This window comes from Moschus berezovskii, chromosome 23 (assembly GCF_049115385.1).
Source record: "Moschus berezovskii isolate FMDL1 chromosome 23, NW_MosBer_1.0, whole genome shotgun sequence".
In the NCBI taxonomy this organism is placed as follows: domain Eukaryota; kingdom Metazoa; phylum Chordata; class Mammalia; order Artiodactyla; family Moschidae; genus Moschus; species Moschus berezovskii.
The window spans coordinates 6,851,116-6,922,878 of record NC_142482.1 but is presented as its reverse complement, the minus strand read 5'-3'; positions in this window follow the sequence as shown (position 1 = coordinate 6,922,878).

Here is a 71,763-nt window from a genome sequence, read left to right as displayed (position 1 = left end):
CTCGCAATGAGGGGATAATTTTGTGGTGTTACTTTAATTGCGGCAGGAATTTGGGTATACCTCTCGATTTGCGACTGGGACCTCAGGAACTCACTCGAGTTACTTCAGGGAGGTCAGGTCCACTTTTGTGGTGGAAGGGGAACTTTCGGATTACTCTCGAGCCCTTTAATGGGAATAGGGCCTCTTCTCGAGTTGAGTCCATGAAGTGTGTTCTCCTCTCCAATGAGGACGGATGTTAGGGAACTTTCTGAGTGGCATAAAGAGTGTCAAGTACCCTTTTTCATTTCAAGCGGGAATGTGAGATTTCTCTTGAGATTCTGCAGCGCAAAATTACCTCATCTCGCATTGAGGGGATAATTTGTGTTGTTTCTTGAGTGCGGTGGGAAGCCGGGGGTACTTCCCGAGTTGCGATGTGGCCCTCAGGAACTCCCTCGGGTTTCTTCAGGGAAGTCACGTCCCCTATTGTGTTGGAAGGGAAACTTCCGGATTAAACTCGAGCCGTTAAATGGGAAGATTGCCTCTTCTCAATTTGAGTTCATAAAATGTCTTCTCTTCTCCATTGAGGATCGACGTTGGGGAACATTCTGAGTCGCCTAAAAGGAGTCAAGTACCGTTTTGCCTTTCAAGCAGGAATGTGGGATTTCTCTTCAGATTCTGCAGCGCAGATTTTCCTCATCTTGCATTAAATGAATAAATTTGTGGTGTTTCTCGAATTGCAGCGGGAAACCGGGGGTACTTCTCGAATTGCGACGAGGACCTCAGGAAGTCACTCGAGTTACTGCGGGGAAGTCAGTTCCCCTTTTGTGCTGAAAGGAGAACTTTCAGATTACTCTCAAGCCCTCTAATGGGAATAGGGCCTCTTCTCGAGTTGAGTCCATAAAGTGCTTTCTCCTCTCCGATTGGGACGGATGTTAGGGAACATTCTGAGTGGCATAATCTTTCTCAAGTACCCTTTGCCTTTCAAGCTGGAATGTGGGATTTCCCTTGAGATTCTGCAGCGCAAAATTTCTTCCTCTCCAATTGAGGCGATAATTTAGTGGTGTTTCTCTAATTGCGGCGGGTAGCTGGGGTACTACTTGAGTTGTGACGGGGACCTCAGGAACTCGCTCGGGTTGCTTCAGGAAAGTAAAGTCCCCTTTTGTGGTCGAAGGGGACCTTCCGGATTACTCTCGAGCCATTAAATGGGAATATTGCCTCTTCTCGATTTGAGTCCATAAAGTGTGTTCTCCTCTCCACTGATGACAGACGTTACTGACCACTCAGAGTTGCCTCAAAAGAGTCAAGGACCCTTTTGCTTTTCAAGCGGGAATGTGGGATTTCTCTTGAAATTATACAGCGCAGTATTTCCTCATCTCGCATTGAGGGCATAATTTTGTGGTGTTTCTTGCGTTGCGACTGGGACCTCAGGGACTCAATCAAATTATTTCAGGGAAGTCAGTCCCGTTTTGTGCTGGAAGGGAAAATTCCAAATTACTCTCTAGCCTTTTAACGGGAATAGGGCCTCTTCTCGAGTTGAGTATATAAAATGTGTTCTCCTCTCCATTGAGGACGGATGTTAGGGAACATTCTGTGTCGCCTAAAGGGAGTCAAGTACCCTTTTCCCTTTCAAGCGGGAAGGTGGGATTTCTCTTGAGATTCTGCAGCGCAAAATTTCCTCATCTCGCATTGAGGGGATAATTTTGTGGTGTTTCTCCTGTTGAGGCGGGATGCTGGGAGTACCTCTCGAGTTGTGACGTGAACCTCAGGAACTCGCTCGTGTTGTTTCCGTGAAGTCAGGCCCCCTTTTGGGTTGGAAGGGGAAATTCAGGATTTCTCTGGAGCCATTAAATGGGAATAGGGCCTCTTCTTGAGTTGAGTCCATAAAGTGTGTTCTCCTCTGCAATGGGGTTCGGCCGTGTCAGGGAACTTTCTGTGTCACATAAAGGGTGTCAAGTACCCTTTTGCCTTTCAAGCAGGAAATGGCATTTCTCTTGAGATTCTTCAGGGCAAAATTTCCTCATCTCGTGTTGCAGGGATAATTTTTTCGTTTTTCTCGAGTTTCGGCGGAAAGCTGGGGAAACTTCTCCATTAGTTAAGAGGACGTCAGCAATTCACTCTGGTTGCTTCAGGGAAGTCAGGTCCCCTTTTGTGTTGGAAGAGGAATTTCGGGATTACTCTCAAGCCGTTAAATGGCAATAGGGCCTCTTCTCGAGTTAAGTCCATAAAGTGTGTTCTCCTCTCCAATGGGGACGACTGTGTGAGGGAATTTTCTGAGTCTCACCAGGCATTGCAGAGGCGAGAGATGCCGTCCTCTCCCTCACAGACGCGAGAGTCGCCGGCCCCACCCGAGCAGACCCGAGAGACACCGCTTCCACACGCGCAGACCCACGAGACCCCGGCCCCTTCTGCGTAGATGCCAGTGACACGGGCCCTGCCCATGCAGACGCGAGAGTCGCCGGCCCCACCTGCCCAGACCCTAGAGTCCCGGGCCCCTCCTCCGAAGACGCGAGAGAACCTGGCCCCACCCACACAGACCGGAGAGATGCCGTCCCCACACGTGCAGTTGCGAGAGACGCCGGCCCCGCTAGCACCAACAGGAGAGAGGCCGGCCATGGCGCAACCAACCATGCAAAGATGCCTGGCCATCAGGACTTACCCCACGCCTGAGGTCAGGGCAGGCGGCCAAGAGAAGGTACCCCACGTCCAGTAGGCGGTGGCTGTGTGGGGGAGGGCCGAGAGGAGCTACTCAAGTTCAAGGTCAGGAGGGGCAGCCTTGAGGACATACCCTCATCCAAGGTAAGATGCAGCAGCTGCGCTTTCTTGGAGCAGCTGTGAAGAGATATCCCACACCCAAGGTAAGAGAAACTCAAATAAGATGGTAGGTATTGCAAGGGGGTATCAGAGGGCAGACACACTGAAATCATAATCACAGGCATCTAGTCGATCTGATCACATGGACTATAGCCGAATGTGGTCCACTGGAGAAGGGAATGGCAAACCAGGTCAGTATACTTGCCTTGAGAACCCCATGAAGAGTATCAAAGGGCAAAATGACACGATACAGAATGAGTAACAGGAAAATTTGGACTTGGAGCATGGAATGATGCAGGGCCAAGGCTCATAGAGTTTTGTCAAGGGAACGCAATGGTCATAGCAAACACCCACTTCCAACAACAGAAGAGAAGACTCTACACTTGGACATCACCAGATGGTCAACACCGAAATCAGATTGATTATATTCTTTGCAGCCAAAGACGGAGAAGCTCTATACAGTTAGCAAAAACAAGACCAGGAGCTGACTGTGGCTCAGATCATGAACTCCTAATTGCCAAATTCAGACTTAAATTGAAGAAAGTAGGGAAAACCGCTAGACCATTCAGATATGACCTAAATCAAATCCCTTATGATTATACAGTGGAAGTGAGAAATAGATTTAAGGGACTAGATCTGATAGATAGAGTGCCTGATGAACTCTGGATGGAGGTTCGTGGCATTGTACAGCAGACAGGGACCAAGAGCATCCCCATGGAAAAGAAATGCAAAAAAAGCCAAATGGCTGTCTTAGGTGGCCTTACAAAAGCTGTAAAAGGAAGAGAAGCGAAAAGCAAAGGAGAAAGGGAAAGATATAAGCATTAGAATGCAGAGTTCCAAAGAATAGCAAGGAGAGATAAGAAAGCCTTCCTCAGTGATCTATGCAAAGAAATAGACGAAAACAACAGAATAGGAAAAACAAGAGATCTCTTCAAGAACATTAGAGATTCCAAGGGAATATTTCATGCAAAGATGGGCTCGATAAAGGACAGAAATGGTATGGACCTAACAGAAGCAGAAGATATTAAGAAGAGGTGGCAAGAATACACAGAAGAACTGTACAAAAAAGAACTTCACGAACAGGATAGTCACGAAAATGTGATCACTGACCTAGAGCCAGACATCTTAGAATGTGAAGTCAAGTGGGCCTTAGAAATCATCACTACGAACAAGCTATTGGAAGTGATGGAATTCCAGTTGAGCTCTTTCAAATCTTGAGAGATGATGCTGTGAAAGTGCTGCACTCAATATGCCAACAAATTTGGAAAACTCAGCAGTGGCCACAGTGCTGGAAAAGGTCAGTCTTCATTCCAATCCCAAAGAAAGGCATTGCCAAAGAATGCTCAAACTACCGCACAATTGCACTCATCTCACACACTAGTAAAGTCATGCTCAAAATTCTCCAAGCCAGGCTTTAGCAATATGTGATCCGTGAACTCCCAGATGTTCAAGCAGGTTTTAGAAAAGTCAGAGGCACCAGAGATCAAATTGCCAACATCCGCTGGATCATGGAGAAAGCAAGAGAGTTCCAGAAAACCATCTATTTCTGCTTCATTGACTATTCCAAAGCCTTTGACTGTGTGGATGACAATAAACTGTGGAAGATTCTGAAAGAGATGGGAATCCCAGACCACCTGACCTGCCTCTTGAGAAACCTGTATGCAGGTCAGGAAGCAACACTCAGAACTGTACATGGAACAACAGACTGGTTCCAAATATGAAATGGACTACGTCAAGGCTGTATATTGTCACCTTGCTTATTTAACTTATATGCAGAGTACATCATGAGAAATGCTGGGCTGGATGAAGCACAAGCTGGAATCAAGATTGCTGGGAGAAATATCAATAACCTCAGAAATGCAGATGACACCACCCTTAAGGCAGAAAGTGAAGAGGAACACAAAAGCCTCTTGATGAAAGTGAAAGAGGAGAGTGAAAAGGTTGGCTTGAAGCTCAACATTCAGAAAAGAAAGATCATGGAATCTGGTCCCATCACTTCACTGGAAATAGATGGAAAAACTGTGGAACCAGTGTGAGACTTTATTTCTGGGGGCTCCAAAATCACTGCAGATGCTGATTGCAGCCATGAAATTAAAAGGCGCTTATTCCTTGGAAGGAAAGTCATGACCAATCTTGATAGTATATTAATGAGCAGAGACATTACTTTGCCAAGAAAGGTCCGTCTAGTCAAGGCTATGTTTTTTCCCGTGGTCATGTATGGATGTGAGAGTTGGACTGTGAAGAAAGCTGATCGCCGAAGAATTGACGCTTTTTGACTGTGGTGTTGGAGAAGACTCTTGAGAGTCCCTTGTACTGCAAGAAGATCCAAGCAGTCCATTCTAAGTGGGATCAATCCTGGGTTTTCATTGGAAGTACTGATACTAAAGCTGAAACTGCAATGCTTTGGCAAACTCAGGCGACGAGTTGACTCACTGGAAAAGATTCTGATGCTAGGAAAGGTTGGGGCGGGAGAAGAAGGGGACGACAGAGAATGAGATGGCTGGATAGAATCACCGACTCTGTGGACATGAGTTTGTGTAAACTCCGGGAGTTGGTGATGGACAGGGAGGCTTGGTGAACAGTGAATCATGGAGTCGCGGAGAGTCGGACACGACTGAGCGACTGAACTGAACTGAACTGAATAAAGTGTGTCAAGTACCCTTTTGTCTTTCAGGCGGGAATGTGGAATTTCTCTTGATTGTGCAGTGCAAAATTTCCTCATCTCGCCTTGAGGGGAGAATTTGTGGTGTTTCTCGAGATGCGGCGGGAAGCTGGGTGTTCTTCTCGAGTTGCAACGGGTACCTCAGGAACTAGCTCCGGTTGCTACAGAGAAGACAGGTCCCCTTTTTTGTTGGAAGTGGAGCTTCGCGATTATTCTCGAGCCATTAAATGGGAATTGGCCTATTCTGAAGTTGAGTTCCTAAAGTGTGTTCTCCTCTCAAATGGGGATGGCTGTGTGAGTGAACTTTCTGAGTCGCATAAAGGGTGTCCAGTACACTTTTGCTTTTCAAGCGGGAATGTGGGATTTGGCAGCGCAAAGTTACCTCATCTCGCATTGAGGGGATAATTTTGTGGTTTTTCTCGAGTTGCGGCGGGAAGCTGGGGTTACTTCTCGAGTTGCGACGGAGACCTAAGCATCTCGTTCGGGTTGCTTCAGAGAAGTCAGGTCCCCTTTTGTGCTCGTAGGGGAACTTCTGGATTACTTTCGAGCCCTTAGATGGGAATAGGGCCTTAACTCAAGTTGAGTCCATAAACTGTGTTCTCCTCCCCAATGGGGACAGCAGTGTGAGGAACTTTCTGAGTCGCATAAACGGTGTCAAGTAACCTTTTGCCTTTCAAGCGTGAATGTGGGGTTTCTCTTAAGATTGTGCAGCACAAAATTTCCTCATCGCATTGAGGGGATAATTTTGTGGTGTAACTTGTGTTGGGGCGGGAAGCTGTGGATTCTTCTCTTTGCGATGGGGACCTCAGGAACTCCCTCGGGTTGCCTCAGGGAAGTCAGCTCCAATATTGTGTTGTAGGTGGAACTTCCGGATTACTCTCAAGCCCTTAAAAGGGAATAGGACCTCTTCTCCAATAGAGTCCATAAAGTGTGTTCTCCTCTCCAATGGGGACGGCTGTGTGAGGGAACTTTCTGAGTCGCATAAAGGGTGTCAAGTACCCTTTTGCCTTTTACGAGGCAATGTGGTATTTCTCTTGAGATTCTGCAGTGCAAAATATCCTCATTTCGCATTGAGGGGATACTTTTGTGGTGTTTCTCGAGTTGCGGCGGATACCTGGCGGTATTTCTCGAGTTGCGACGGGAAAATCAGGAATTCTCTCGGGTTGCTGCAGGGGAGTCAGGTCCCCTTTTCTGTTGGAAGGGGAATTTTGCATTACTCTCGAGCTGTTAAATGGGAATATTGCCTCATTTCGATTTGAGTCCATAAGGTGTGTTCTCCTCTCCACTGAGGATGGATGTTAGGGACCATTCTGAGTCGCCTAAAGGGAGTCAAGTACCCTTTTTCCTTGCAAGCGGGAATGTGTGATTTCTCTTGAGTTTTTGCAGGGCAAAATTTCCTCATCTCGCATTGAGGGGATATTTTTGGTGTTTCTCGAATTGCGACATGAAGCTGGGGGTATTTCTAGAGTTGTGACGGGGACTTCAGGAACTCATTCTAGTTACTTCAGAGAAGTCAGGTCCCCTTTTGTGCTGGAAGGGGAACTTCCGGATTACTCTCAAGCCCTTTAATGAGAATAAGGCCTCTTCTCCAATTGAGTCCATAACGTGTGTTCTCCTCTCCAATGGGGACGGATGTTAGGGAACTTCCTGAGTGGCATAAAGTGTGTCAAGTACCCAATTGCCTTTCAAGCATGAATGTGGGATTTGTCTTGAGATTCTGCAGCGCAAATTACCACATCTCGCATTGAGGGGATAATTTTGTGCTGTTTTTCGTGTTGTGGTGGGAAGGAGGGGGTATTTCTCGAGTTGCGACAGGGACCTCAGGAACTCACTCGGGTTGCTTCAGGGAAGTGATGTCCCCTTTTGTGTTGGAAGGAGAACTTCTGGCTTACTCCACAGCCATTAAGTGGGAATATTGCCTCTTCTAGACATGAGTACATAAAATGTGTTCCATTCCCCACTGAGTACGAATGTTAGGGACCATTCTGAGTCTCCTAAAGGGAGTCAAGTACCCTTTTGCCTTTCAAGCGGGAATGTGGGATTTCTCTTGAGATTCTGCAGCGCAAAATTTCCTCATCTCGCATTGAGGGGAAAATTTTGTGGTGTTTCTCGAATTGCGGCGGAAGCTGGGGGTACTTCTCGAGTTGCGACGGGGACCTCAGGAACTCACTCGAGTTACTTCAGGGAAGTCAGGTCCCCTTTTCTGCTGGAAGGGGAATTTCCGGATTACTTTCGAGCCCTTAAATGGGAATAGGGCCTCTTTTCGAGTTGAGTCCACAAAATGTGTTTTCCTCTCCAAAGGGGACGGATTTTAGGGAACTTTCTGATGGCATAAAGTGTGTCAAGTACCCTTTTGCCTTTCAAGCGTGAATGTGGGATTTCTCTTGAAATTCTGCAGCGCAAAATTACCTCATCTCACATTGAGTGGAAAATTTGGTGGTGTTTGTCCAGTGTTGGCGAGAAACAGGGGGTACTTCTTGAGTTGCGTCGGTTACCTCAGGATCCCGCTCTGGTTGCTTCAGGGAAGTCAAGTCCCATTTTGTGTTGGAAGGAGAACTCCTGATTACTCTTGAGCCGTCAAATGGGAATATTGCCTCTTCTCGATTTGAGTCCATAAAGTGTCTTCTCCTCTCCACTGAGGACGGATGTTAGGGAACATTCTGAGTCGCCTAAAGGGAGTCAAGTACCCTTTTGCCTTTCAAGTGGGAATGTGGGATTTCTCTTGAGATTCTGCAGCTCAAAATTTCCTCATCTTGCATTGAGGGGATAATTTTGTGGTGTTTCTCGAAATGCGACAGGAAGCTGCGGATAATTCTTGAGTTGCGACGGGGACCTCAGGAACTCACTCGAGTTACTTCAGGGAAGTCAGGTCCCTTTTTGTGCTGGAAGGGGAACACCCGGATTACTCTCCTTCCCTTTAATGAGAATAGGGCCTCTTCTCGAGTTGAGTCCATTAAGTGTGTTCTCCTCTCCAATGGGGACGGATGTTAGGGAACTTTCTGAGTGGCATATAGTGTGTCAAGTACTATTTTGCCTTTCTCTCGGGAATGTGGGATTTCCTTTGAGATTCTGCAGCGCAAAATTACCGCATCTCACATTGAAGGGATAATTTTGTGGTGTTTCTCGTGTTGCGGCTGGAAACGGGGTAATTCTCGAGTTGCGACGAGGACCTAAGGAACTCGCTCTGGTTGCTTCAGGGAAGTCAAGTCCCCTTTTGTGTTGGTAGGGAACTTCCGGATTACTGTTGAGCCGTAAAATGGAATATTGTGTCTTCTCGACTTCAGTCCATAAAGTGTGTTCTCCTCTCCACTGAGGACGGATGTTAGGGACCATTCTGAGTCGCCTCAAGGGAGTCAAGTACCCTTTTGCCTTTCAAGCGGCAATGTGGGATTTGTCTTGAGATTCTGCAGTGCAAAATTACCTCATCTCGCATTGAGGGGATAATTTGGTGGTTTTTCTCGAGTTGCGGAGGGAAGCAGTGGGTACTTCTAGAATTACGACAGGGACCTCAGGAATTCGCTCCGGTTGCTTCAGAGAATTCAAGTCCCCTTTTGTCTTAGAACGCGAACTTCCGGATTACTCGTGAGATTTTAAATTGGAATATTGCTTCTTCTCGATTTGAGTTCATAAAGTGTGTTCTCTCCAAAGAGGACGGATATTAGGGACCATTCTAAGTCGCCTAAAGGGAGTCAAGTACACTTTTTCCTTTCAAGCGGGAATGTGGGATTTGTCTTGAGATTCTGCAGAGCAAAATTTCCTCATGTCGCATTGAGGGGATAATTTTGTTGTGTTTCTCGAATTGCTCGGGAAGCTGGGGGTACTTCTCGAGTTGCGACGGGGACCTCAGGAACTCACTTGAGTTACTTGAGGGAAGTCAGGTCACATTTTGTGCAGGAAGGGGAACTTATGGATTACTCTCGAGCACATAAATGGCATTAGGGCCTCTTCTTGAGTTGAGTCCATAAAATGTGTTCTCCTCTCCAATGGGGACGGATGTTTGGAACTTTCTGAGTGGCATAAAGTGTCTCAAGTATCCTTTTGCCTTTCAAGCGGGAATGTGGGATTTCTCTTGAGATTCTGCAGCGCAAATTTACCTCATCTCGCATTGAGGGGATAATTTTGTGGTGTTTATCGAGTTGCAACCGGTAGCAGGGGGTACTTCTCGAGTTGCGACAGGGATCTCAGGACCTCGATCGGGTTGCTTCAGGGAAGTCAAGTCGCCTTTTGTGTTGGAAGGGAAACTCTGGATTACTATCGTGCTGTTAAATGGGAATATTGCCTCTTCTCGATTTCAGTCCTAAAGTGTGTTCTCCTCTCCACTGAGGACGGATGTTAAGGTCCATTCTGAGTCGCCTCAAGGGAGTCAAGTACGCTTTTGCTTTCAAGCGGGAATGTGGGATTTGTCTTGAGATTCTACAGTGCAAAATTACCTCATCTAGCTTTGAGGGGATAATTTGGTGGTGTTTCTCGAGTTGCGACGGGTAGCAGGGGGTAATTCTCAAGTTGTGACGGGGACCTCAGGACCTCGCTCGGGGTGCTTCAGGGAAGTCAAGTCGCCTTTTGTGTTGGAAGGGGAACTCAGGATTACTATCGTGCCGTTAAATGGGAATATTGCCTCTTCTCGATTTCAGCACTAAAGTGTGTTCTCCTCTCCACTGAGGATGGATGTTAAGGTCCATTCTGAGTCGCCTCAAGGGAGTCAAGTACGCTTTTGCCTTTCAAGCGGGAATGTGGGATTTGTCCTGAGATTCTGCAGTGCAAATTTACCTCATCTTGCTTTGAGGGGATAATTTGGTGGTGTTTCTCGAGTTGCGACGGGAAGCACAGTGTACTTCTAGAGTTACGACGGGGACATCAGGAACTCGCTCCAGTTTCATCAGGGAAGTCAAGTCCCCTTTTGTGTTGGAAGAGGATCTTCCGGATTACTATCGAGCCGTTAAATGGGAATATTGCCTCTCTCGATTTAAATCCATAAAGTGTGTTCTCCTCTCCACTAAGGACGGATATTGGGGAACATTCTGAGTCGCCTAAAGGGAGTCAAGTACCCTTTTGCCTTTCAAGCGGGAATGTGGGTTTTCTCGTGAGATCATGCAGCGTCAAATTTCCTCATCTCACATTGAGGGGATAATTTTGTGGTGTTTCTCAAATTGCGGCGGGAAGCTGGAGGTAATTCTTGAGTTGAGACGGGGACCTCAGGAACTTACTCGAGTTACTTCAGGGAAGTCAGGTCCCCTTTTGTGCTGGAAGGGGAACTTCCGGATTACTCTCGAGCCCTTAAATCAGAATAGGGCCTCTTCGCGAGTTGAGCCCATAAAGTGTGTTCTCTTCTCCAATGGGGATTGATGTTAGGGAACTTTCTGAGTGGCATAAAGTGTGTCAAGTACCGTTTTGCCTTTCAAGCATGAATGTGGGATTTCTCTTGAGATTCTGCAGCGCAAAATTTCCTCATCTCGCATTGAGGGGATAATTTTGTGGTACTTCTCGAGTTGCAACATGGACCTCAGGATCTCGCTCTAGTTGCTTCAGGGAAGTAAAGTCCCCTTTTTTGTTGGAAGGGGAAGTTCCGGATTACTGTTGAGCTGTTAAATGGAATATTGCCTCTTCTCGATTTGAGTCCATTAAGTGTGTTCTCTTCTTCACTGAGGACGAATGTTAGGGTCCATTCTGAGTCGTCTAAAGGGAGTCACGTAAACTTTTGCCTGTCAAGTGGGAATGTGGGATTTGTCTTGAGATTCTGTGGCGCAAAATTACCTCATCTCGCCATGAGGGGATAATTTTGTGGTGTTTCTCGAGTTGCGGCGGGAAGCAGGTGGTACTTCTCGAGTTGCGACAGGGATCTCAGGAACTCGCTCGAGTTGCTTCAGGGAAGTAACGTCCCCTTTTGTGTTGGAAGGGGAACTCCGGATTACTCTTGAGCCGTTAAATGGGAATAGGGGCTCATCTCGAATTGAGTCCATCAAGTGTGTTCTCCTCTCCACTGAAGACGGATGTTAGGGAGAATTCTGAGTCGACTCAAGGGAGTCAAATACCCTTTTGCCATTCAAGCGGGAATGTGAGATTTGTTTTGAAATTCTGCAGCGCAAAATTACCTCATCTCGCATTGAGGGGATAATTTGGTGGTGTTTCTCGTGTTTCGGAGGGAAGCAGGGGTTACTTCTAGAGTTAACGACAGGGACCTCAGGAACTCGCTCGGGTTGCTTCAGTGAAGTCAAGTTCCCTTTTGTGTTAGAACGGGAATTTCCGGATTACTCGCAAGAATTTAAATGGGAATATTGCTTCTTCTCGATTTGAGTCCATAAAATGTGTTCTCTTCTCCACAGAGGACGGATATTAGGGACCATTCTAAGTTGCCTAAAGGGAGTCAAGTACCCTTTTGACTTTCAAGCGGGAATCTGGGATTTCTCTAGAGAGTCTGCAGCGCAAAATTTCCTCATCTCGCATTGAGGGCATAATTCTGTGGTGTTTCTCGAGTTGCAGCGGAAAGCAGGGAGTATTTCTCAATTTGCGATGGGGACCTCAGGAAATCGCTCGCATTGCTTCAGGGAAGTCAGGTCCCCTATTGTGATTGCAGAGGAACTTCCGGTTTACTCTCTAGGCATTAAATGGGAATAGGGGCTCATCTCGAATTGAGTCCATAAAGTGTGTTCCCCTCTCCAATGGGGATTGATGTTAGTGAAATTTCTGAGTCACATAATGGGTGTCAAGAACCCTTTTGCCTTTCAAGAGGGAATGTGGTATTTCTCTTGAGATTCTGCAGGGCAAAATTTCCTCCTCTCACATTGAGGGGATAATTTTGCGGTGTTTCTCCAGTTGCAGCGGGAATCTGTGGGTACTTCTCAAGTTGAGACAGGACCTCAGGAACTCGCTCGTGTTTTTTTAGGTTAGGAAGGTCCCCTTTTTGTTGGAAGGGGAACTTCCGGTTTACTCTCGATCCGTTAAATGGGAATAGGTCCTCATATCGAATTGAGTCCATAAATTGTGTTTTCCTGTCCATTGTGGACGGCTGTGTGAGGGAAGTTTCTGAGTCGCATAAAGGGTGTCAAGTACACTTTAGCCTTTCAAGAAGGAATGTGTTATTGCTCTTGAGATTTGCAGCGCAAAATTTCCTCATCTCGCATTGAGGGGATAATTTTGTGGTGTTTCTCGAGTTGTGGCGGGAAGCTGGGGGAACTTCTCAAGTTATGATGTGAACTTAAGGAACTCGCTAGGGTTTCTTCAGGAAAGAAAGGTCCCCTTTGTATTGGAAGGGACCTCCCGTTTTACTCTTGAGCCGTTAAATGAGAATAGGGCCTCATCTCGAATTGAGGCCATAAAGTGTGTTCTCCTCTCCAATGGGGACTGATGTTAGTGAAATTTCTGAGTCGCATAAAGGGTGTCAAGAACCCTTTTGCCTTTCAAGAGGGAATGTGGTATTTCTCTTGAGACTGCAGCGCAAAACTTCCTCATCTCGCATTGAGGGGATAATTTTGTGGTGTTTCTTGATTTGCGGCCGGAAGCTGGGGATAGTTTTCGAGTTGGGAGTGGGACCTCAGAAACTCGCTCGGGTTGCTTCAGGGAAGTCAGGTCCCCTTTTGTGTTGGAAGGGGAACTTCTGTTTTACTCTTGAGCCTTTAAATGGGAATAGGGCCTCATCTCGAATTGAGTCCATAAAGTGTGTTTTCCTGTCCAAGGGAAACAGCTGTGTGAATGAACTTTCTGAGTCGCTTAAAGGGTGTCAAGTACGCCTTTGCCATTCAAGAGGGAATGTGGTATTTATCTAGAGGGTCTGCAATGCAAAATTTCCTCATCTCTCATTGAGGGCATAATTTTGTGGTGTTTTTGGAGTTGTGGCGGGAAGCTGGAGGAACTTCTCGAGTAGCGAAGAGGACCTCAGGAATTCACTCTGGTTTCTTCAGGGAAGTCAGGTCCCCTTTTGTGTTGGAAGGGGAATTTCGGGATTACCCTCGAGCCGTTAAATTGGAATAGGGCCTATTCTCAAGTTAAGTCCATAAAGTGTGCTTTCCTATCCAATGGGGATGACTGTGTGAGGGAATTTTCTGAGTCTCACCCGGCGGCGCAGACGCGAGAGATGCCATACCCTCCTGCGCAGATGCAAGAGAAGCCTTCCCTGCCTGCGCAGACGCGAGAGACCCAGGCCCCTCTTGCGCAGATGAGAGAGACACCGGCCCCAACTGCACAGATGCCAGAGTGGCCAGCCCCGCCCGCGCAGAACCGGGAGACCCTGGCCCCTTCCGGGTATATGCGAGTGACACTGGCCCTGCCAGCGCAGACGCGAGAGTCGCCGGCCCCCCGCCGACTCAGACCCTACAGTCCCGGGCCCCTCCTGTGCAGAAGCAAGAGACCCAGGCCCCTCCTGCGCAGACACGAGAGACACCGGCCCCACCATCGCAGACGGGAGAATCGCCGACCCACCCTCTCAGTCGGGAGAGTCGCCAGCCCCGCCCGCGCAGACGCCAGAGAAGCAGTCCCTGCCTGACCAGTCAAGAGAGACGCTGGCCTGGCTCGCGCAGTCGTGAGAGACACAGGCCATGCTGCAACTGACCATGCAAAGATGCCTGGCAATGAGGAGTTACCCCACACCTGAGGCCAGGGCATGTGTCCAAGAGGAGGTACCCCACGACCAATAGGCGGTGGCTGTGCAGGGGAGGGCCGAGAGGAGCTACTCACGTTCAAGGTCAGGAGGGGCAGGCTTGAGGACATACCCCTCATCCAAGGTAAGATGTAGCAGCTGCGCTTTCTTGGAGCAGCTGCGAAGAGATATCCCACACCCAAGGTAAGAGAAACTCAAATAAGATGGTAGGTATTGCGAGGGGGCATCAGAGGGCAGACACACTGAAATCATAATCACAGGAATCTAGTCGATCTGATCACATGGACCATAGCCGAATGTGGTCCACTGGAGAAGGGAATGGCAAACCAGGTCAGTATACTTGCCTTGAGAACCCCATGAAGAGTATCAAAGGGCAAAATGACAGGATACTGAATGAGGAATTCCCCAGGTCGATAGGTGCCCAGTATGCTACTGGAGATCAGTGGAGAAATAACTCTAGAAGGAATGAAGGAATGGAGCAAAAGCAAAACCAGGAACCAGTTGTGGATGTGACCGGTGATAGAAGCAATGTCCGGTGCTGTAAAGAGCAATATTGCATAGGAAACTGGAATGTTAGGTCCATGAATCAAGACAAATTGGAAGTGGTCAAACAGGAGATTGCAAGAGTGAACATAGTCATTCTAGGAATCAGTGAATTAAAATTTACTAGAATGTGTGAATTTAACTCAGATGACCATTATATCTACTACTGTGGGCAGGAATCCCTTAGAAGAAATGGAGTAGCCATCATGGTCAACAAAAGAGTCCGAAATGCAGTACTTGGATGCAATCTTAAAAACGACAGAATGATTTCTGTTCATTTCCAAGGCAAAATATTCAATATTTCAGGAATCCAGGCCTATGCCACAACCAGTAACACTGAAGAAGCTGTAGTTGAACGGTTCTATGAAGACCTAAAAGTCCTTTAAGAACTAACACTCAAAAAAGATGTCCTTTTCATTATAGGGGACTGGAATGCAAAAGTAGGAAGTCAAGAAACACCTGGAGTAACAGGCAAATTTGGCCTTGGAGCACGGAATGAAGCAGGGCCAAGGCTAATAGAGTTTTGTCAAAAGAACACACTGGTCATAGCAAACACCCTCTTCCAACAACACAAGAGAAGTCTCTACACGTGGACATTACCAGATGGTCAACACCAAAATCAGATTGATTATATTCGTTGCATCCAAAGACAGAGAAGCTCTATACAGTTAGCAAAAACAAGACCAGGAGCTGACTGTGGCTCAGATCATGAAATGCTTATTGCCAAATTAAGACTTAAATTGAAAAAAGTAGGGAAAACCCCTAGACCATTCAGATATGACCTAAATCAAATCCCTTATGATTATACAGTGAAAGTGAGAAATAGATTTAATGGACTAGATCTGATAGATAGAGTGTCTGATGAACTCTTGACAGAGGTTCGTGACATGGTACAGGAGACAGGGACCAAGAGCATCCCCATGGAAAAGAAATGCAAAAAAAAGCAAAATGGCTGTCTGAGGTGGCCTTACAAATTGCTGTGAAAAGAAGAGAAGCGAAAATCAAAGGAGAAAGGGAAAGATATAAGCATTAGAATGCAGAGTTCCAAAGAATAGCAAGGAGAGATAAGAAAGCCTTCCTCAGTGATCTATGTAAAGGAATAGACGAAAACAACAGAATAGGAAAAACAAGAGATCTCTTCAAGAACATTAGAGATTCCAAGGGAACATTTCATGCAAAGATGGGCTCGATAAAGAACAGAAATTTTATGGACCTAACAGAAGCAGAAGATATTAAGAAGAGGTGGCAAGAATACACAGAAGAATTGTACAAAAAAGTTTTTCACGACCAGGATAGTCACAAAAATGTGATCACTGACCTAGAGCCAGACATCTTGGAATGTGAAGTCAAGTGGGCCTTAGAAAGCTTCACTACGAACAAAGCTATTGGAAGTGATGTAATTCCAGTTGAGCTCTTTCAAAACTTGAAAGATGATGCTGTGAAAGTGTTGTACTCAATATACCAACAAATTTGGAAAACTCAGCAGTGGCCACAGGCCTAGAAAAGGTCAGTCTTCATTCCAATCCCAAAGAAAGGCAATGCCAAAGAATGCTCAAACTACCGCACAATTGCACTCATCTCACAGGCTGGTAAAGTCATGCTCAAAATTCTCCAAGCCAGGCTTCAGCAATATGTGAACCGTCAACTCCCAGATGTTCAAGCAGGTTTTAGAAAAGGCAGAGGCACCAGAGATCAAATTGCCAACATCCGCTGGATCATGGAGAAAGCAAGAGAGTTTCAGAAAACCATATATTTCTGCTTCATTGACTATGCCAAAGCCTTTGACTGTGTGGATGACAATAAACTGTGGGAGATTCTGAAAGAGATGGGAATCTCAGACCACCTGAGCTGCCTTTTGAGAAACCTGTATGCAGGTCAGGAAGCAACACTCAGAACTGTAAATGGAACAACAGACTGGTTCAAAATAGGAAAAGGAGTACGTCAAGGCTGTATATTGTCACCTTGCCTATTTAACTTATATGCAGAGTACATCATGAGAAATGCTGGGGTGGAAGAAGCACAAGCTGGAATCAAGATTGCTGGGAGAAATATCAATAACCTCAGATATGCAGATGACACCACCCTTAGGGCAGAAAGTAAAGAGGAACTCAAAAGCCTCTTGATGAAAGTGAAAGAGGAGAGTGAAAAGGTTGGCTTGAAGCTCAACATTCAGAAAACAAAGATCATGGAATCTGGTCCCATCACTTCACTGGAAATAGATGGAAAAACAGTGGAAACATTGTCAGACTTTTTTTTTGGGGGGGGCTCCAAAATCACTGCAGATGCTTATTGCAGCCATGAAATTAAAAGGCGCTTATTCCTAGGAAGGATAGTTATGACCAACCTTGATAGTATATTAAAAGAAGAGACATTACTTTGCCAACCAAGGTCCGTCTAGTCAAGGCTATGGTTTTTTCTGTGGTCATGTATGGATGTGAGAGTTGGACTGTGAAGAAAGCTGATGGCCAAAGAATTGACGCTTTAGAACTGTGGTGTTGGAGAAGACTCTTGAGAGTCCCTTGAAGTGCAAGAAGATCCAACTAGTCCATTCTAAGGGGGATCAATCCTGGGTGTTCAATGGAAGGACTGATGCTAAAGCTGAAACTGAAATAGTTTGGCAACCTCAGGCGACGAGTTGACTCATTGGAAAAGATTCTGATGTTAGCAAAGGTTGGGGCGGGAGTAGAAGGGGACGACAGAGAATGAGATGGCTGGATAGAATCACCGACTGTGTGGACAATAGTTTGAGTGAACTCCGGGAGCTGGTGATGGACAGGGAGGCTTGGCGAACAGTGATTCATGGGGTCGCAGAGAGTCGGACACGACTGAGCGACTGAACTGAACTGTGTGTCAAGTAACCCTTTGCCTTTCAGGCGGGAATGTGGGTTTTCTCTTGTGATTCTGCAGCGCAAAATTTCCTCATGTCAAATTGAGTGGATAATTTTGTGGTGTTTTTCGAGTTGCAGTGGGAAACAGGGGGTACTTCTAGAGTAGCGAAGGGGACCTCAGGACCTCGATCGGGTTGCTTCAGGTAAGTCAAGTCCCCGTTTGTGTTGGAAGGGGAACTTCCGGATTACTCTCTACCTGTTAAATGGGAATATTGCCTCTTCTCGATTTGAGTCCATAAAGTATGTTCTTCTCTTCATTCATGACGGATATTAGGGACCGTTCTGAATAGACTAAAGGGAGTCAAGTACCCTTTTGCCTTTCAAATGGGAATGTGGGATTTCTCTTGAGATTCTACAGCGCAAAATTTCCTCATCTCGCATTGAGGGGATAATTTTGTGGTGTTTCTCGAATTGCGGCGGGAAGCTGGGGGTACTTCTCGAGTTGCGACGGGAACTCAGGAACTCACTCGAGTTACTTCAGGGAAGTAAGGTTCCCTTTTGTGCTGGAAGGGAACTTCTGGATTACCCCCCGAGAACTTTAATGGGAATAGGGCCTCTTCTCGATTTGAGTCCATTAAGTGTGTTCTCCTCTCCAATGCGGACGGATGTTAGGGAACTTTCTGAGTGGCATAAAATGTGTCAAGTACTCTTTTGCCTTTCAAGTGGGAATGTGGGACTCAGAAACTCACTCGAGTTACTTCAGGGAGGTCAGGGCCACTTTTGTGCTGGAAGGTTAACTTCCGGATTACTGTCGAGCTCTTTAATGGGAATAGGACCTCTTCTCGAGTTGAGTCCATAAAGTGTGTTCTTCTCTCCATTGGGGACGGATGTTAGGGAACTTTCTGAGTGGCATAAAGTGTGTCAAGTACTCTTTTGCCTTTCAAGCGGGAATGTGGGATTTCTCTTGAGATTCTGCAGGGCAAAATTTCCTCATCTCAAATTGAGGGGATAATTTTGTGGTGTTTCTCGAGTTGCGTCGGGAAGCAGGGGGTACTTCTCGAGTTGCGACGGGGACCTCAAGAATTCGCTTGGGTTGCATCAGGAAATTCAAGTCTCCTTTTGTGTTGGAAGGGGAATTTCCGGATTACTTTCGAGGCGTTAAATGTGAATATTTCCTCTTCTCTATTTGAGTCCATAAAGTGTATTCTCCTCTCCACTGAAGAAGGATGTTAGGGAACATTCGGAGTCGCATAAATGTAGTCAAGTTCTCTTTGGCTTTTCAAGCGGGAATTTGGGATTTCTCTTGAGATTCTGCAGCACAAATTTTCCTCATCTATCATTGAGGGGATAATTTTGTGGTGTTTTTAAAATTACGGCGGAAAGCAGAGGGTACTTCTTGAGTTGCGACAGGGACCTCAGGAAATCACTTGAATTACTTCAAGGAAGTCAGGTCCAACTTTGTGCTAGAAGGGGAACTTCCGGATTACTCTTGAGCTCTTTAATTTGAATAGGGCCTCTACTCAAGTTGAGTCCATAAAGTGTGTTCTCCTCTCCAATGAGGACGGCTATGTTAGGGATCTTTCTGTGTCGCATAAAGGGTGTCAAGTACCCTTTTGCCTTTCAAGCAGGAATGTGGGATTACTCTTGAGATTACGCAGCGAAAATTTCCTCATCCCGCATTGAGGGTATAATTTTGTGTTGTTTCTCGAGTTGCGGCTGGAAGCTCGACGTACTTCTAGAGTCACATCGGGGACCTCAGAAACTCGCCTGTTTTGATTCAAGGTAGTCAGGTCCCATTTTTTTGGAAGTGGAACTTCGGGATTACTCTTGAGCCGTTAAAAGGAAATTGGTCTCTTCTCGAGGTGAGTCCTTAAAGTGTGTTCTCCTCTCCAATGGGGACTGATGTTAGTGAAAATTTTGAGTTGCATAAAAGGTGTCAAGTACCCTTTTGCCTTTCAAGCGGGAATGTGGGATTTCTGTTAAGATACTGCAGCGCAAAATTACCTCATGTCGCATTGAGGGGATAATTTGGTGGTGTTTCTCGAGTTGCAGCAGGAAGCAGGGAATACTTCTCGAGTTGTGACTGGGATATAATTTACTCGCTCGGGTTACTTCCAGGAAGTCATGTCCCCTATTGTGTTGGAAGGGGAACTTCCAGATTACTCTCAAGCCGATAAATGGGAATATTACCTCTTCTCAATTTGAGTCCATAAAATGTGTTCTTCTCTCCAATGAGAACGGATATTAGGGACCATTCTCAGTCGCCTAAAGGAAGTCAAGTACCCTTCTGCCTTTCAAGCGGGATTGTGGGATTTCTCTAGAGATTCTGCAGTGCAAATTTACCTCATCTCGCAATTAGGGGATAATTTAGTGGTGTTTCTCGAGTTGAGGCGGGAAGCACAGGGTACTTTCAAGTTGCAGCAGGGACCTCAGGAACTCACTCATGGTGCTTCATGGATGTGAAGTCCCCTTTTGTGTTGGAAAGGGAACTTCCGGTTTACTCTCGAGCCGTTAAATGGGTATAGGGCCTCATCTCGAATTGAGTCCATAAAGTGTGTTATCTTGCTCAAAGGGGACGGCTGTGAGGGAACGTTCTGAGTCGCATAAAGTGTGTCACGTACACTTTTGCCTTTCAAGAGGGAATGTGGTATTTCTCTTGAGATTCTGCAGTGCAAAATTTCATCTCTCATTGAGGGGATAATTTTGTGGTGTTTCTCGAGTTGCGGCGGGAAGCTGGGGCAACTGCTCGAGTAGGGACGGTGACCTCAGGATCTCGTTCGGGTTGCTTCAGGGAAGTCTGATCCCCTATTGTGTTTGACAGGGAAGATCGGGATCACTCTTGAGCCGTTAAATGTAAATAGGGCCTCATCTGGAATTGAGTCCATAAAGTGTATTCTCCTCTCCAATGGGGACTGATGTAGTGACATTTCTGTGTCGTATGAAGGGTGTCAAGTACCCTTTTGCCTTTCAAGACGGAATGTGGTATTTCTCTTGAGATTCTGAAGCGCAAAATTTCCTCATCTAGCATTGAGTGAATACTTTTGTGGTATTTCTCGAGTTGCGGCCGTAAACTGGGGGTACTTCTCGAGTTGCGATGGGAACCTCAGGAACTCTCTTGGGTTGCTTCAGGGAAGGCAGTTCCCCTTTTGTGTTGGAAGGGGAACTTCCGGTTTACTCTCGAGCCGTTAAATGGCAATAGTGGCTCATCTCGAATTGAGTGCATAAAGTGTGTTCTCCTGTCCAATGGGGACGGCTGTGTGAGGGAACTTTCTGAGTCACATAAAGGGTGTCAAGTACCCTTTTGACTTTTAAGAGGGAATGTGGTATTTCTCTTGAGATTCTGCAGCACAAAATTTCCTCCTCTCGCATTGAGGGGATAATTTTGTGGTGTTTCTCGAGTTGCGCCGGGAAGCTTGGGGTACTTCTTGAGTTGTGACGGGGACCTCAGGAACTCAGTCGGGTTGCTTCAGGAAAGTCAGGTCTCCTTTGGTGGTGGAAGGGGAACTTCCTGTTTATTCTGGAGCCGTTAAATGGGAATAGGGTCTCATCTCGAATTGAGTCCATAAAGTCTGTTCTCCTCTCCACTGAGGACGGATGTTAGGGCCATTCTGAGTCGCCTAAGTGGAGTCAAGTACGCTTTTGCCTTTAAATTGGGAATTTTGGGATTTCTGTTGAGATTCTGCAGCGCAAAATTTCCTCATCTCGCATTGAAGGGATAATTTTGTGGTGTTTCTTGAATTGCAGCTGGAAGTTGGGGGTGTTTCTCCATTTGCAACGGGAACCTCAGGAACACCCTCGAGTTACTTCAGGGAATTCAGGTCCTCTTTTGTGCTGGAAGGGGAACTTCCTTATTACTCTCGAGCCTTTTAAAGGGAATAGGGCCTCGTCTCGAGTTTAGTCCATAAAGTATGTTCTCCTCTCCAATGGGAACGGATGTTAGGGAACTTTTAGAGTGGTATAAAGTGTGTCAAGTAGCCTTTTGCCTTTCAAGTGGGAAAGTGGGATTTCTCTTGAGATTCTGCAGCGCAAAATTACCTCATCTTGCATTGAGGGTTTAATTTTGTGGTGTTTCTCCTGTTGCCGCGGGAAACAGGGGTTACTTCTAGAGTTGCGACGGGGACCTCAGGTTTGCGCTCAGGTTGCTTCATGGAAGTCAAGTCGCCTTTTGTGTTGGAAGGGGAACCTCTAGATTACTGTCGATCCGTTAAACGGGAATATTGCCTCTTCTCGATTTGAGTCCATAAAGTGTGTTCTTCTCTCTACTGAGGACAGATGTTAGGGACAATTCTGAGTCACCTCAAGGGAGTCAAGTTCCGTTTTGCCTTTCAAGCTGGAATGTGGGATGACTCCTGAGATTCTGCAGCGCAAAATTTCCTCATCTCGCATTGAGGGGATAATTTTGTGGTATTTTTCGAATTCTCGTGGGAAACTGGATGTATTTCTCGAGTTGCGACAGGGACCTTATTAACTCACTCGAGTTACTTCAGAGAAATCAGGTCCCCTTTTGCGCTGGAAGTCGAAATTCCGGATTACTCTCCAGCACTTTAATGAGAATAGGGCCTCTTCTCGAGTTGAGTCCATAAAGTGTCTTCTCCTCTCCAATGGGGACGGATGTTGGGGTACTTTCTGAGTGGTATAAGGTGTTTCAAGTACCCATTTGCCTTCAAGCGGGAATGTGGGGTTTCTTTTCAGATTCTGCAGCACTAAATTTCCACATCTCTAATTGAGGGGATACTTTTTTTGTTTCTGGAATTGCAGCGGGAAACTGGGTGTACTTCTCCAGTTGAGACGGGGCCCTCTGGAACTCGATCAGTTTCTTCAGGGAAGTCAAGTCCCCTTTCCTGTTGGAAGGGGAACTTATGGTTTCAGTTCAGTTCAGTCACTCAGTCCTGTCCGACTCTCCGCGACCCCATGAATCACAGCACGCCAGGCCTCCCTGTCCATCACCAACTCCCGGAGCACACTCAAACTCATGTCCACAGAGTCGGTGATGCCATCCAGCCATCTCATTCTCTGTCGTCCCCGTCTCCTCCCGCCCCCAACCTTTCCCAGCATCAGAGTCTTTTCCAGTGAGTCAACTCGTCTCATGAGGTGGCCAAAGTATTGCAGTTTCAGCTTTAGCATCAGTCCCTCCAATGAACATCCAGGATTGATCTCATTTAGAATGGACTGGTTGGATCTCCTTGCAGTATAAGGGACTCTCAAGAGTCTTCTCCAACACCACAGTTCAAAAGCATCGATTCTTCGGCGATCAGCTTTCTTCACAGTCCAACTCTCACATCCATACATGACCACGGGAAAAACCATTGCCTTGACTAGACGGACCTTGGTCGGCAAAGTAATGTCTCTGCTTTTTAATATACTATCAAGGTTGGTCATAACTTTCCTTCCAAGGAGCAAGCGTCTTTTAATTTCATGGCTGCAATCAGCATCTTCAGTGATTTTGGAGCCCAAAAAAACAAAGTCTGACACTGTTTCCACTGTTTTTCCATCTATTTCCCATGAAGTGATGGGACCAGATGCCATGATCTTTGTTTTCTGAATGTTGAGCTTCAAGCCAACCTTTTCACTCTCCTCTTTCACTTTCATCAAGAGGCTTTTGAGTTCCTCTTCACTTTCTGCCATAAGGGTAGTGTCATCTGCATATCTGAGGTTGTTGATATTTCTCCCAGCAATCTTGATTCCAGCTTGTGCTTCTTCCAGCCCAGCGTTCCTCATGATGTACTCTGCATATGAGTTAAATAAGCAAGGTGACAATATACAACCTTGACGTACACCTTTTCCTATTTGGAACCAGTCTGTTGTTCCATGACCGGTTCTAACTGTTGCTTCCTGACCTGCATACAGGTTTACTCTCGAGTTTTTAAATGAGACTAGGACCCCAACTCCAACTGAGTCCATAAAATGTGTTCTCCTGTCCAACGGGGACGGCTGTGTGAGGGAACTTTTTGGGTAGCCTAAAGAGGGTCAAGTAACTTTTTGCCTTTCAACAGGGAATGTGGTATTTCTCTTGAGATTCTGTGGTGCAAAATTTGCTCATCTCGCATTGAGGGGATAATTTTGAGGTGTTTCTCGAGTTGCGCCGGGAAGCTGGGGGTACTTCTCGAGTTGCGAAGGGGACCTCAGGAATTCGCTCGGATTTCTTCAGGGAAGTCAGGTCCCCTTTGGTGTTGTAACGGGAACTTCCGGTTTACCCTCGATCGGTTATATGGGAATAGGGGCTCATCTCGATTTGAGTCCATAAAGTGTGTTCTCCTATCCAATGGGGACTGATGTTAGTGAAATGTCTGAATCGCATAAAGGGTGTCAAGTACCCTTTTGCCTTTCAAGCGGGAATGTTTTATTTCTCTTGAGATTCTGCAGCCCAAAATTTCCTCATCTCACATTGAGGGGATAATTTTGTGGTGATTCTCGATTTGGGACGGGAAGCTGGGAATACTGCTGGAGTTGCGACAGGGATCTCAGGATCTCACTCGGGTTGCTTCAGAGAAGTCAGTTCCCACTTTGTGAAATAAAGGGAATTTCCGGTTTACTATCGAGCTGTTAAATGGGAATAGGGTCTCATCCTGAATTGAGTCCATAAATTGTGTTCTCCTCTCCAATGGGGACGGCTGTGTGAGGGAACTTTCTGAGTCGCATAAAGGGTGTCAAGTACCCCTTTGCCTTTCAAGAGGGAATTTTGTATTTCTCTTGAGATTCTGCAGCGCAAAATATCCTCATCTCGCATTGAGGGGATAATTTTGTGGTGTTTCTCGAGTTGCGGCGGGAACCTGGGGGTACTTCTTGAGTTGCAACGGGGACCTCAGGAATTCGCTCAGGTTCCTTCAGGGAAGTCAGGTCCTGTTTTGTGTTGGAAGGGGAACTTCCGGTTTACTCTCGAACCGTTAAATGGGAATCGGGTTTCATCTCGAATTGAGTCCATAAACTGCGTTATCCTGTCCAATGGGGACTGATGTTAGTGAAATTTTTGAGTCGCATAAAGGGTGTGAAGTACCTTTTGCCTTTCAAGAGGGAATGTGGTATTTCTCTGGAGATTCTGCAGCGCAAAATTTCCTCATCTCGCATTGAGGGGGTAATTTTGTGTTGTTTCTCGAGTTGCGGCGGGAGCCTGGGGGTACTTTTCGAGTTGCGACGGTGACCTCAGGAACTCGCTCGGGTTTCTTCAGGGAAGTCAGGTCCATTTTTTTGCAAGGGGAACTTCCGGTTTACACCTGAGCCGTTAAATGGGAAATGGGCCTCATCTCAAATTGAGTCCATAAAGCGTGTTCTCCTGTCCAATGTGGAAGGCTGTGTGAGGCAAATTTCTGAGTCGCATAAAGGGTGTCAAGTACCATTTGCATTTCAAGGAGGAATGTGATATTTCTCTTGAGAATATGCGGCGCAAAATTTCCTCATCTCGTATTGAGTGGATGATTTTGTGGTGTTATCCGAGTTGCGGCGGGAAGCTGGGAGTACTTATCGAGTTGCCACGCGGTCCTCAGGAACTCGCTCGGGTTGCTTCAGGGAAGTCAGGTCCCCTTTGTTGTTGGAAGGGGAACTTCCTGTTTACTCTCGAACCGTTAAATGGGAAGCGGGGCTCATCTCGAATTGAGTCCATAAACTGCGTTATCCTGTCCAATGGGGACCGCTGTGTAGGGAACTTTCTGAGTCGCATATAGGGTGTCAAGCACCCTTTTGCATTTCAAGAGGAAATGTTTTATTTCTCTTGAGATTCTGCAGCGCAAAATTTCCTCCTTTCGTATTGAGGGGATAATTTCCTGGTGTTTCTCGAGTTTTGGCGGGAAGTTGGTGGTACTTCTTCAGTTGCGACCCAGACCTCAGGAATTCGCTTGGGTTGCTTCAGGAAAGTCAGGTCCCCTTTGGCTTTGGAGGGGAACTTCCGGTTTACTCTCGAGCCGTTAAATGGGAATAAGGGCTCATCTCGAATTGAGTCCATAAAGTGTGTTCTCCTGTCCAATGGGGACTGATGTTAGTGAAATTTTTGAGTCGCATAAAGGGTGTGAAGTACCCTTTTGCCTTTCAAGAGGGAATGTGGGATTTCTCCTGAGATTCTACAGCACAAATTTACCTCATCTCGCATTGAGGGGAAAATTTTGCTGTGTTTCCCGAGTTGCGTCGGGAAGCAGGGGGTACTTCCCGAGTTGCGATATGGACCTCAGGAACTCGCTTGGGTTGCTTGAGGGAAATCAAGTCCCCATTTGTGTTGGAAGGGACACTGCTGGATTACTCTCGAGCCGTTAAATGGGAATATTGCCTCTTCTCGATTTGAGTCCGTAAAGAGTGTTCTCCTCTCCACTGAGGAATGATGTTAGGAACCACTCTGAGTCGCTTAAAGGGAGTCAAGTACCCTTTTGCCTTTCAATCGGGAATGTGGGATTTCTCTTAAGATTCTGCAGAACAAAATTACCTCATCTCGCATTGAGGGGATAATTTTGCGGAGTTTCGCGAGTTGCGGCCGGAAGCAGGATGTACTGCTCCAGTTGTGACGAGGAACTCAGGTCTTTGATAGGGTTGCTTCAGGGAAGTCAAATCCCCTTTTGTGTTGGAAAGGGAACTTCCGGATTACTCTCCATCCGTTAAATGGGAATATTGCCTCTTCTCGATTTGAGTCCATGAAGTGTGTTCTCCTCTCCACTGAAGACGGATGTTAGGGAACATTCTGAGTCGCCTAAAGGGAATCAAGTACCCTTTTGCCTTTCAATCGGGAATGTGGGATTTCTCTTGAGATTCTGCAGCACAAAATTACCTCATCTCGAATTAAGGGGATAATTTTGTGTTGTATCTCGAATTGTGACGGGACCCTTGGCGTACGTCTAGAGTTGCGACGGGGACCTCAGGAACTCACTCGAGTTACTTCAGGGAAGTCAGGTCGCCTTTTGTGCTGGAAGGGGAACTTCCGGTTTACTCTAGAGCCCTTTCATGGGAATAGGGCCTCTTTTCAAGTTGAGTCCATAAATTGTGTTCTCCTCTCCAATGGGGACAGATGTTAGGGAACTTTCTCAGTGGCTTGTAGTGTGGCAAGTACCATTTTGCCTTTCAAACGGGAATGTGGGATTTCTCTTGAGAATCTGCAGCACAAAATTACCTCATCTCGCATTGAGGGGATAATTTTGCGGTGTTTCTCGAGTTGCGGCCGGAAGCAGGGGTGACTTCTCGAGTTACGACGGGGAACTCAGGTACTCGATTGGGTTGCTTCAGGGAAGTCAAGTCCCCTTTTGTGCTGGAAGGGGAACTTCCGGATGACTCTCGAGCCGTTAATTGGGAATATTGCCTCTTCTCGATTTGATTGCATAAATTGTGTTCTCCTCTAAACTGAGGACGGATGTTAGGGAACATTCTGATTCGCTTAATGTGGGTCTAGTACCATTTTGCCTTTCAAAAGGGAATGTGGGTTTTCTCTTGAGATTCTTCAGCGCAAACTTTCCTCATCTCCCATTGATGGGATAATTTTGTGAAGTCTCTCGAATTATAGCGGGAAGCAGGGGGAACAGCTCGAGTTGTGACGGGGACCTCAGCAAGTCACTCGAGGTACTTCAGGGAAGTCAGGTCCCCTTTGTGCTCAAAGGGGAACTTCGGGATTACTCTCGAGCCTTTAAATGGGAATAGGGCCTTTTCTAGTGTTGAGTTCATAAAGTGTGTTCTCCTCTCCAATGTGGACTGCTGTGTGAGGGAAAATTCTGAGTCTGGTAAAGGGTGTCAAGTACACTTTTGCCTTTCAAGCGGGAATGTGGAAATTCTCTTGAGGTACTACAGTGCAGTATATCCTCATCTCTCATTGAGTGGATAATTTTGTTGCATTTTTGGATTTGCGCCGAGAAGCTTGGGGTATTTCTTGAGTTGGGACTGCGACATCAGGAATTCCTTCAAGTTGCTTCAGGGAAGTCAGGTCCCCTTTTGTGTTGAAAAGGGAAGTACCGGATTAATCTCAAGCTGTTATATGGGAATAGGGCCTCTTCTCGAGTTGAGTCCATAAAGTGTGTTCTCCTCTCCAATGGGGACGGCTGTGTAAGGGAACTTTGTGAGTCGTATAAAGGGTGTCAGTACCCTTTTGCCTTTCAAGTGGGAATGTGGGATTACCCTTGAGTTACTGGAGTTCAGTATATCCTTATCTCGCATTGAGGGGATAATTTTGTGGTGTTTCTCGAGTTGAGGCGGGAAGCTCGGATACTTCTCGATTTTCGACGGGGACCTCAGAAACTCACTCGGGTGCTTCAGGGTAGTCAGGTCCACTTTGGTGTTGGAAGGGGAAATTCAGGATTACTCTCGAGCTGTAAAATATGAATACGGCCTCTTTTAGACTTGAGTCCATAAACTGTGTTCCCTTCTCCAATGGGGACGGCTGTTTGAGGGAACTTTCTGAGTCACATAAATGGTGTCAAGTACCCTTTTGCATTTCAAGGGGAATTTGGGATTTCTCTTATAATTCTGTAGTGCCCATTTTCCATATCTCTCATTGAGGGGATAATTTTCTGGTTTTTCTCGAGATGCGGTGGGAAGCTTGTGGTTTTTGTTGAGTTACGACGGGGACCAGTGGAACTCGCTCGGGTTGCTTCAGGGAAGTCAAGTCCCCTTTAGTGTTGGATGCGGACCTTCGGAATTACTCTCGAAACTTTAAATAGGAATAAGGCCTCTTCTCGGGTTGATTCCAGAAAGTCTATTCTCCTCTCCAATGGGGACGGCTGTGTGAGGGAACTTTCTAAGTCTGAAAAAGGGTGGAAAGTACCCTTTGCCGTTCAAGCGGGAATGTGGGATTTCTCTCGAGATTCTGCAGCACACAATTTCCTCATCTCGCATTGAGGGGATAGTTTTGTGGTGTTTCTCGAGTTGCGGCGGGAAGCTGGGGTTAATTCTCGAGTTGCAACTGGGACCTCAGAAACTCTCTGGTGTTGCTTCAGGTAGGTCAGGTCCCCTTTGTATTGGATGGGAAACTTTGGGATTAGCCTCGAGCCAGAAAGTGGGAATTGAGCCTCTTCTAGGTTTGAGTCCATACCATGTGTTCTCCTCTCCAATGGGGATAGCTGTGTGAGGGAATTTTCTCAGTCGCATAAAGGTTGTCAAGTATCCTTTTGCCTTTCATGCGGGAATGTGGGATTCCTCTTGAGATTCTGCAGCACACAATTTCCTCATCTCTCATTGAGTGGATTTTTTTGTGGTGTTCCTCGAGTTGCGGCGGGAAGATTGAGGTCCTTCTCAAGTGGCAACAGGGACTTCAGGTACTCGCTCGTGTAGTCCCTGGGAATTCAGGTCTCCTTTCTTTTTTGGAGGGGAACATCGGGATTACTCTCGAGGCGTGGAATGCGAATAGGGCCTCATCTTAAGTTTAGGCCATAAATTGTTTTCTCCTCTCAAATGGAGATAGCTATGTCAGGGGATGTCTTGAGTTGCATAAAGTGTGTCAACTACCCGTTCGCTTTTCAAGCGGGAATGTGGGTTTTCTCTTGAGACTCTGCAGGGGAAACTTTCCTCATCTCCTCTTGCGTGCACAATCTTGTGTTTCTTCAGAAGTTGCTTCAGGAAGCTTGGGGTCCAACTAAGGGGCGACAGGGACCTCAGGAACTCGGTCGTGTTGTCCCTGGGAAATCAGGTCTCCTTTCGTTTGGTAGGGGAACATCGTTATTACTCTCAAGGCGAGGAGTGGTAAGAGGGCCTCTGCTAAATTTGAGTCCATAAATTGTGTTCTCCCCTCAAGTGTGGACAGGTATGTCAGAGAATGTTTTGTGTCGCATAAAGTGTGTCGAGTACCTGTTCGACTTTCAACCAGAAATGTTGGGTTTCTCTTGAGACTATTCAGGGGAAATTTTCCTCATCTCACCTTGAGTGAAGAATCTTGTGGCTTTTGTCGTGTTGCGGCCGAAAGCTTGGTGTCCTCCTCGAGTTGCGACAGAGACCTCAGGAACTCACTCATGTAGTCCCTGGGAAGTCAGGTTTCCTTTCGTTTTGGTAGGGGAACTTCGGAATTACTCTTGAGAGGTGAAATGGGAATAGGGCCTCATCTAAAGGTGAGTGCATAAATTGTGTTCTCCTCTCAAGTGGAGACAGCTATATCAGGGAATGTCTTGAGTCACATTAAGTGTGTCAAGCACCCGTTCGGGTTTCAAAGCGGGAATGTGGGATTTCTCTTGGGACACTGCAGTGGAAATTTTCCTCATCTCACCTTAAGTGAAGAATCTTGTGGTTTTTCTCGAGTTGCGGCAGGAAGTTTGGGGTCCTTCTCGAGTTGCACCAGGGACCTCAGGACATCACTCGTGTAGTCCCTGGGAAGTCAGATCTCCTCTTGTTTAGGTGGGGAAACATAGGGAATACTCTTGAGGCGTGGAATGAGCATATTGCCTCATCTAAATTTGAGTCAATAAATTGTGTTCTCCTCTTATGTGGGGACAGATACATCAGTTTATGTCTTGAGTAGCATAAAGGTCTCAAGTACACTTCACGTTTCAAGGGGAAATGAGGGATTTCTCCTGAGACTGTGCAGGGGAAATTTTCCTCATCACACCTTGAGTACAGAATCTTGTGGTTTTTCTCGAGTTGCGGCGAGAAGCTTGGGGTCCTATTCGAGGGGCGACAGGGACCTCAGGAACTCGCTTGTGTAGTCCCTGGGATGTCAGGTCTCTTTTCGTTTTGGTAGGGGAACATCGGGATTACTCTCGAAGCGTGGAGTGGGAATAGGATCTCATTTAAAGTTGAGTCCATAAATTGTGTTCTCTTCTCAAGTGGGGACAGCTAGGTAAGGGAATGTCTTGAGTCGCATAAAGGGTGTCAAGTACCCGTTCGCGTTCCAAGCAGAAATGTGGAATTTCACTTGAGTCTCTGCAGGGGATATTTTCCTCATGTCACATTGAGTGCAGAATCTTGTGGTTTTTGTCAAGTTGTGGCGGGAAGTTTGGGGTCCTTCTCGAGTTGCTACAGGGACCTCAGGAACTCGTGCGTGTAGTCCCTGGGAAGTCAGATCTCCTTTCCTTTTGGTTGGGGAATATCGGGATTACTCTCTAGGCGTGGAATGGGTATAGGGCCTCATCTAAAGTTGATTCCATAAATTGTGTTTTCCTCTCAAGTAGGGACTGCTATGTCAGGGAATGTCTTGAGTCGCATAAAGGGTATCAAGTACTCATTAGCGTTTCAAGCGGGATTGTAGAATTTCTCTGGTACTATGCAGGGGAAATATTCCTAATCTCATCTTGAGTGAAGAATCTGTGTTTTTTGTCGAGTTTCCGCGGGATGTTGGGTTTCTTCTCGAGTTGCCACAGGGACCTCAGGAACTCGCTCGTGTAGTCCTTGGGAAGTCAGGTTTCCTTTCTTTTTGGGAGGGTACATCATCATTACTTTCGAGGTGTGGAATGGGAATAGGGATTCATCTTAAGTTGAGTCCATAAATTGTGTTCTCTTCTCAAGTGAGGAGAATTATGTGAGGGAATGTCTAGAATCGCATAAATAGTGTGAAGTACCCGTCCGAGTTTCAAGGGTGAATGTGGGATTTCTCTTGAGCCTCGGCAGGGGACATTTTCCTCATCTCACCTTGAGTGCACAATCTTGTGGTTTTTCTAGAGTTGCGGCGGGAATTTTGGGGTCTTTCTCGAGTTGCGACAGGGACCTCAGGGACTCTCTCGTGTAATCCCTATGAATTCAGTTCTCCTTTCGTTTTGGTAGGGGAACATCGGATTACTCTCGAGGCGTGGAATGGGAATAGGGCCTCATCAAAACTTGAATCCATAAATTGTGTTCTCCCCTCAAGTGGCGACAGCAATGTCAGGGAATGTCTTGAGTCACATAAAGGGTGTCAAGTACCCGTTCGAGTTTCAAGAGGGAATGTGGGAATTTTCTTGAGACTCTGCAGGGGAAATTTTCCTCAACTCACCTTGAGTGCAGAATCTTGTGGTTTTTGTCGAGATGTAGCGGGAAGCTTGGAGTCCTTCTCGAGTTGCGATAGGGACCACAGGAACTCGTTCGTGTAGTGCCTGGGAATTAAGGTCTCCTTTCCTTTTGGCAGGGGAACATCGGGATTACTCTCAAGGAGTGGAATGGGAATAGGGTCTCATCTAAATTTGACTCAGTAAATTGTGTTCTCCTCTCAAGAGGGGACAGCTATGTTAGGGAACGTCCAGTTCGCTTAAAGGGTGTCAAGTACCCGTTCGCCTATGAAGCGGGAATGTGAGATTTCTCTTGGGACTCGGCAGGGCTAAATTCCCTCATCTCACCTTGAGTGAAGAATCTTGTGGTTTTTCTCGTGTTGCAGTGGGAAGCTTGGGGTCCTTCTCGAGTTGCGACAGGGACCTCAGGAACTCTCTCGTGTAGTCCCTGGGAAGTCAGATCTCCTGTCGTTTTGGTAGGGGAACATAGGACATACTCTTGAAGCGTGGAATGGGAATAGGGCCTCATCTATAGTTTAGTCCAGAAATTGTGTTCTCCTCCAAATGAGGACAGAAATGGCAGATTGTATCTTGAGTAGCATGAAGGGTCTCAAGTACCCGTTCACGTTTCATGGGGGAATGTGGGGTTTCTTTTGAGACTCTGCAGGGGAAATTTTCCTCATTTCACCTTGAGCGCAGAATCTTCTGGTTTTTCTCGAGTTGCAGCGGGAAGATGGGGGTCCTTCTCGAGTTGCGACAGGGACGTGAGGAACTCTCTCTTGTAATCCCTGGGAAGTCAGGTCTCCTTTCGTTTTGGTAGGTGAACATCGGGATTACTCTCGAGGCGTGGAATGGGAATAGGGCCTCATCGAATGTTGAGTCCATAAAGTATGTTCTCCTCTCAAGTGGGGACAGCTATGACAGGGAATGTCTGGAATCGCATAAAGGGTGTGAAGTACCCGTCTGAGTTTCACGGGTGAATGTGGGATTTCCCTTGGCACTCGGCAGGGGAAATTTTCCTCATCTCACCTTGAGTGCAGAATCTTGTGGTTTTTGTTGAGTTGCGGCGGGAAGCTTGGTGTCCTTCTCGAATTGCGACAGGGACCTCGGGAACTCGTTCATGTATTCCCTGGGACGTCAGGTCTCCTTTCGTTTTGGTAGGGGCACATCGGGATTACTCTCGATGTGTGGAATGGGAATAGGGTATCATCTAAAGTTGAGCCCATAAATTGTGTTCTCCTCTCAAGTGGGGAGAGTTATGTCAGGGAATGTCTTGAATCGCATAAAGAGTGTGAAGTACCAGTCCGAGTTTCAAAGGTGAATGTGGGATTTCTCTTGAGACCCTGCAGGGGAAATTTTCCTCATCTCACCTTGAGTGCACAATTTTGTGTTTTTTCTAGAGTTTCGGCGGGAAGCTTGGGGTCCTTCTCGAGTTGGGGCAGGGACCTCAGGAAATCGCTCCAGAATTCCCTGGGTAGTCAGGTCTCCTTTCGTTTTGGTATGGGAACATCAGGATTTTTCTCGAGGGGTGGAATGTCAATAAGGTCTCATCTAAAGTTGATTGCATAAACTGTGTTCTCTTCTGTTGTTGGGAAAGGTATATCAGGGAATGTCTTGAGTCATATAAAGGGTGTGAATTACCCATTCGAGTTTCAAGAGGGTATGTGGGATTTCCCTTGAGACTCTGCAGGGGAAATTTTCCTCATCTCACCTTGAGTGCAGAATTTTTTGCTTTTCTCGAGTTGCAGCAGGAAGCTTGGGGTCCATCTCGAGTTGCGACAGGGACCTCCGTAACTCGCTCGTGTAGTCCCTGGGAAGTCAGGTTTCCTTTCGTTTTGGTAGGGGAACTTCGGAATTACTCTCTAGGTGTGGAATGTGTTTATGGTCTCATCTAAATTTGAGTCCATAAACTGTGTTCTCCTCTCAAGTGGGGACAGCTATGTCAGGGAATGTCTTGAATCGCATAAAGGGTGTGAAGTTCACGTTAGGGTTTCAAGCGGGAATGTGGGGTTTCTCTTGAGACTCTGCAGGGGAAATATTCGTCATCTCACCTTGAGTGCAGGAGTTTGTGGTTTTTCACGAGTTTTGGCGGTAACCTTGGGGTCCTTCTCGAGTTGGAACAGGGTCCTCAGGAACTCGCTCATGTAGTCCCTGGTAAGTCAGATATCCTTTCATTTTGGTAATGGAACATCGGGATTACTCTCGAGTCATGGAATGAGAATAGGGCTTCATGTTAAGTTGAGTCCATAATGTTTTTTCTCCTCTCAAGTGGGGAGAGCTATGTCAGGGAATGTCTTGAGTCGCATAAAGTGTGTGAAGTATGTGTTCACGTTTCAAGCGGGAATGTGGGATTTCTCTTGAGACTGTGCAGCGGAAATTTTTCTCATTTCACCTAGAGTGAGGAATCTTGTGGTTTTTGTCGAGTTGCAGTGGGAAGCTTGGGGTCTTTCTCGAGTTGCGCCAGGACCTCAGGAACTCGCTCGTGTAGTTCCTTGGAAGTCAGGTCACCTTTCGTTTTGGTAGGGGAACATCGGGTTTACTCTCGAGGCGTGGAATGGGAATAGGGAATCATCTAAATTTAAGTCCATAAAGTGTGTTCTCCTCTCAAGTGGGGACAGCTATGTCAGGGAATGTCTTCAGTCGCATAAACGATGTCAATTATCCGTTCGAGTTTGAAGCTGGAATGTGGGATTTCTCTCGAGACTATGCAGGGAAAATTTTCCTCATCTCACCTTGAGTGCAGAATCTTGTGGTTTTCCTCGAGTTGCGGCAGGAAGCTTGGGGTCCTTCTCAAGTTGCTGCAGAGACCTCAGGAATTCGCTCAAGTAGTTCCTGGGAAGTCAGGTCTCCTTTCGTTTTGGTAGGGGAACATCGGGATTACTCTCGAGGCGTGGAATGGGAATAGGGACTCTAAGAAGGTTGATTCATTAAATTGTGATCTCCTCTCAAATGGGAACAGCTATGTCAGGGAAAGTTTTGAGACATATAAATGGTGTGAAGTTCTCGTTCGAGTTTCAAGCGGGAATGTAGGATTTCTCTTGCTACTCTACATGGGAAATTTTCCTCATCTCACTTTTAGTGCAGTATCTTGTGATTTTTCTCGAGTTGCGGTGGGAAGCTTGGGGTCTTTCTCGAGTTGCGACTGGGACTGCAGGAATTCGCTCGTGTTGTCCCTGGGAAGTCAGGTCTCCTTTCGTTTTGGTAGGGAAACATCGGAATTACTCTCGAGGCGTGGAATAGGAATAAGGCCTAATCTAAAGTTGAGTCCATAAATTGTGTTCTCCTCTCAAGTGGGGACACCTATGTCAGGGAATGTCTTTAGTCGCATAAAGGATGTGAAGTACCGGTTCGAATTTCATTCGGGTATGTGGCATTTCTCTTGAGACTTTGCCGGGGAAATTTTCCTCATCTCACCTTGAGTGCAGAATTATGTTGTTTTTCTCAAGTTCCGGCAGGAAGTTGCGGTCCTTCTTGAGTGCGTCTGAGACCTCAGGAACTCGCTCAAGTAGTTCCTGGGAAGTCAGGTCTCCTTTCGTTTTGGTAGGGGGACATCGAGATTACTCTCGAGGCATGGAATGGGAATAGGGCCTCATCTAAATCTGAGTCCATAAATTGTGTTCTCCTTTCAACTGGGGAGAGTTATGTCAGTGAATATCTTGGGTCACATAAAGTGTGTGATGTACCCATTTGACTTTCAAGAGGGAATGTGGGATTTTTCTTGAGACTCTGAAGGGGAAATTTTCCTCATCTCACCCTGAGTGCAGAACTTAGTGGTTTTTCTCGAGTTGCGGCGGGAAGCAAGGGGTCTTACTCAAGTTGTGACAGGGACCTCAGGAGCTCGCTCGTGTAGTCCCCGGGAAGTCAGGTCTCCTTTCGTTTTGGTAGGGGAACATCGGAATTACTCTCTAGGCGTGGAATGTGAATAGGGCCTCATCTAAAGTGGAGTCCATAAATTGCGTTTTCCTCTGAAGTCGGGACAGCTATGTCAGGGAATTTCTTGAGTCTTCTAAAGGGTGTGAATTACCCGTTCGAGTTTCAAGAAGGAATGTGGGAATTCCCTTCAGACTCTGCAGGGGAAATTTTCCTCATCTCACCTTGAGTGCAGTATCTTGTGGTTTTTATCGAGTTGTGGCAGGAAGCTTTGGGTCCTTCTCGAGTTGCGACAAGGACTCAGGAACTCGCTCGTGCAGTCCCTGGGAACTCGGGTCTCCTTTCTTTTTGGTAGGGGAACATCGGAATTACTCTCTAAGCCTGGAATGTGAATAGGGCCACATCTAAAGTTGAGGCCATAAATAGTTTTCTCCTTTCAAATGGTGACAGCTATGTCAGGGAAAGTCTTGAGTCGCATAAAGGTGTCAAGTCCCCGTTCGAGTTTCATGCGGGAATGTTGGATTTCTCTTGAGACTTTCCCGGGGAAATTTTTCTCATCTCACCTTGAGTGCAGAATCTTGTGGTTTTTCTCGAGTTGCAGCGGGAAGCTAAGGGGCCTTCTCGAGTTGCGACAGGGACATCAGGAATTCGTTCGTGTAGTCCCTGGGAACTCAGGATTACTTTCGTTTTGGTAGGGGAGCAGCGGGAGTACACTCGAGGCATTGAATGGGAATAGGCCCTCATCTAACGTTGAGTCCATAAATTGTGTTCTCCTCTTAAATGGGGAGAGCTATGTCAGGAAAAGTCTTGACTCACATAAAGGGTGTTCAGTACATGTTCGAATTTCAAGCGTGAATGTGGGATTTCTCTTGAGAATCTGTGGGTGAAATATTCGTCATCTCACCGTGAGTGCAGAATCTTGTGGTTTTTCTCGAGTTGCAGCGGGAAGTTTGGGGTCCTTCTCGAATTGCGACAGTGACCTCAGGAACTCGCTCAAGTAATACCTGGGAAGTCAGGTCTCCTTTCGTTTTGCTAGGGGTCACCGAGATTACTCTCGAGGCATGGAATGCGAATAGGGCCTCATCTAAAGTTGAGTCCATAAATTGTGTTCTCCTCCCAAGTGGGGAGAGCTGTGTCAGGGAATGTCTTGAGTCGCCTAAAGGGTGTGAAGTACCCGTTCGAGTTTCATGCGGGAATGTGGGATTTCTCTAGAGATTCTGCAGGTGAAATTTTCCTATCTCACCTTGCGTGCAGAATCTTGTGGTTTTTCTCGAGTTGCAGCGGGAAGTTTGGGGTCTTTCTCGAGTTGCGGCAGGGACCGCAGCAAGTCACTCGTGTAGTGCTGGGAAGTCAAGTCTCCTTTCGTTTTGGTAGGGGAATATGGGGATTACTCTCGAGGCGTGGAATCTGTGTAGGGCCCCATCTAAAGTTGAATCCATAAATTGTGTTCTCCTCTCAAGTTTGAACACCTATGTCAGTGAATGTCTTTAGTCGCATAAAGGATGTGAAGTACTCATTCGAGTTTCAAGTGGGAATGTGCGATTTATCTTGAGAATCTGCAGGGGAAATTTTCCTCATCTCACCTTGAGTGCAGAATTAGGTTGTTTTTCTCGAGTTGCGGCAGGAACCTTGGGGTGTTTCTCGAGTTGGGACAGGGACCTCAGGAACTCTCTCAAGTAATTCCTGGGAAGTCAGGTCTCCTTTCCTTTAGCTATCGGAACATCGGAATTACTCTTGAGGGATGGAATGGGAATAGGGCCTCCTCTAAATTTGAGTCCATTATTTGTGTTCTCCTTTCAATTGGGGAGAGCTATTTCAGTGAATGTCTTGAGTCGCATAAAGGGTGTGATGTACCCTTTCGAGTTACAAGTGGGAATGTGGGATTTTTCTTGAGACTCTGCAGGGGAAATTTTCCTCATCTCACACTGAGTGCAGAATTTAGTGGTTTTTCTCGAGTTGCGGCGGGAAGCATGGGGTCCTTCTCGAGTTGCAACAGGGACCTCAGGAAATCGCTCCTGTGTTCCCTGGGTAATCAGGTCTCCTTTCGTTTTGGTATGGGAACATCAGGATTTTTCTCGAGGCATGGAATGGGAATAAGGCCTCATCTAAAATTTTGTCCATAAATTGTGTTCTCCTCTGAAGTCGGGACAGCTATGTCAGGGAATGTCTTCAGTCGTATAAAGGGTGTGAATTACCCGTTCGAGTTTCAAGAGGGAATGTGGGATTTCCCTTGAGACTCTGCAGGTGAAAGTTTCTTCATCTCACCTTGAGTGCAGAATCTTGTGCTTTTTCTCGAGTTGCGGCTGGAAGTTTGATGTCCTTCTCGAGATGCTACAGGGACCTCAGGAACTAGTTCATGTAGTCCCTTGGAAGTCAATCTCATTCCTTTTTGGTAGGGAACATCGGGATAACTCTCGAGGCCTGCAATGGGAATAGGGCCTCATCTAAAGGTGACTCCATTAATTGTGTTCTCCTCTCAAGTGGGGACAAATATGTCAGGGAATGTCTTGAGTCGCAAAAGGGGTTTGAAGTACCCCTTCGAGTTTCAAGTGGGAATGCGCGATTTTTCTTGAGTCTCTGCAGGGGATATTTTCCTCATCACACCTTGAGTGCAGAATCTTCTGGTTTCTCTTGATTTGTGGCGGGAAGCTTGGGGTCCTTCTCCAGTGGCAACAGTGACCTAAGTTAATCGCTAGTGTCGTCCCTTGGAAGTCAGGTCTCCTTTCGTTTTGGTACGGGAACATCAGGATTACTCTTGAGGCGTGGAGTGGGAATAGGGCCTCATCTAAAGTTGAGTCCAAAATAAACTCAAAATGGATTAGAGAGCTAAATGTAAGTCCAGAAACTATAAAACTCCTAGAGGAGAACGTAGGCAAAACACTCTCCGACATAAATCACAGCAGGATCCTCCATGACCCACCTCCCAGAATATTGGAAATAAAAGCAAAAATAAACAAATGGGACCTAATTAAAATCAAAAGCTTCTGCACAGCAAAGGAAACTATAAGCAAGGTGAAAAGACAGCCTTCAGAATGGGAGAAAATAATATCAAATGAAGCAACTGATAAAGGATTAATCTCCAAAATATACAAGCAGCTCCTGCAGCTCAATTCCAGAAAAATAAATGAGCCAATCAAAAATTGGGCCAAAGAACTAAACAGACATTTCTCCAAAGAAGACATACAGATGGCTAACAAACATATGAAAAAATGCTCAACATCCCTCATAATCAGAGAGATGCAAATCAAAACCACAATGAGATACCATTTCACACCTGTCAGAATGGCTGCTATCCAAAAGTCTAAATGCAATAAATGCAAAAATGCTGGAGAGGATGTGGAGAGAAAGGAACCCTCTTACACTGTTGGTGGGAATGCAAACTAGTACAGCCTCTATGGAGAACAGTGTGGAGATTCCTCAAAAGAGACATAGGTATATAGAACAGTCTTTGGGACTCTGTGGGAGAGGGTGAAGGTGGGATGATTGGGGAGAATGGAATTGTAGCATGTATATTATCATAAGTAATCAGTCCAGGTTCGACGCATAAATTTTCCTCTGTTCATTTCTTTCATTTGTGCTTTTTCAATAAAAATACTTTTAACTGAAAAAAAATAAAAATTAAAAAAAAAAAAACTGGAAATAGAACTGCCATATGATCCAGCAATCGCACTCCTGGGCATACACACAGAGGAAACCAGAATTGAAAGAGACACATGTACTCCAATGTTCATTTCAGCACTGTTTATAATAGCCAGGACATGGAAGCAACCTAGATGTCCATCTGAAGACGAATGGATAAGAAAGCTGTGGTACATATACACAATGGAGTATTATTCAGCCATTAAAAAGAATACATTTGAATTAGTTCTAATGAGGTGGATGAAACTGGAGCCTATTATACAGAGTGAAGTAAGCCAGAAAGAAAAACACCAATACAGCATACTAACACATATATATGGAATTTAGAAAGATGGAAATGATAACCCTGTATACGAGACAGCAAAAGAGACACAGATGTATAGATCAGTCTTTGGGACTCTGTGGGAGAGGGTGAGGTTGGGATGATTTGGGAGAATGGCATTGAAACACGTATGTTGTCATATGTGAAATGAATCACTAGTTCAGGGTCAATGCATGTTATAGGATGCTCGGCGCTGGCATGCGGGGATGACTCAGAGGGAGGATAAAGGGAGGAGGGAGGTGGGAGGGGGGTTCAGGAGGGGGAACTTATGTAAACCCGGGGCGAATTCATGTCAATGTATGGCAAAACTAACCAATATAATATTGTAAAATAATTTGCCTCCAATAAAAAATAAATTAATTACAAAAAAAAAAATTCCCCGGGTATGTCAGGCCTCATCTCATGTTAAGATATCGAACTGCGCTTTCTTCTCGAGTAGTAAAACGGGTGTTAGTTCACATTAGATTTGAATTTTACCTGGAGATTTTATCGTGTATGCTCTGCGAGTCAGGTGTCCACTCATCCTGTGAATTGATACTCGAGGATACATTTGAATCTGTGCAGTAGAATCAGACAATATCTCGAGTGGGTGTTGACATACATAACTTTTCCATTTCTGTTTTGAAAACCTGGGGATCCTCCTGAGTTTCAACGTGGTACACGCCTCCTCGTACTCTGTGACTGGAACATCTGAATTCAATTCCAGAGAAAGCAGAGGAATCGACTCTCATCTGGAAATGAGGACTGAAAAACAGGATAAGTTGTCAGTGTGGCAGGTAGCACGGTGTTCCTCTCGATTGGGCTGTGCATGTCGGTTTAATTTTTGAGTCGCATAAAGGATGTTAAGTAGTAACCTGTCGAGTTTCAAGCGGGAATGTGGAATTTCTCTTGCGAATCTGTAACGGAAATGTTCTTCATCTCGCCTTGAGGGCAGAATCTTGTGGTTTTTCTCGAGTTGCCGCGGGAAGCTTGGGTTCCAACTCGCTTTGGGCCATGGACGTCTGGAACTCACTCCTGTTGCTTCAGGGATGAGAGGTCTCATTTGTGTTGGAAGGGTAACTTCAGGATTACTCTGGGGCCCTTAAATGGGAATAGGACCTCATCTCGAGTTGAATCCATAAACTGTGTGCTCCTCTCCAGTGGGGACATCTATGTTAGGGAATTTTTGAGTCGCATAAAGGGTGTCAAGTACCCGTTCGAGTTTCAAGCGGGAATCTGTAATTTCTTTTCAGATTCTGCAGTAGAAATGTTCCTCATCTCCAATTGATGGGGTATTTCTCGCTTTCCTCAAGTGGCGGCAGAAAGCTTGGGGTTCCTCTCGAGTTGCGACGGGGACCTTAGTAACTCACTCGTGTTGTCCAAGGGAAGTTAGCTGTCCTTTACTGTTGGAAGGGGAACCTCAGGATTCCTCACGAGGCGCCGGAGAGGAATAGGGCGGCATGTAGTGTGGTGTATGTAAACTGTGTGCTCCACTTCAATGTGGACAGCTATGTTGGGGAAATTTCTGGGTCGCATAAAGTGGGTCTAGTAGCCGTTCGAGTTTCAAGCGGAATGTGGGATTTCTCTTGAGACTCTGCAGCGGAAAAGATCTTCATCTCGCATTGAGGGGAAATTTTGTGGTGTTTCTCGATTTGTGGCGGGAAGCTTGGGGTTCTTCTCGAGTTGCGACCTCAGGAACTCTCTCGTGTTCCCCCACAGAAGTCATGTCTCCTATCCTGTCGGAAAGGGAACCCCGGGATTCCTCTCGAGGCGCAGCAGAGGAATAGTGCCTCATCTAGCTTTAGGTCGGACAACTGTGTGTTCCTTGACAGAGGTGACAGAGATTTCGTGGTTGCTTTCAAAATTTACCTGGGGAGTCAGGCCTCGTCTTTTGTTCAGACATGTGACTGCGCTTTTTCTCCAGTTGTAAAACGGGTGTTAGGCCACGTTAGAGTTGAATGTGTACCTGGAAATTGTATGCTCGGCGTGTCAGGTCTCCACTCGTCTTGTGAGTTGATAATCGAGGACACATGTGAATCTGTGCAGGAGAATCAGACAATATCTCGAGTGGTTGGTGACATCCGTACCTTTTCCATTTGTGTTTTGAAAACCTGGGGATCCTGCCGAGTTTCAGCGTGGTACACGCTTTCTTGTACTTTGTGAGTGGATCGTCCGGATTCCATTCCACAGAAAGCAGAGGAATTGACTCTCATCTGGAAAAGAGGACTGGAAAATGGGGCAATTTGTCAGTGTGGCAGGAAATTCGGGGTTCCTCTAAATTGGTACTGTGTATATCAGTTTAATTTTTGAGTCGCATAAAGGATGTTAAGTAACCTGTTGAGATTCAAGAGTTAATGTGGAATTTCACTTGCGAATCTAAAAGGAAATGTTCCTCATCTAGCCTTGAGGGCAGAATGCTGTGGTTTTTCTTGAGATGCGGCGAGAAGCTTGGGCTCCCTCTCGAGTCGAGCCGGGGACGTCAGGAACTCTCTCGTGTTGCTTCAGGGAAGTCAGGTCCCCTTTGTGTTGGAAGGGGAACTTCTGGATTACTCTCTCGAGCCATTAAATGGGAATAGGACTTCATCTCGAGTTGAATCCATAAATTGTGTGCTCCTCTCCAGTGGGGACGGCTATGTTAGTGAACTTTTAGAGGCGCATAAAGGGTGTCAAGTACCCGTTCGAGTTTCAAGAGGGAATATGGGATTTCTCTTGAGATTCTGCAGCATTATTGTTCCTCATCTCTCATTGATGGGGAAACGCTGTCATTTTTCTCGAATTGTGGCTGAAAGCTTGGGGTTCCTTCGAGTTGCGTCGGGGATCTCAGGAACTCCTTTGCTTTGTGCCAGGGAAGTTAGGTCTCCTTTCGTGTTGGAAGGGAAACATCGGGATTCTTCTCGAGTCACGTTAGAGGAATAGGGCCACATCTAGTGTTGTGTATGTAAATTGTGTTCTCCTCTTCAATGTGGATGGCTATGTTGGGGAAGTTTATGGGTCACATAATGGGTGTCAAGTACCCATTCGAGTTTCAAATGGGAATGTGGGATTTCTCTTGAAACTCTGTAGCGGAAATTTCCTCATCTCGCATTGAGGGGATAATTTTGTGGTGTTGCTCGAGTTGCGGCGGGAATCTTGGGGTTCTTCTCGAGTTGCGACGGGGACCTCAGGAACTCGCTCACGTTGCACTAGGGAAATCAGGTCCCCTATCGTGTTGGAAGGGGAACCTCGGGATTTCTCTATAAGGAGCATCAGAGAAATAGGGCCACATCAAGCGTTGAGTCGGTCAACGGTTTGTTATTCTCCAGTTGCGACAGGGATCTTACTGTTGGTGCGGGTGAAATGACACAAAGACAAGACACACAAAAGACAGACAAAGACACAACTCCGGCCGGAGGAGAAATTCTGCTCAAGCCCCCTTGTGGTTTATTTTTATACCCCGGTAGCTGGACACATACAAAAATCTAATCAAAGCATTTTTCTACCATATAAGGACAAAAAGCCAAGCATATTTCAAGGACGGGAGGAAGAAAGGGAGGAAGTGACAACATCGTGTTTATTATGAAGCCTGCTGAGAACTCCAGCCTCTTCTTTATTTTTAAGGAGCTCATGTTCCCTCGTATCCAAGCGGACCATTAACCTTGTATATTGTGTGCAGGCTTCCTGGCAGAACATCCTGTTTCAAGCATGCTCTGCCCAAGCAGAGAGTCTTGTTTGCAGGCTTCTTTAACCATTCTTTCTCGTGGTCACTGTGGGGCTCCTACATTTCCCCCTTCTTTCTGAGAGTCAGTAGCAAGCTGTAAGGTGGCAATAATGCATTGTCTGTACTTTTTTAGTTGTTGCCTTCTCCACCAGCACCGGAAGACTAGAATAATAACACAGCATAATAGTATTATGAGCAAAGTATTCCCAAAGTAGTTCCAATTAGAGTAGATACATGCCCAAAAAGATTCAAATTTTTCATCCCTTCCTGCACATCCTTTAACAGATTGGACCCAGTAATATCAGGTAGCGTTTTGCTAAATGTATACAAAATTTGTTGCTCTAATTCCATAATTTCCCTAGTTAGGTTTTGATGCCTTATTAAAGACCGTTTCACCTTTTCCCAACCCTCACTCATGTTGAAAGACACAGGTGTTATACATAATTGAGAGGAGTTCCAATCACATTTCAACACACTTCTTGTGGATAAGACAGTTAATTGATCCCCAAGCCAAGAAACAGTATGTTGAAGATTGTGCACATAATTTGCAAGTTGGGTATCCAAATCTCGTTGTTGTTGCCATAATAGATGAGAGTCTTTATGCCATTCCCGCACAAAGTCTGCTGTTTGGATTCCTTGATGCAAAGCAAGTCCAGCCATGGCAGCGGTTGTAGTAACTGAAGCCACTGCAAGAACTGAAGCTATGATTACTCCAAGCATGCGTCGGGATCAATGAAGCAAAGTCTGTACAGCAGTCACCAAATGAGATACAGCAAAAGAGTCTGACCAAGGTCTTGTCAAACTTACAGGTAGCCATACTTCGGTTTGTGTTTTAACAACCACCATAGAAAACTTAGAATTGCGATTTTGTATGTCAAAATTTTCCCTCCATGATTGATTTACACATTGTGTTAAATTACAATGATTACATGATATAGATCCCTCAGGTGCATTTCAAGTCCAATTCCCATACAACAATGCAAAGGTGTATTTTAAACAAGCCGTAGCAGAATAAGATTTATTAATATCCAAGTTAACATGTAAGAGACCTGAACTGTCACTTGTATCCAAAGTATAGTTTTCCGACCATATAGTGAGATTCCCGGAAACTGCCCACAATTTCCAAATATTCCCTTGGAAGTGGGGATACCCTAACAATTGCAACTGAGGGGGAATGAGTGCAAACTGCTGCCATTTTATGGTTTCATTACCGTTACCCATTAAAATACCAATAATTCGATGCCATTTGAGAGATTTGTTAGACCATTTTCCCAAAATTTGGCTATGATCAGGGCTCTTATCTACAATAACAAATCCAGAATAGTTCATGACTTTGAAACGCCAATGACCTTGGCAACTTTCCCATTACAAAGATTCTAGAGAAGAAATAAAATATTTAGAAGGGCATAAAGGTATAAAGGTATCAGAATGATGACTCATTGGTGTCTTAGAGGTTTTGAATCCCCTGGTGGAAACAAGCACAGTAAAGACAGCAGGATGATAATTATTATATTATACCCCCCAGGTATTATAAGAGTGATGATTGTGCTTTTTTGTAGAAAGACAAAAGAGATGTCCTCTAATACACAAGGGGAGGCCCTCCACTGCAACAGTAATATTATTTATGTTATATTGATTATTATGGTGATACAAATGCTCAATTTCTCCACAGGCTGGTGGTGGGAAGAATGCAGTTTCATTGGTGCATACCTATACTTCAGGTTCACCCCAAGGGACAGCTATCACAAGAGGAGGATTAGGAACATAAGCCCAATAAGTATATTCTATCGCTTGCTCATACATTACCTGACAGGTAACCACAGCCATCATAGCCAACAGCCAATTAGTAGGATTGAGAGTTTGACCAGCATTAACGAGGGTTTTTTCAGCCTCCTGTGTAAGCTTCTTCAGTTGCCCCCATGTTGGAAGGGACGCAGATAGGGTAGGGAAAGTAAAGCTCCGCTGTGCAGAAAGCTCTTCAAATTTTCGCACAAAGTGGTCATCCATGATGAATCTTGATCAACCGAGTTGGTGTCCAAAACCTAAAATTATCAACAGATATGAAAGCATAACCTCGTCCTAAATATATCAGTGATATTGGAACCCAACCTTTTTATCTTTATACCAAGGGAGTGTATTCAAGATCTTCTTATCCTCATCTTTTCTTCGAAAATGCAATTCTGCTGCTGATAGAATTTCTTTGCGTCAAATATTCAAAAAATTTAAAGTAAGTAAGGTTTTATTCAAGATATCTTTTGGATTCATAAATCTCTCCTGTTCCCCTTTTTTTTATTTTTTCAATATATTTACGTAAAGTACGATTAGCTCTTTCAATGGTAGCTTGTCCTTGACTATTATAAGGGATGTCAAAAGTATGAGTTATATGATATTGGGATAAAAAGTGAGCTAATTTAGCCGATTGGTAAGCAGGTGCATTATCAGTTTTTAATTCAATTGGTATTCCCATAATTGCAAAAAAAGATAATAAATGAGTAATAGCAGCGTCATCTTTTTCAGAATGTAATGCAGTAGCCCATTGGAAATGTGTGCATGTATCTATAGTATGATGGACACATTTTTGTTGCCCAAAAGATGAAATAAAAATTAGATCCATTTGCCGTATCTGATTTGCTTGTTGTCTTCTTATGTTGACACCTGGTTGGGTAAATGGTAAAGTAAAAGGCGCACATTTTCGACATGAGCGAACAATATTTTCAGCTTGTTTTTGAGCAATATCATAAGATATTTTTAATCCTTTAGAGTTAGTGTGTGGCAGATGATGCTCTTGTTTTGCTACTTTTATATGATAAAGTAATGCATGAGTTGCATCATTTCCCAGGGACAAGGGTCCAGGAAGGGCGGAATGAGCATGGATATGAGTAAAGAAAATTGATTTTGAATGTTGTAGAAGCAATTGCTGCACCTGATAAAACAACTTATCAATATCTGTCTTAAGAGTTATAGGCAGGGAGACTTGAGGAAGTTGAAGACAAGAGAGAACAGCATATCGAGAATTTGAAACAATGTTAACAGGAAGTTGAGGAAAATCTTGCAAAACTAAATAAATATCCCACAACTCAGCAGGCTGTGCAGAGGAGAATGAATGGGGAAGAACTTTAGAACGTTCAAAAGTAAAATGTCCAGCGGTGTTTTTATTTGCATCAGTAAAAACAGTGGGTCTTTTAACTGGAACATCTGAAATCGGAGATTTCATGGCGTTGGCTCGAAGAAAATCAATCAATTTACATGACAGATAATGATTCGAAAATGAACCAGGAAATGAAGCAAGGGAGATTTGCCAATTTTTATTAAATTGTAAACATAAAGATATCTGAGAATTTGTTAATTGAATGAAAATTTGGTGTTTTTATTTTTCTGATAATTGTAAAATACGAGTGTGACCCTTTTGTATAAGAAAGGCTAATTTATCCATATATCTATAGTTAATTTTTTAGACAAACTATTAGGTAAAAAAACCATTTTATTAATCCTTTTCCTTGAGCAATTGCACCAGATGGAGAATGAGGGGTATGAAATATTATGAATGCAATAGGTTGAGACGCAGAAATATATGTTAAAAAACCATCATTTAATCTTTGTTCAACAAACTGAAGCTCTTGCAAAGCCAAGGGGGTTAAGATTCGGGGACTATCTAAAGCTGTGTCTCCTTTTAAAGTAGAAAATAAGTGTTGTAATTGATAAGTAGGAATCCCAAGTACCGAGTGAAGCCAATTAATATCTCCTCATAATTTCTGGAAGTCATTTAAAGTTTTTAAATGGTATCTTTTAATTTGCAAATTTTGAGGCCAAATTTGGTGTTGTTCTAACATGGTCCTCAAATAAGAAATGGGAAAATCCTTTTGAATTTTCTCTGGCGCTATCAGCAAGTTATATTATTTCAAAGCCTCCTGTACTTTTCAGAAGAATTTATCACTTTCAGCGATACTGGGAACTGCCAATAAGTGATCATCCATATGATGATAGAGAATATAATTAGGATATTCTTGACGGATAGATTGTAAGGAACGAGCTACAAACTCTTGATATAAGGTAGGACTATATATCATTCCCTGTGGCAAGACTGTCCAATGGTAGTGCTTAACAGGCTAAGCGTGATTAAGAACAGGAACCGTGAAAGCAAATTTATCTCTATCTTGTAATTGTAAGGGAATAGTAAAAGAAAAAAAAAAACAATCTTTAAGATCTAATACCATTAAAGACCAATTTTGTGGAAAAAAAGCAGGAGAAGAAAGGCCCAACTGTAAGGCTCCCATGGGTTCAATACATTTATTAACTTCTCTTCAATCAGTCAACATTTTCCATTTTTCAGATTTCTTTTTTTATAACAAATACAGGAGAATTCCAAGGGGAAGTAGAAGGCTCTGTATGGCCAAGTTGAAATTGTGTGTTATTAATTACTCTAAGGTCTCGAGCATCATTTTTGGTAATAGCCACTGCTCAACGCATTTCGGAGTATTAATTATCCATTTTAATGAGAGTGCTCCAGGAGTTTGAGCAGTGGCTATTAGTTTCCCGACGGAATGCTTACAGAGGCTCCCATGGGAGAGAGAATATCTCTTCCCCATATGTTAATAGGTATACTAACAATATAAAAACTGACAAAAACTGTTTTTCCATTATGGAACTGGCATGGTAAAGGATGAGTACTTTTTCAAACATCTGCAATGGAGCCTATTCCGGTCAACATTAGAGGACTCTTTTCTTTGCTCCAGTCTTGGGGCCGTTGTTGGGAGGATATGACTGAAACATCTGCCCCGGTGTCTATTAGCCCTTCAAAGTTCTTGCCTTGTATGGTCAAGGAAAGGACAGGACGAGAATCCTTGATGAGCATCTCCCAAAATATATGTTGCCCAGTACTTCTAAAACCTCCTGACATTTCATAAGGAAGAGCAGATAATGGTAGATAAGATAAAAGAAGTACTTGTGCTATACGTTCTCCAGCCAATAGTGAAATTGTAACAGAAGTAGAGACCAAAATTAAAATTTCTCCAACAAAATCAGAGTCTATTACTCAAGGAATTATGGTTAGGCCTCTTAGAGAGGCACTATTGCGGCCCAATATTCAGCCAAAAGTGCCTTTAGACAATGGGCCAAATACGTTTGTTCTTAATTTATAAATGCCACAGCCCGGAGACAAAAGAATATTTTCAGCGAGAGGCAAATCAGCAGCAGTTCTTCTTGAAGTTGCAGAGCGTAAATCTGACACCATTAGAGATTTGGTTTCTCCTGTTGTAGTGGTCATCTCTAAGGGTTGTTGGGAAACAAAGGAGTTACTTGAGGAGCAGGAGGCATGGTTAATTGCATCCCCAGCATTGATCCTGGGACCCAGGGACTGAGGCACGCTAAGTAGTTACCGAATGTGGGTTACCAATAGGATTGCCATATTTATTAGTTTTAGAGAGGCATTCATTGGTCCAATGAAGCCCTTTACCACATTGGCGGCAAAGCCCATGGGGCTTATTTTGTTTTGTATATCCTTGTTTTGCCTTTATTTTTTTGCTATCCTTTTTCATATGTCCAGGTTTCCCACAATGGTAACAATTTTTGCCCTTAGAGGGCTTCATAGCTTGAGCCAAGGCAGTAGCAAAAACAGTAGCACTATGTTCAGTTCCTTCCACTCCCGAAAAAGCTCTAATATATTTAGCTATAGAAGCCCCCTGTCCCCTTAAAGGACCTAAAACACGCTTACATTCCGGGTTTGCATTTTCGAAACAAGTGTTTGTAAAAGTATCTCTGAAATTTCATCATGTCCAACAGCCCCTCAACAGCCACCCACAATCTAGCAAGAAAATCAGCATAAGGTTCATTGGGTCCTTGTAAAGTTTTTGTGAAAGAAGGCTGAGCGTGGCCAGTAGGTACAATATGGCGCCAAGCCCTAAGAAATACTTGGCACACCTGTTGTAAATCCTGGTCAGAATATTGAGCCTGATCTCTTAAGGCTCGAAATTGTCGTTCTCCCATCAATTTATCTTCTAAAAGACCAGGAGGGTTCTGTCCCTCATTAATTTGAGCCTGTGTTTGGGCCTTTTCTTCTCACCAACTCTTTAATTGAAACCACTGAGATCCTTTAAGCAGAGCCTGGGCTATGGACTCCAAATCGAAGGAAAGACTCAATTTTGTCTTCTCTACAGAATCTAACGTAGCTAATACAAAAGGGGATTGCGGACCATATTGAGCAACAGCAGCTTTAAGATCCTTGAAAAATTTATATTTAAAAGGCGAATATTGAACATTAATCATATTGCTGGGAGCTGCTTGCCATTGAAATGGAAATAACTGTGGAGGATCTGTAAAACCACCAGAGGGCACAGGGATATCATCATCATAAAATATGGACTCGGGAAATGAGAAAGAGGGCCCCTCTTGGCCTACATCTGGAGAACTATGCGATACCGGAAAAAGACAAGCATAGGGAGGGGCTATAGGAGTAGGAACCCTCTTTGTTACTTCATTCTGTGTTTTCCACCATTGTTGAAAATTTCGGGTCACTTTATCAACATCGTCGTTCCCTTCGGATGACAAGGAGAAATCACTAGCACTATCAGATTTGGTGTCTGATTCCCCATCCCTGGAATGCAAAACAGTGGCCACGGAAGTGTCATTTAAAGCGGCACCATTTGATTTTTTGTTTGTTTGTTTCTCAATAGGACTTCCTCATAAATTACCTCAGATTTTGAAGATTTAGTTTCACTATCGGTGGAAAGCAATGCAAGTGCTTGAGTGATAGCACTACATAGAGTCCACAATTTCAAAAGAATTATGTTACCCTTCTGATGCTGTTGCCGTAATTCTTTCTGTATTAATTTCCATTCCTTTAAGTTTAGTTGTACTTTAGGTTGGCACTTAAACCAAAAACAATGCTGCTCCACAAGGGGAAATAACTCCGATAAACGACAACTAGATGCATTTACCCCGATGGAGTGGAGAATTCCTTTGACTAGCTCCATGTATTGTGCCTTTGCTGATGGGGAATTCCCCATAATTTTACCGAAAGTTCCCCTGCCTTGGACCTACAATGCCCAAGGGGGTACTCACCCTTTCGGTTTCGCTTGGGCCCCACGTTGGGCGCCAGATGTTGTGGGCTAAATGACACAAAGACAAGACACACAAAAGACAGACAAAGTCACAACTCCGGCCAGAGGTAAAATTCTGCGCAAGCCCCCTTGCGGTTTAATTTTATACCCCGGTAGCTGGGCACATACCAAAATCGAAGCAATGCATTCTTCTACCAAATAAGGACAAAAAACTAAGCACATTTCAATGACAGGAGGAACAAAGGGAGGAAGTAACCACATCATGTTTACTGCAAAGCCTGCCCAGAACTCCAGCCTCTTCCTTTTTTTTAAGTAGGGCATGTTCCCTCGTATGCGAGCGGAACATTAACCTTCGATATTGTGTGCAGGCTTCCTGGAAGAACATCCTGTTTGCAAGCATGCTCTGCCCAAGCAGAGAGTCTTGTTTGCAGGCACATCTCTGCTTCCTTAACCATTCTCTCTCGTGGTCCCTGTCGGGCTCCTAAACGCGGTTGCTCTCAAAATTTTCCAGGGGATTCATCCCTCATCTCTTGTTCAGACATGGAACTGCGCTTTCTTCTCGAGTTGTACAACGGGTGTTAGGCCCCATGAGAGTTGATTTAGTAACTGAAGATTGTATCGAGTATGCTCAGGGAGTCAGGTCTCCACTCGTCTTCTGAGTTGATACTCAAGGCTACGTTTGAATCTGTGCAGTAGAATCAGACAATATTTCCAGTGGGTGATGACATTCGTACCTGTTCCATTTGTGTGTTGAAAACCTGGGGATCCTCCCGAGTTTCAAATTGGTACCCACCTCCTCGTACTGTGCGACCAGAACATCAGGATTCCATTCCAGAGAAAGCAGAGGAATCGACTCTCTCATCTGGAAAAGAGGACTGGAAAATGGGGTAATTTGTCACTGTGGCAGGAAACTCGGTATTCCGCTCGATTGGGGCTGTGTATGTCGGTTTAATTTTTGAGTCGCATAAAGGATGTTCAGTAACCTGTCGTGTTTCAAGTGGGAATGTGGAATTTCTCTTGCAAAGCTGCAACGGAAATGTTCCTCATCTCATCTTGAGGGCAGAATCTTGTGGTTTTTCTTGAGATGCGGCAGGAAGTTTGGGGTCCCTCTCGAGTTGGGCTGGGGACCTCAGGAACTCTCTTGTGTTTCTTCAGGGAAGTTTGGTCCCCTTTTGTGTTGGAAGGGGAACTTTGGGATTACTCTCGAGCGGTTAAATGGGCTTAAGGCCTCATCTTGAGTTGAGTCCGTAAATTGTGTGCTCGTCTCCAGTGGGGACGGCTATGTAAGGGAGATTTTTGAGTCGCATAAAGGGTGTCAAGTAGCTCTTCGAGGTTCAAGAGGGAATGTGGGATTTCTCTTGAGATTCTGCAGCAGAAAATTTCCTCATCTCTTATAGATGGGGGAACTTTGTCGTTTTTCACGAGTTGAGGCGGAAAGCTTTGGGTTCCTCTCGAGTTGCTATGGGAACATCAGGAACTCACTCGCGTTGTCCCAGGGAAGTTGGGTGTCTTTGCTGTTGGAAGGGGAACCTCAGGATTCATCTAGAGGCACGGGAGAAGAATAGGGTCGTTATCTAGTGTTGTGTAGGAAAATTGTGTGCTCCACATCAATGTGGATGGCTATGTTGGGGAATTTTTTGAGTCGCATAAAGGGTTTCAAGTACCCGTTCGAATTTCAAGTGGGAATGTGGGATTTCTCTTGAGATTCTGCAGCGGAAAATTTCCTCATCTCCCATTGAGGGCATAATTTTTTGGTGTTTCACGAGTGCGGCGGGAAGCATTGGGTTCTTCTCGAGTTTTGACGGGGACCTCAGGAAATCCCTCATGTTGCCCCAGGGAAGTCAGGTTTCCTATCGTGTTGAAAGGTGAACCTCCGGATTCCTCTCGAGGCACAGCAGAGGAATAGGGCGGCTTTAGTGTTGATTCGTTCAACTGTGTGTTCCTTGCCAGTGGCAACAAGTATCTTGGGGTTGCTCTCAAAATTCACCTGGGGAATCAGTCTTCTTCTATTGTTCAGACATCGAACTGCACTTTCTTCTCGAGTTGTAAAATGGGTGTTAGGCCACATTAGAGTAGAATTTGTACCTGGAGATTGTATCGAGTATGCTCGGGGAGTCAGGTCTCCACTCGTCTTATGAGTTGATACTCGAGGATACATTTGAATCTGTGCAGTAGAATCAGACAATATCTCAAATGGGTTTTGACATCCGTACCTTTTACATTTGTGTTTTGAAAACCTGGGGATCCTCCTGAGTTTCAAGGCAGTACCCACCTCCTCGTACAGTGCGACCTAAAGGTCCGGATTCCGTTGCAGAGAAAGCAGAGGAATCAACTCTCATCTGGAAAAGATGACTGGAAAAGGGGACAATTTGTCAATGTGGCACAAAACTCGGTGTTCCTCTCGACTGGGGCTGTGTATGACGGTTTAATTTTTGAGTCGCATAAAGGATGTTCAGTAACCTGTCGAGTTACAAATGGGAATGTGGATTTCTCTGGTGAATCTGCTACGGAAATATTCCTCATCTTGCCTTGAGGGCAGAATCTTGGTTTTTCTCCAGTTGAGGCGGGAAGCTTGGGTTCCCTCTCGAGTTGCGCCGTGGACCTCAGGAACTCGCTCGTGTTCCTTCAGGGAAGTCTTGTCCCCTTTTGGATTGGAAGGGGAATTTCGGGGTTAATCTTGAGCCATTAAATGGGAATATGCCCTCATCTCGGATTGAGTCCTTTAATTGTGTACTCCTCTCCAGTGGGGACGGCTATGTTAGGGAACTTTTTGAATTCCATAAATTGTGTCAAGTATCCTTTCGAATTTCAAGCGGGAATTTGGGATTTCTCTTGATATTCTGCAGCAGAAAATTTCCTCATGTCACATTGATGGGGGAGCGTTGTCGTTTTTCTTGAGTTCCGGCGGAAAGCTAGGTGTTCCCTGCGAGTTGCGACGGGGAACTCAGGAACTCGTTTGCGTTGTCCGAGGGAAGTTAGTGCTCATTTGCTGTTGGAAGGGGAACCTCAGTATTCCTCTCGAGGCGCGTGGGAGGAAAAGGGCCGCATCTCGTGTTGTGTACGTAAATTGTGTGCTCCGGTTCAATGTGGACGGCTATGTCCGGGAAGTTTTTGGGTCGCATAAAGGGTATCAACTACCCGTTCGAATTTCAAGCGGGAATGTGGGATTTCTCTTGAGACTCTGCAGTGGAAATATTCCTCATCTCTCCTTGAGAGCAGATTTTTATGGTTATTCTCTAGTTGTGGCAAGAAGCTTGGGCTCCCTCTCGATTTGCGACGGGGACCTCTGGAACTCGATGGTGTTGCTTCAGGGAAGTCAGGTCTCCTTTCATGTTGAAGGGGAACCTCGGGATTCCCCTCGAGGTGCATCAGAGAAATAGGGCCGCATCTAGCGTTGTGTACCTAAACTGTGTGCTCCTCTTCAGTGGGGACAGCTCTGTCTGGGAAGTTTTGATTCGCATAAAGGGTGTCAAGTACTTGTTCGAATTTCAAGCGGCAATGTAGGATTTCTCTTGAGATCCTGCAGCGGAAAAATTTCTCATCTCGCATTGAGGGTAAAATCTGATGGTTTTTCTCTAGTTGCAGCGGTAAGCTTGGGGTTCTTCTCCAGTTGCGACGGGGACCATATGAAATCGCTCGTGTTGCCTAAGGGAAGTCAGGTCTTCTTTTGTGTTGAAAGGGTAACCTCGGGATTTCTCTCGAGGTGCAGCAGAGGAATAGGGCCGCATCTAGCGTTGAGTCTGTCAACTCTGTGTTCTTTTCCAGTGGCGACAGGGATCTCGGGGCTGCTATGAAGGTTCTACTGGGGAGTCAGGCTTCATCTCGATTTGAAGCATGGAATTATGCTTTCCTTTCTATTTGTAAGGGGAATCATTCTTCGTGTCTTGATCAGGAGGTTCATTAGGGCTTTTTCTCTCGGCTGAGCATGGGTGTCAGGTTTCTCATCATGTTGTGAGGGGATAGTCGGTGTTCCACTGGAGCTTTGCTGGATCATCAGGACTTACCTCGATTGGAGGTGGAACTCAGAGTCCTCAGCAGCTTCCGCGGGAGGGCACTTGAGTTTCAATAGGAGACAGAGGCCTCCTCTTGTGGTGGGAGAAGAAGAAAGGATACATCTAGAGTTGAAGCAGGGTTTGAATGCTCATTTCGTGAGGAAGTGGGGAATACAGAGCTCTTCTAAAGCTGTGCATGGAAACTGGGCTTTTCTCTCAATTGAAAATGGATATTCTGGGAGCCCCTTCAATTGTAAATAGGGATTCAAGTCTCCTGTAGTCTCTTGAGAGAGAACTCGGGATTGCTCTCTAGGCACTGTAGGAAAAAAGGGCCTCAAGTGACGTTGCCTGGGGCTTCTCGTGGTATATGGCGATTGCAAAGGGAAGCATGGCTTTCATTTCGAGTTATGCCAGGGAACTCAGGGAGACACTCATATTGCCTCAGGGAAGAAAAGTTGTGAGGGGAAGTTCGTGATTGATCTCGAGTCAATGCAGAGGAATCGGGCTTCAATTCACATTGAAAGTGGGTAATCCCAAAGTGTTTCTCGAATTTGGGCAGGAATCTTTCGGATCCCTCGAGTTGCAAACGGGGCCTCACCGATCCTCTCAAGTTGTCTCTGGGAAGTCCAGAAACCTTTTGTAGTGTGGAGAGCCTTTGGGATGCCTTTCGCGAAAGTGCAGGGGAATAGGGTCTCATCTGGAGTTGAGGCGCTAACCTCAGTGTTCCTCTCCACTTCTTACATGGATCACAGTGTTCCTACGAAGTTTCAAAAGGGGAGTCATGCCAAGTCTCTTGTTGAGGCATGGAACTCCACTAACTTTTCGAGTTGTAAAAGGGGTGGTCGGCCTCCTGTTGAGTTGATTTTCTATCCTGGGGCTTTTTCTCTATGATGCACCTGGGAAATCAGGCTTCCCTGAGTGGTGTTATTTGATCCTGGGAGTTCCCTTTGAATTGGGACGGTGGAATCAGTCCTTATATTGAGCGGATGGTTAAATTGGTGTCTTTTTGAATTGTGGCACGACTCCCCGGGGTCCTCTCAAGTTTTAAGAGGACATAGGCCTCCTCTTCAGATTTGACAGAAACATCGGGATTGATTTCCATACGAAGCAGGGCAATCGATCCTCACATTGAGATGACGAGTGGAAAACGGGTCTCTTCTTGAGCTGTGGCAGGAACCTCGCTGCTCCTCTTGAGTTTAGCCAGGTATCTCGGGGAAACTCCTCAGTTGCCTGTAGTGTGCAAAGTATCCTTTCGAGTTTGAAGAGGGAATGTGGGACTTCTCTTAAGACGCTGCAGCAGAAAAGGGCGTCCTGTGGCGTGGAGTGGAGAATTTCATGGTTCATCTGGAGTTGCGGCTTGAAGCTTGGAGGTATTCGCGCATTATGACGGGAACCACTTGGACTTGCTAGTTTTGCCTCAGGGAAGTCAGGTCTCCTTTCCTGTTGAAAGTGGAACTTTGCGATTCCGTTGGAGTCACTGCAGGGCATGAGGGCCACATTTAGACTTGAGTGGGTAAACTCAGTATTCCTTTCAAGTGACCACATGGATCTTGGTGTTGCTCTGATGGTTGCACTGGGGAATCAAGCCTATTCTTTGTTGAGGAGGGAGCTCTAATTTACTCGCGAATTGTAAAAGGACTATCAGGTCTGCTTTCTGTTTTAGCGGGAAATTTGCGCTTTTCCAAGAGTCTCAGCAGGGAATTCATGCCTCTGATCATGTTGCGAGTTGATACTCTGTGTTCCACTGGAGCTGCTGCAAACACAAGACTCATCTCTAGTTCAGTGTGAACTCGGAGTCCTTTGAACATGCTGCAGTATCTACAGTGTGGCCCTCAAGTGTAAATCGATGTGACAGGACTCGTCCTGTGGTATGAGGTGAAATTGGGATTCCTCTTCAGTTGAACGTGGAACGCTCATTATCTTCAGCTGAGGTGTGATCACTGGCCTTTTCTTAAATTGTGGTGGGGAAAATCGGTTTTCTTCTCTCATTGGGACCGGTAGCTCTGGGAGACCCTTAAGTGGCATCAAGGAACTCAAGCCTAATCGAATTTGGAGAAGGAACTTGGGACTTTTGTCTACGTGCTGTAGGAAAAAAAAAGGGGGGCATCATCTTGCTTTGAAAGAGGAATTTCGAGGTTATTCTCGAGTTGCGGGGGGAAATGTGGTGAACCTCTCGAATGAAGATGGATATATAAGGGAGCCTCCTGTGTTGTTTCTGGGAAGTCAGAACGCCTTTCCATTTCCAAGGGGAACCTCGGGATTCCTTTGGAGTCACTGCGGAGAAGTAGGTCTGCATCTAGATTTGAGTCCGTTTAACTCAGAATTCCTCTCCAGTAGCGAAAGGGTTGCTCTCAAAATTGTCTTGGGGAGGCAGGCCTCGTCTCGTGTTCAGACATGGTACTCTACTTTCTTCTCGAGTTGTAAAAGGAGTGTTAGGCCACAATTGAGTTAAATTTTACCTGGAGATTTTGTTGAAAATCCTCAGGAGACAGGTCTCCACTCGTCTTGTGAGTTGATATTCGAGGATATATTTGAATCTGTGCAGTGGAATCAGACAATATCTCGAGTGGGTGGGGACATTGGTACCTTTTCCAATTGTGTTTTGAAACCCGGAATTCTCCAGAGTTTCAAGGTGTTACCGGTCTCCTCGTACTGTGCGACGGGAACGTCAGGATTCCATTCAAGACAAAGCGGCGGAATCGACTTTCATCTGGAAAAGAGGACTGGAAAACGGGACACTTTGTCAGTTGTGGCAGGAAATTCGGTGTTACTCTCGGTTCAGTTCAGTTCAGTCGCTCAGTCCTATCCCACTATTTGCGACCCTATGATTCACAGCACGGCAGTCCTCTCTGTCCATCACCCTTTCCCACAGTTCATTCAGTCTCATGTCCATCCAGTCGGTGATGCCATCCAGCCATCTCATTCTCCGTCGTCTACGTCTCCTCCCACCCCCAATCCCACCCAGCATCAGACTCTTTTCCAGTGAGTCAACTCGTCACATGAGGTGGCCAAAGTATTGGAGTTTCGGCTTTAGCATCATTCCTTCCAATGAACACCCAGGATTGATTTTCTTTAGAATTGATTGGATGGATCTCCCTGCAGTCCAAGGGACTCTCAAGAGTCTTTTCCAGCACCACAGTTCAAAAGCATCAATTCTTCGGCGATCAGCTTTCTTCACAGTCCAACTCTCACATCCATACATGACCACGGGAAAAATCATAACCTTGACTAGACGGAACTTGTTTGCCAAAGTAATGTCTCTGCTTTTTGATATGCTATCTAGGTTGGTTATAAAATTCCTTCCAAGGAGTAAGCGTCTTTTAATTTCGTGGCTGCAATCAGCATCTGCAGTTTTTTTTGGAGCCCCCCAAAAATGAAAGTCTGACGGTTTCCAAGGATTCCTCATCTATTTCCCATGAAGTGATGGGACCACATGCCATGATCTTTGTTTTCTGAATGTTGAGCTTCAAGCCAAATTTTCACTCTCCTCTTTCACTTTCATCAAGAGGCCTTTGAGTTCCTCTTTACTTTCTGCCATAAGGGTGGCGTCATCTGCATATCTGAGGTTATTGAAATTTCTCCCAGCAATCTTGATTCCAGCTTGTGCTTCTTCCAGTCCAGCGTTCCTCATGAGGTCCTCTGCATATAAATTAAATAAGCAGGGTGACAATATACAAACTTGACATACTCCTTTTCCTATTTGGAACCAGTCTGTCGTTCCATGTCCAGTTCTAACTGTTGCTTCCTGACCTGCATAAAGGTTTCTCAACAGGCAGGTCAGGTGGTCTGGTATTCCCATCTCTTTCAGAATGTTCCACAGTTTATTGTGATCCACACAGTCAAAGGCTTTTGCATAGTCAATGAAGCAGAAATAGATGTTTTTCTGGAACTCTCTTGCTTTCTCCATGATCCAGCGGATGTTGGCAATTTGATCTCTGGTGCCTCTGCCTTTTCTAAAACCTGCTTGAACATCTGGGAGTTCACGGTTCACATATTGCTGAAGCCTGGCTTGGAGAATTTTGAGCATGACTTAAGTAGCGTGTGAGATGAGTGCGACTGTGCGGTAGTTTGGGCATTCTTTGGCATTGCCTTTCTTTGGGATTGGAATGAAGACTGAGCTTTTCCAGTCCTGTGGCCACTGCTAAGTTTTCCAAATTTACTGGCATATTGAGTGAAGCACTTTCACAGCATCATCTTTCAGGATTTGAAATAGCTCAATTGGAATTCCATCACCTCCACTAGCTTTGTTCATAGTGATGCTCTCTAAGGCCCAATTGACTTCAGATTTAAAGATGTCTGGTTCCAGGTGTGTGATCACGCCATCGTGATTATCTTTGTCCTGAAGATCATTTTTGTACAGTTCCTCTGTGTATTCTTTCCACCTCTTCTTAATATCTTCTGCTTCTGTTAGGTCCATACCATTTATGTCCTTTATCGAGCCCATCTTTGCATGAAATATTCCCTTGATATCTCTAATTTTCTGGAATGGTTATGTCAGTGTCACTTTTGAGTCGCCTAAAGGATGTTAAGTAACCTGTCGAGTTTTAAGCGGGAATGTGGGAATTCTCCTGAGAGTCGGTGACGGAAAAGTTGAACATCTCGCCTTGAGGGCAGAATCTTGTGATTTTTCTCGAGTTGTGGCGGGAAGCTTTGGGTTCCTCTTGAGCTGCGACGGGGAATTCAGGAACTCGCTCGTGTCGTTCCAGGGAAGTCAGGTCTCATTTTGTGTTCGAAGGGGAACCTCGGGATTTCTCTCGAGGTGTGGCAGAGGAATAGGGCCTCATCTAGCGTTGTGTACATAAACTGTGTGTTCCTCTTCAGTGGGGACGACTATGTCGGGGAAGTTTTGAGTTGTATAAAGGGTGTCAAGTACCCATTCAAATTTCAAGCGGGAATTTGGGATTTCTCTTGAGACTCGGCAGTGGAAATGTTACTCATCATGCATTGCGTGGAGAATCAGGTTGTTTTTCTCGAGTTGCGGCGGGAAGCTTGGTATTCTTCTCAAATTGTGACGGGGACCTTAGGAACTCGCTCGTGTTGTCCCAGGGAAGTCAGGATTCCTATCGTGTTGAAAGAGGAACCTCGGGATTTCCCTCGAGACACAGTAGAGCAATAGGGCCCCATCTTGCATTGAGTCGGTCAACTGTGTTTTCCTATCCAGTGGTGACAGGGATCTCGGGGTTTCTATGCAGGTTCTGCTGGGGAGTCAGGTTTCGTCTCGATTTGAGGCATGGAATTCTGCTTTCCTTTCGAGTTGTAAAATGGGATCCAGTACTCTTGTCGTGATCAGGCTGTTCATTAGGGCTTTTTTTTATAGGCTCAGCATGGGTGTCAGGATTCCCATCACATTGTGAGGGGATCGTCGGTTTTCCATTGGAGCTTTGCTAGATCATCAGGACCTACTGTGATTGGAGGTGGAACACAGAGTCCTTTATCCTTGCATCAGGATCCTCGGGATTGCCCTCGAGATTCAATAGGAGACAGAGGCCTTATCTTGTGGTGGGAGAGGAAGAAAGGATTCCACTAAATTTGAAACAGGGTTTTAACGATCATATCGTGAGGAGGTGGGGAATACAGAGCTCTTCTTGAACAGTGGATGGAAACTCAGGGTTTCACTCGACTGAAGATGGGTATTCTGTGAGCCACTTGAATTGTAAATAGGGATTCAAGCCTCCTATGTTATCTTGATAGTCAACTCGGGATTGCACTCCAGGCGCTGCAGGAAAAAAAGGGCCTCATGTGAAGTTGCCTGGGGCTTCTCGTGGTTTTTGGCGAGTTGCGAAGGGAAGTTTGGATTTCCTTTCGAGTTACTCCAGGAACTCAGGGAGACACTCGTGTTGCCTCAAGGAAGTCAATTTGCAAGGGGAAGGTCGTGATTGTTCTCGAGTCAATGCAGAGGAATCAGGCTTCAATTCAAATTGAAAGGGGTAATGCCAGAGTGTTTCTAGGTTGGGGGCAGAAAACTGTCGGATCCCTCGAGTTGCAAAAGAGGCCTCACGGAGCATCTCAAGTTGTCTCTGTGAAGTCCGGAATCTTTTTGAGCTGTGAGAAGTCTTTGGGATGTCTTTCGAGTCAGTGCAGGGGAATAGGGTCTGATCTGGAGTTGAGGCGCTAACCTCAGGGTGTCTCTCCAGTTCTGACATGGATCTCAGTCTTCCTATGAAGTTTCAACAGGGGAGTCATGCCACGTCTCTTGTTGAGGCTTAAAACTCCGCTATCTTTTCGAGTTGTCCAAGGGGTGGGACGCCTCCTGTTGAGTTCAATTTCTGTCCTGGGGCTTTTCCTCCATGATGCACCTGTGAAGTCAGGCCTCCCTTATTGGTGTTACTTGATCCCGGGAGTTCTCTTTGAATCAGCACAGTGGAATCAGTCCTTATTCGCTCGGATGGGATAATCTGTGTCTTTTTGAATTGCGAAACGACTCCCCAGGATCCTCTCGAGTTTCAAGGGGGCATAGGCCTCATCTTCACATTCAACAGGAACATCGGGATTAATTTCCAGACAAAGAAGGGGTATCGATCCTCACCTCGACATGACGAGTGGAAAACTGGTCTCTTCTTGAGTTGTGGCAGGAAACTCGCTGCTCCTCTCGAGGTTGGTCGGGTATCTCGAGGAACTCTTTGAGTTGCATATAGGGTGCTGAGTATTCTTTCGAGTTTGAAGAGGGAATGTGGGATTTCTCTTAAGATGTTAAGCAATTAGACTATCCCCGGTGCTAGAGCTGCTGCATCCATTCAACTGTGGAAATGCAGGCTAAAAAAAACCCGCATCTTTCCGAGAAGTTCTCCAAATGGGTTTAGGAACAACACGTTTGCAAACCAGAGTTGATGACATGCATGTCCATGGAAACTTGACACCTCTCAACAAATGCACTACAAATGATTCCTAGACATATGTTCCATGCAAAACGGATCACAAATCCAGAAGGAAATGGAGCAGACATTAGACATGAGCTCTGAGTCTTCACACACAATACAGAATGGCACTACACAAAAAGTAACCAGGGAACAGTGAACTTTGTCAAATCCAAGATTTGGACTCTGGGAAAGACTTTCTGAAAAATGCAAACGAGACATCACAATTTGGGAGACAACTGTTTGCATACACAGAACTTAGGTAGGATTTGGCTGTTAATACACAAAACACATGATCACAAACGAGCCTGAAGGAGGGGTCTGAAGGGACACCAGATGAAGGAAGGGACACGGAGAGTACACCGAATGATGCCCAGCACTGAGGGCCTGAGAAATACGATCTAGCTGCACTTCCCGAGACGCATGCTACCCTGGACTAGGCCTGTTTACCTGGAGGCTCAGAGAGATGGACAGTGAGGAAGGGGAAGAGAAATCCTTGGCATTTCTATCACTCACAGAAAACAGAAGGAGAAGGCAAATATCAACCCCACCGACGGTGACATTCCCTGAAAGGCAATAGCTAGGAGTCCATCTAACCCAGGAGGGAAGCCCCTGTTCTCAGAGAACTGCAAGAGATGGATGAAAGAAGGTGAAGCCCACCAATCCAATGGAAAATAAGCTGTGCTCATGGATCAAAAGAATTCTTCCTGGTAAGATGATGTCGGTTCCCCCTCCCCCGACCCCCACCGTGGGGCAATCCAGAGTTTCCACGCTATTCCTCTCAAAATACTAACAGCTCTTCTCAGGGTAATATAACCAAAGAATTCCAAAATGTCTATGGAAATATTAGGAGTCAAAGGAGTCAATGCAATCTGCCGCAAAGTCGTGAAATGGACATCACAGGCTGCCTGATAGCCAGTTAGACTATCACACTAGGTTCATCAGGACAGCATGGTACTGGCAAGAAATGAAACACGCAGAACCAGATCCATGGAATGGAATTGAGGGTCCAGAAATAAACCCAAGCTTCTATGGTCAATTCCTCGATGCCAAAGGAGGGTACACAATAAGAATGGGAACAAGAGCCTCTGCAAAGAAAGACAATGGGAATTGGAGATGGTTCCATCTGAAAAATCACATTGGTTTTCGGTCTCATAACACCTCAGATTCAGTGAAACACATCAACGCAAAACTGAAGAGATGAAAGTCCTGGAAATAAACAAGGGACATTGGCTCCTTCATGTCAGGGACTTCTCAACATGTGTGGGGGGTGAAGCAAAATTGGGTGTCTTCAAGTCAAGGAAACAGGAAACCAAAGGACACCAATGGGCTTGCATCCATTTGAACAGCTATGCAACAGAAAAGCTAAGCATTCACAAATCAAAATGGTAACAAACTGAACACAAAAGAATATTTGCAAGCAGAATATCGGCGAAGGGGTTCCTTTGTAAAAGAGAGTGAGAAATCCCACCACTAAGTCTCCCAGAATTGACCACAGACGAATCCCTTCCCCTCACACAAACTCCAGTCCCAAATCATTACCTCACTCCAAAGGAAAAACTATAGCCTCACCCTAGGTCAATATTATCCATGTGTATATGCATTCACAGTTTGTGAGCATCCACAGGAGAGACACAGAGAAGAAGAGACAGACTGAATTTGGACAGGTCATAAAAGAGACGGAACGAGGGACAGAGACTAAACAATAGAGAGAGGAAATGAGTCAATTTCACAGAATTTGCATGAATCTCTCCTGAGGATGGAAACAATGACAGTGCCTATTCCCCCTCGATGATTAGACTCACAGACAATGATGTGGGGAGCCACTGTTGGAACAGCCTCCCCCACCCCTCGAGGCTGAGTGGGACACTTGAGTAGGACGAGGAAGGTTGATATCAGAAGGGGCGATGTCTGAATATGACCTTCCGATCCTCCGAATGCAGGGGTCAAGAAATAGGCAGAAAGGGGATTGCCTTCGCCCAGGTCCCAGAGCCCATCCAGGCCTGATTCTGCCCCATTCTGTGCTAGGTCAGCCCTGTGTGGAATCCTTCCTTTGGGAATTCTGTGTCCAAGATCCTTTTGATGGAGGCCCAAAGTTTGAACAGGCACTGGAGCTCTTCGTAAGCTGACAGACCTAGGCAGTAGAAGGGAGAGGGACCCCCACTCTGAACACGGAGAGACTGGGGAAACCCTGCGGGGCACATGTCTTGCCCAGGGCCACATCACTCCTGAGAAGAAGGAGCCTGGGTTGAATGCAGCTCTGTCCTCAGAGCTCAGGCTCTGGCTGCACCAAGTTCTCCCCAAGGCTGTTGGATGGGGTGTGTAGGTGTCACTTTGCCTGCACGTGGACTAAGGGCCTTGGGGAACAGCCAGAAACCAGAGGTTCCCTTTGGGAGCTTCTGGAAGGGACCTCAGCCACGAACCCAGGAAATGATGTCACTTCCTGGCAACAGAACCCAACAGAACCCGCAACCCATGTATCCAGGCCTCCCCAGCGGAAAGAAGCCCCAAGCCAGGTCACTTGCTGTCAAGATGTTCTGCTGCTTGCCCCTGCTAAGAGGCCGGGGCCTCAGGAGAGCTCACAGGCAGACTGTGTGGGAATGTGGTCGACGCTGGCTCAGGCACCCCCCTCCTCGAGAGGCCTCTGGCCCTTTGCCCGAAGGAACAGAAAGGTACCAGGGGAGCCCCAGACCGGGTCCAGCCACATCTCCCGTCCCAGGCGGGGAAGACTGAGGCCTTTCCCTGTGTGTGGATTGGGGTTTCTCCGGGTGTGTCGAACTGAAGCAAGCCCAGCCACATGAGGGTCAGGAGTCATTGGGCTGCTTGTGGCCACACCCCAGGGGAGAGCAGGCTGGGTGGCATGAGGAGAGTCCGGGCAGTGCCAGCTGCCCATGCTGGCCGCACACCCTCATGAGGTTCTCCGTCCTTCTGGGTGGGTATCTGAGCAGACACTTTTGTCTCTGGTCTTTCTTGGAGCAGAAGGGCAGGCAGGCAGAAGTAGCAGCCATCCTGGCCAGGCACAGCTCAGAAATATCAAAGCAGGGCTGGCTGATGGTCACTATCATTGCAGATCGTCCCAACTGAGGTGCCCCTGAGGGGCACACCCTATCCACCTCCCAGAGGGAGGGCTCAGCGCACCAGCCCCCTGCCCTGGAGGCTAAGTACAGGCTCCAGGTGAGAGTGGCCTCGGAGGGCTCAGCCCAAATGGCGTTGAAGAGGAAGAGGGCAAGGCCTGCTGCTCAGACACCATGCAGCACACAACCCGGGGCTCAGTCTCAGGCTGCCACGGAACTCAGCACAGCTGGCTCTGACCCAGAGCTCTGAGAAGCCCGGCCTCGGAGGCAGGTGGAGGACCTGGAGCCCAGCAGGGCAGAGCATAGAGGTGAGGCGGCCGGGGCTGCTCCATGTGAGCGTGGGCAGGCTGTGCTGAGCCACATAGAGAGGATTCTCCCAGAGCTGGGGCTGGGTCTGGACCAAAGCCTGGCCTCACACCACCCATCTTGGAGACTGCAGAGAAGACTCCAATGGTGGGCCTTCTTAGCGAATCTCTAGGAAGCTTTCTGGCCCACTTAGGCACATGGCAAGGCTGGCCTGTGGCAAACTCTTCTTCTCCCCCAGCTCTAGCTCTGGCCGTCAAACTCAGCCAGCCTCCAAGTCCAAGACCTGTCACTAAGGAGGAGGAGAGAGGTCCAAGTGCAGGACCCAGGGATCCAGTGAAGGGAGACCGAGACCTGAGATGTCCCCTCCCAATGACACGTGGCCAGCCGGGTACTGGCCAGCACCCTCAGCACATCGGATTTCTGTGCCAGGATGACCCCCAGCCCCAGGCCCTGATGTCCCACCCGGCCTTCCAGAAACTCCACCTCCACGTGCACTTGCTCCTACTCAGGCTTTGGCAGCAGAACCCCAGTCAAGGCTTGAGTGACCACATGTGCAGAGGCAGCCTGCCCTGGCTCCTGCAAAGGACTCAGATGCTCACCATGACTGTCCCACCCCTACAGGGAGAACAGGCCCCTGCTCTTGACAGAGACCAAGTTCCCCTCGGCAACCAAATCATCCAGGGGCGCGGTTGGCGCTGGATCCTCCATCCCTGTATGTTCTTCATGGATGCTGTCCACTCCCTCCCCACCCAGGGGAGACTGACTTTCCTTAACCTGAGCTGATTTTCATCAGGGTCCTAGGCATTTTTCTCTTCCTCTTTATATTCATTTATAGCTTTCTGTATATTTTGATCCTAAGTGTGTGTTAATAAAGCTTCCTTCGTTGATGCCAGTTGGGAATATGGAGGCCTTCACAATGCTGTGTATGCATCACCACTGTCTACATTGGGACGCCCTCATTCTATTCACCCTCACTTCAAAAAAAAAAAAAAGCCTCGATTAATGGCAAGCTGACCCCATACAACTCTCCTCCGCCTGAAAACATTGAGTCGTCTTCTCTCTGCATTTCTTCCCATCCTTTCGGGGTCCCCAGTCAATGCCAATCACTAAAATGAGAGGAAACTGGATTTTGCTCTGACTAAAGGTGAATATTATAGTCTCTCAGTATTGTTAGTCTTGGCATTCCCATGAATTCTACAGTCCATGGAATTCTCTAGGTCAGAATCCTGGAGTCGGTAGCTTTTCCTTTCTCCAGCGGATTGTGCTGATTCCCCACATATTGGAAGACCAAACTGGAGAATTCTGGTTTCTACGTCATTTGAAGGATCCTTTGGGTATCTGATAGGACCAGGTAGATCCTTTCAAGATATCATCTGCCAAACGAAGCCCTCTCGGCAAATGTGTTCAGAATCTCCAGGTAGCATTGCTGTTGCAAGTGGGACACCTCAGGCACAAGAGAAAGGCTGAGTTCTTCCGCCGGCACAAACATACTCACAGCAATAAACCAGGCAGGAGAAATGGAAAGATGAACCCACACCAACAAAGGGACAAATATTCCTCAGAACACAAGGCCAGAGAAAGACCCACCATTCTTGTGGCCCCCACACCCTGGAGAAAATCAGTGATCAGGAAGGAAACAGAAGAAACATGTGCAGGTCCAATGAGAGGCAATGCACATGGCTAGTGTAGCTCAGAGACAGCCTGACGCTTCGCATGGACATGCGGGCAAAGGGAAACACAGTGCAAGTGGTGCTGGTCATCATCTCAGAGCTAGGTGCTCAGGATGGTGACAACCAAGCTTCACGACCACGAGAGGGAGTGGAGGGCCTAGCAGAACCCATAGACATTTCTCTCGCTCTCTTGCAGAAGAGTGTGACAGACCCATCAAAGTCCCACAGGAGCATCTCTTGACGATAAGTGCCCACCCTCAGGGTGGATCCCACTCCGCTTCTGGCACGGTTGTTCCTCTCCTCTGAAATGCTCACCTCTGGTCGTCCGAAACCGCAGGCCTGCTGGGCGCCTATAGAGCCGAAACTCACTTCAACTACTCACACAGCCAAGGACACTCAAGGATGCTTGTGGCCTCTGGCTCAAAGATGGAAGATCAACACCCTGTCAACCCGACCTGGGGATCGGTGCTGAAAGGGAGGCCTCACCCGACTCGCTTTTCACTGGACACAGCGTCCCTGCTGCTAGAACTGCTGAATCCATTCATCTGCGGAAATGCAAGCTGAAAATCCCCCATCTTTCCAAGAAGGTCTACAAAAGAGTTTATGAGCAACACATTTGGAAACCAGAGGGGATGACATGCATGTCCATGGAAACTTGACACCTCTCAACAAATGCACTTCAAATAAGTCCTAGACATACGTTCCATGCAAAACGGTTCACAAATCCAGAAGCAAATGGAGCAGACATTAGACATGAGCTCTTAGTCTCCACACACAATACAGTAAGGCACTACACAAAGAGTAACCAGGGAACACAGTGAACGTTGTCTAACCAAGATTTGGACTCTGGGAAATACGGTCTGTAAAACACAAACGACACCTCCCAAGCTGGGAGACAACTGTTTACAGACACAGAACTTAGGCAGGATTTGGCTCCTAATACACAAATGACATGAACACAAACGAGCCTGAAGGAGAGGACTGTGAAGGGACACCAGGCGAAGGAAAGGCCACAGAGAGTACACCGAGTGATGCCCAGCATTGAGGGCCTGAGAAACACGGTCTAACTGCACTCCCCGAGACTTGTGGGACCCTGGAGTTGGCCTGTTCTACAAAGAAGCTCAGAGAGATGGACAGTGAGGAAGGGGAAGAGAAATCCTTGGCATTTCTAACACTCACTGCAAACGCTTAGAAGGACAAGGCAAGGATCAACACCACCGACAATGACATTCCCTGAAAGGCAATAGCTAGGAGGCCATCTAACCCAGGAGGGAAGTCCCTCTTCTCAGAGAACTGCAAGAGATGGATGAAAGAAGTTGAAGCCCACAAATCCAATGGAAAATAAGCTGTGCTCACGGAGCAGAAGAATTCCTCCTGGTAAGATGATGTCAGTTCCCCATCCCCCTTATCCCCACCGTGGGTCAATCCAGAGGTTCCACGCTATTCCTCTCAAAGTACCAACTGCTGCTCTCAGGGCATTATAACCAAAGAAATCCAAAATGTCTATGGAAACACAAAGGAGACAAAAGGGTCAATGCAATCTGCCACAAAGCCCTGAAATGGACATAGCAGGCTGCCTGATAGCCAATTTGATTATCACACCAGGAAAACAGGACAGCATGGTACTGGGAAGAAACGAAACACGCAGAACCAGATCCATGGAATGGAATTGAGGGTCCAGAAATAACCCCAAGCTTCTATAGTCACTTCATTGACGCCAAAGGAGGGGAGGCTATGAGAATGGGAACAAGAGCCTCTGCAACGAAAGGACGTGGGAAATGGAGATGGTTCCATCTAAACAATCACATTGGCTTTTGGTCTCAGAACACGTCAGATTCAGTGAAACACATCAACGCAAAGCCTGAAGTGATGAAACTCCTGGAAATAAGCAGGGGCCATAGGGTCCTCCTTGTCAGGGATTTCTCAACATGTGTGTGTGGGAGGGAAGCAAAATTGGGACTCTTCAACTCAAGGAAACAGAAAACCAAGGGACACCCACCCGCTTCCATCCACTTGAAGAGCTTTGCAAAAGAAAAGCTAAGCATTCACAAATCAAAATGGTAACAAAGTGAACACACAAGCATATTTGCAAGCAGAATATCGGAGAAGGGGTTATTATGTAAGAGAATGAGAACTCACACCACTAAGTCTCCCAGAATAAACACCAGACCTAACCCTTCCCCTAACACCAACTCCAACCCCAAACCTTTACCTCACTCAAAATGAAACCCTAAAGCCTCAGTCTAGGCCAAAAATATGCATGCGTACATGCCTTCTCAGGCATGCGAGCATCCACAGGAGAGACACAGAGTGGAAAAGACAGACTGAATTTGGAAAGGTCAAGCAAGAGAGGAAACGAGGGAGAGAGACTGAACAATGCAGAGAGGAAATGAGTCGATTTCACAGAATTTGCATGAATCTCTCTTGAGGTTGGAAACAGTGACAGTGAATATTCCCCTGCCAGGGGGAAAATGACCCACGATGATGAGACTCAAAGACAAGATTGCGGGGAGCCACTGTTGGGGCAGACTCCCCCAACCCTCGAGGCTGAGTGGCACATTTGAGTAGGACAGAGAAGGTTGATATCAGAGGGGGCGATGTGTGAATATGACCTTCCGGTCCTCCCAAATCGGGGGCCATAAATAGGTAGGAACGGGACTGCCTTTTCCCAGGTCCCAGAGCAAATCCAGGCCTGATTCTGCCCATTGTGTGCTAGGTCAGCCCTGTGTGGAATCCATCCTTTGGGGAGACTGTGTCCAAGCTCCAAGTGAAAGCGGCCCAAGTTTTGAACAACTGGAACAAACAAATTTTGAGGAACTGGAGCTCCTCGAAGGCTGACAGACCTAGTCAGGAGACAGGAGATTGTGACCCTTTCTGCAGATGGAGAGACGGGAAACCCTGTGGGGCACATGGCTTGCCCAGGGCCACAACACTTCTGAGAAGAAGGAGCCTGTTCTGAAAGGAGCTGTGTCCTCAGAACTCAGGCCCTGGCTGCACCCAGATCTCCCCAAGGCTGTGGGATGGGCTCTGTGGGTGTCACTGTGCCTGCACGTGGCCTAAGGGCATGGGGAAATAGCCAGAAAACCAGGAGCTCTGTTTGGGAGCTTTGTGGAAGGGACCTCAGCCACGAACCAGGAAATGATGTCACTTCCTGGCAACAGAACCCAACAGAACCCACAACCTGTGTATCCAGGCCTGGCCAGCAGAGTGGAGACCCTGGCCAAATCGCTAGCTATGAAGATATTCTGCTGTTTGCCCCTGCTCAGAGGACTGGGTCTCAGGCTAGCTAACAGGCAGAATGCGTGGGAACGCGGTCGACACTGGCTCAGGGCCCCCGCCGAGAGGCCTCTGGCCCTTTGCTGAAGGAAAAGAAAGGTAACACGGGAGCCCCAGACTGGGTCCGGCCACCTCTCCTGTCTCACGTGGGGAAGCCTGAGGCCTTTCCCTGTGTGTGGATGGGGGTTTCTTGAGGTGTGTCTGCCTCAAGCAAGTGCAGCCGCATTTCAGTCAGGAGCCCATGTGCTTCTTGTGTCCACACCCCAAGGGAGAGCAGGCTGTGTGGCATGGGGAGTGTCCGGGCAGAGCCAGATGCCCAGGCTGACCTCATGCCCTCAGGGGATTCTCCATCCTCCAGGGTGGGTATCTGAGCAGACACTCGTGTCTCTGGTCTTTCTTGGAGCAGAAGGGCAGGCAGGCAGAAGCAGCAGTCATCCTTGCCAAGCAAACCTCAGAAATATCGAAACAGGGCTGGCTGATGGTCACTGACATTGCAGACCGTCCCACCCGAGGTGGCCTCTGAGGGACACACACCATCCACCTCCCAAAGGGAGGGTTCAGAGCACCAGCCCCCTGCTCGGGAGGCCCAGTGCAGGCTCCAGGTGAGGGTAGCCATGGAGGGCTCAGCCCAACTGGCGATGAAGAGGAAGTGGGCGAGGTCTGCTGTCCAGACTCCACCCAGCACACACTCTGGGACCCAGTCTCAGGCTGCCACGGAGCTCAGCACAGCCGGCTCTGATGCAGAACTCCGAGAAGCCCTGCCTCGGAGGCAGCAGGAAGACCTGGAGCCCAGCACGGAAGAGCACAGAGGTGAGTTGGCTGGGGCTACTGCCTGTGAGTGTGGGGAGGCGGTGCTGAGCCACACAGGGAGGTGTTCCCCAGAGTTGGGGCTGGGCCTGGAACGAAGGCTAGCCTCACACCACCCATCTTGGAGACTGCAGAGAAGACTCTGATGCCGGGCCTTCTTAGCAAATCTCTAGGAAGCTTTCGTGCCCACTTAGGCACATGGCAAGGCTGGCCTGTGGCAAACTTTTCTTCTCCCACAGCTCTAGCTCTGGCCGTCAGACTCAGCCAGCCTCCATGTCTAAGACCTGTCCCTACGGAGGTGGGAGCTCCTGGTGCAGGACTCACGGATCCACTGAGGGGAGATCGAGACCTGATAGGTCTCCTCCCAATGACACGGGACCAGCCGGGTATTGGCCACCATCCTCAGCACATCAGATCTCTGTGCCTGCACAACACCCAGCGCCAGGCCAAGATGTCCCACCCAGCCTTCGAGAAACTCCACCTCCATGTGCACTTGCACCTGCTCAGGCTTTGGCAGCAGAACCCGAGTCAGGGCCTGAGTGACCAACATTGGAACGGCAGCCTGCCCTGCCTCCTACCAAGGACTCAGACGCCCACCATGACTATCCAACACTTGAAGGGAGAACAGGACCCTGCTCTGGATACAAGCCCAGAACCCTTGGGCAAACACATCATCCAGGAGCGCAGTTGGCTCTGCAGCCTCCATCCCTGTGTGTTCCCCATGGACGCCGTCTACTCCCTGCACACCCAGGGGAGATTGACTTTACTTCCCCAGAGCTCATTTTCATCAGGCTCCTAGGCACCTTTCTTCTCATCTTTTATGTCTTTTATGGCTTTCTGTATATTTTGCTCGCAAGTTTGTGTAAATAAATTTTCCTTCCTTGGGAATATGGAGGCCTTTACAATGCTGTGTAAGCGTCACCGCTGTCTACATTCAGACACCCTCATTCTATCCCCCCCTCCCACTTCTCAGCAAACCCTGGATTCATGGCAAGCATTCCCCGTTCCTCTCTCCCCCGCCTCTCAGCATTGAGTCCACTTCTCTCTGCATTTCTTCCCATCCTTTTGAGGTTCCCAATCAACGCTATTCACTGAAATGATAGGAAACTGGATTTTGCTCTTATTGAAGGCGAAAGTTATACTCTCAAAGTATCGTTAGAGTCTTGGCATCCCTATGAATTCTACAGTCCATGGAATTCTCTAGGCCAGAATCTTGGGTGGGTAGCTTTTCCCTTCTCCAGAGGATTGTTCTGACTCCCCACATATTGGAAGACCAAAGTGTGAAGTAGCCTTTGGGGATCTGAAAGGACTTGTAGGTCCTTTTATAATGTTGTCTTCCAAATGAAGCCCTCTCTGCTAATATGCTCAGAATCTCCAGGTAGGCAGTACTGTTGTAAGTGGGACACCTCAGGCACAAGGGAAAGTGAGTTCTTCCGCCGACACAAACAAACTCATAAGAATAAACCAGGCAGGAGAAATGGAAAGATATACCCACACCAACAAAGGAACAAGTGTTCCTCAGAACACAAAGCCAGAGAAAGACCCACCATCCTTGTGGCCCCCACATGCTTGAGAAAATCAGTGATCAGGAATTAAAAAGAAGAAACATGTGCAGGTCCAATGAGAGGCAATGCACATGGCTAGTGTAGCTCAGAGATATCCTGACTGTTCACATCGTCACATGGGCAAAGGGAAACACAGTGCAGGTGGCGGTGGTCATCATCTCACAGCTAGGTGTACAGGATGATGACAACCAGCCTTCGGGACCCAAAGAGGGAGCGGAGGGCCTAGAAGAGTCCATAGATATCTCTCTCGCTCTCTGGCAGAAGAGATTGCCGGACCAATCAAGTCCCACAGTACCATCACTTAATGATCAATGCCAACCCTCAAGGTGAATTCCACTTACTTTTGGCACGGTTGCTCCTGTCCTCTTAGATGTTCACCTGTAACGATCCAAAGCTGCAG